This window comes from Amblyomma maculatum, chromosome 4 (assembly GCF_055883805.1).
Source record: "Amblyomma maculatum isolate TAMU_Amacu chromosome 4, ASM5588380v1, whole genome shotgun sequence".
NCBI lineage: Eukaryota > Metazoa > Arthropoda > Arachnida > Ixodida > Ixodidae > Amblyomma > Amblyomma maculatum.
The window spans coordinates 10,936,772-11,008,652 of NC_139347.1; the positions used below are offsets into that span (position 1 = coordinate 10,936,772).

At 45.5% G+C, this 71,881-nt stretch overlaps 2 protein-coding genes across 2 annotated transcripts; one reads left to right on the plus strand and one right to left on the minus strand.

The window, feature by feature from the left end:
* The first annotated feature begins 7,168 nt into the window (after window positions 1-7,168).
* On the plus strand, window positions 7,169-36,187 carry LOC146190297 (F-box only protein 8-like). Its single transcript, XM_084600744.1, has 7 exons — window positions 7,169-7,341; window positions 7,550-7,627; window positions 8,798-8,927; window positions 14,181-14,307; window positions 18,823-18,941; window positions 28,371-28,555; window positions 35,066-36,187. Exons 2-7 carry the CDS (start codon window positions 7,564-7,566, stop codon window positions 35,263-35,265), a joined length of 825 nt encoding a protein of 274 aa, XP_084456870.1. The 5' UTR covers window positions 7,169-7,341; window positions 7,550-7,563; the 3' UTR covers window positions 35,266-36,187.
* Window positions 36,188-36,453: 266 nt separating this feature from the next.
* LOC146190298 (uncharacterized) lies at window positions 36,454-48,647 on the minus strand. The gene is made up of 2 exons (XM_084599763.1): window positions 40,546-48,647; window positions 36,454-36,871 (listed from the first exon to the last, which is right to left on the minus strand). The coding sequence occupies exons 1-2, from the start codon at window positions 48,634-48,636 to the stop codon at window positions 36,587-36,589; spliced, it is 8,376 nt and encodes a 2,791-aa protein (XP_084455889.1). The 5' UTR covers window positions 48,637-48,647; the 3' UTR covers window positions 36,454-36,586.
* Between the last annotated feature and the right edge of the window lie 23,234 nt (window positions 48,648-71,881).

The window sequence follows — 71,881 nt, forward strand, 5'->3', positions numbered from 1 at the left end:
TTCAAAACATATTCATCATTGCTCGTAGCAGGCATGCCCATGTGGACTAAAATACTGACTCTTCTAGAAATGAGCCCCACCTTGGCTTATGTGTCATGACATCAACTGTAGTTGATGTTGGGACTTGAGTCACAGGTGCTGACTCTGTAACTACAAAAGGCCTCAATTCAACCGGGAAGGGCATTCTTACACATCTCTTGACTGTGGACCAGTGCACTTGTGCTATTTCGAAAACATGAAAAAATACAGATCAAAACAGGATTGGTGTGCTGGGTGTTTAAATGTACAGCAGTGGACAGTAGGTGCAGCAATTTCACGAGTCCATGTGCCTGGTACGTTGTCACAAGAATGCACACAAAGAGACATATATATTACTTTGGTTGTTTTTATTCTAAAAGTCTTGTGAGCTTGAAAAATTCCTTTATGCCGACAAAAGTATGTTCTCTGTGCGAGTTCAAAGTGTTGTGGTGGTGCTTGCTGGCCACAAGGTCAAAAGACATGCACAGAGAGAGAGAGACCCTTTAATGAAGAACAGAGATTTTAGCCGTTTAAATTTCTCTGACATGCTACTCTGTGTAGGAAGGGGAATTCGGGAGGTAACGATGAAAAAAGAATCCTGAGGAGATTAAAAGAAATGAAGAGGGACATAAAATGCAGCCATTAAGTGCGTTCTAAGGTGCATCGTGGAGTCATGGTATAAAATGAAATGATGAAATGCATAGTCTGATAAATGTGCTTATAGAGTTCACAGCGTGAAAAATGCCACAGTGTGACATTCAAGGTGAACTTAGTTTGTCTAAAAGTCCAATGTCTTTCAAATACGTAAATAAAACGTTTGTTGTGAGCCTCTGTTGCCTAGGGCAGGCTGAGAGACCTAAAACAATGCCCATTGTTAAAGGCACTGGGGAGAGCTTTTCTATGCTATGTTCGTAGTATGCACGCTCGTCAGCATATGCAGGACACTCAAAAGACATGCACATGTTTATTCAAAGCTTTAGGCACTAAAAAAAAATTATTACTTCTTAGAAGTGTGCTTCCTGTCATAGCAGTATGTGTACACATGCATGTCCTTTTAAGAACCAGCTGGCAGTAAATTTACTACCAGTAGATTATTATACCTACAGCTGTATGCGCTCACATTTTCTGTGATTCAGTTAACTTTCTTTTCAGCCGTATAATGTGCTACTCCTGTGTGGGTAAAGAAAGATCACTTGGGGTTTACTTCTTTAGTTAATGGGTTTAACGTCTCAAAGCATAGTCGAATAGTCCAGAAATTTCAACCACCTGGGTTTTATAACGTGCACTGACATCGCACAACCCAAGGGCGCCTTGGTTTACCCATCACAAAAGGGGTCGCCGCGGCATGGAACTTAGGGTCTACCTCAGTCTTTTTGTGAGCCCAAGTATTCAATGTAAGTGTAGTTAATGCAAAAATGATCATACGTAGATCTGTACTGTAACGAAGAAATGCTGCTCTTTTGCTGTTATATACACCTGAAAAAAATTTTTAATGTGGGAAATTTAATAAAGCAAGCAAGAACACTAGTTTGGCGTAGTTTATTTTGATATACGTGATATAAGGTATATGTAGATGACTTTGTATCTTCTTGCCTGCTGTTCCTTGTATCGCTTAGCGCAAGTTTCTCGGCATTTGACAACTGCCACAAAGGACCAGGCCTGCTATTTTAAAGCAGATTGAAGATCAGGACAGTTTACATGGTTAAACCACATGAGAACATATGTCACTGCTGATGTCACACGCACATTTAATGCAAGCAAACACAAAGGCAGGTAAATTTAAGACAGATGATGTCACAGAAACAGCCGAAAAGTGGCCAGCCATGCCACCTGCCAGAGGCATGCTGTGAGGTGGGCCGTAATGTATGCTGCTCAAGCTGCCGGGAGTGACATAGATATAAAGCCCAACTTTAACCAAGCCATATGAATGTGCTTGTGTGACCTAGGGTAGCATGTCTAGCCTGGGACTCAAAAGGCGATTCTGATCTCACCCTCCCATCTCAATGGCGAAGCTAAAGTTAGCAGCACTTGCCGATTCCACCATGACGTGCGGTCTTGTGACGTCACAGGAGTCACCTGTTCATGCCACCTGCCAACTGCAAGAGGCATCCTCAAATAGTTGAAGACAAAGGCCACGGCATCAGACATACCTCACATCTTTATTTACCCCATGCTTTTGCAGTAAATTTGAATTCGGCATAATTTTTTTGCTTTATCTTGGTTATTGAAAAGTACTACCTTTGTTAAGAAACGAAGGTGCCATTTAAAAGCACTTTATGAAGCAGAATGTATATAATAGGTCACAATCTTTTGACTCTTTTATGAGGCACAAATAGCCCAAAGCTCAAGATGTATGTAAGGTGAGGATGGTCTTGTCTGCTTCCCTGAGAAACTTTGGCAGCTTCACAAGTTCCCCATTGTGCAGCTTAACTGCACACCCCAAGGCATGGGGTCCTTTGACCAACCATGCAGGTAACCTGCATGCAACAAGTGTGCTACGAAAGCTTTAGTAAAAGCTCACGAGGAATCTGTGCTTGGCTTACTGACTACTGCTGTCAAACCTTATAGGCCACAATGTCATGCAAAAGGTGCTGTCACAGATACCAAAGCCAAGGGAGTAAGTAGACGGGGCGTTGCGACAAAAGCAAGCATTTCTGAAGAGTAACAAAATCATAGGAAGTGCCAGGCAACTCTACTCTTTGTTCTTGCAGAGAATCAGGGTCTGTCATTATGGTACTCTCGGTAGAGTGGCACAAGAAAAAAATGGGGGAGAGTACTGCTCTTCGTAAACATAATTCAAAAGAAAAAAAAAAAACAATTGTAACAATGAGAGCTTCACATGCTTACCAGGAAGGAGGCATTATATGAAAGTGTTCTTTCTGTCAGGGCCCGAAAAGGGCTATCGGATAGCTTTGTAGATGGTGCCCGCCTGCCACCGTCTCTCGCCTTCCTTCGCCATAGTCATTGCATACAGTGCGTTAGGAGTGCACAGTAACTGTTCAAGCTTTGCAACCTGTCACCAAAGTTGCAAGATCACTTGACTGGGTGGCAGCAGTGCCCTCAGCACTGCATGGGCTAAGATGGCCTTAGAGCTTGGGTTTAAAGTTGCAGTTCCATATGCAGAATTTCAATGTCTATATATATGGGATTTTATGGCGCATAAGCAACTGTGGCTATCACAAATGTCTTGGCTTTTGATTCATTATTGTCAAGTGAAGTAAACTTAGGGTGTTACAGCAGAGACATGGATGAAATAAACTATGGTGTGTGCAAAGAAAAAAGTCAGCGCTTATATACCTATTTTTTTACTTTTACCCCGCCACAGTGGCTCGGTGGTTAAGATGCTCAACCACTGAACCAGGGTACAGTGATTTGAGCCGTGGCAGCCGTGTTTGAATTGATGCAGAAAGCATAGCACCCGTGTACTGTGCACAGTCAGTACCTGTTAAAGAAGTTAAAGGTGATCGAAATGATCCAGAGCCCTCCCCTACAGTGTCTTCATAGCCCAAGTTGGTCTGGAATGTATACAGCTGTTGTGCTTTTCGTCCGGTTCGATCATGAATTCAACCCATAAAGCTATTGATTAAAAAATGTAATTCCACTGGCTGCAAGGATGTTTTAATATTTAGACATAGTAGGTCAAAAAATATGACTGAATAAACATGTTTACTAAATGCTAAGTAATTTAACTGCATGTGTATGCAACATTCCCCATTTAGGCTCTTGGAACGTCCGATCACTGTTAAAAAGGGAGCTGATCAGTGTAGCGCCTTAACAAAGGAGCACTATTTAATTATTTTCATGGAAACCTGAAGTAAAAGCAGATAACCTTATTGGTGGAAAGTAGTCCTTATAAATAGCGTCGCAGGTCAGTTCCAGCCCAAAATGGGGAGACTCGACTATTCCTCCAGTAGGTGCGCTGAATAGAGCGCCTCTGCAACTCCAGCCAAGGAACATGGTTCCCTCACCACCTTGGATACACAATGCAGTGCCTGCCTATAACGATCGTTTGTGTGTAGAAGTTGAGTGGTCTGGCTTACATTAGCTGTGTACTTGTTCTGGTCTCACAGGAGAATGGCAAAGAAAGCGATTTACGCCAAAGGCTCGCTCTCGACAATGGCGTAAGATAACCGGTCAAGTGAATTGGTAAATGAGAACATAGATGTCATTTGCCCCGTGCAAACATCTTCAGCTATTTCTGTCTGCTCGTACAAAATCGTGACTGCGACATGATGAAAAATATTGGTCAACGTAATTCACTGTCCTAGTCACCATGCAGCCACCACACGACACTATTTGAAGGTTAGCAAAAGTAAGGAACATCCCTTTATCTTGCGCGCGACAATATGCACAAAAGGCCAGAAGGGCTATGTAATATATGCAAAAGACTAGCTCATTCCTACCAAATGCCTATACCTGAATTGAGCAACACTTTACATAACCAACTACTGTTCTGAAGCTCCCGGGTTCGAACCAAAGAAACATAATGCAACTTGTAGCGTAGACAAGACAGCAATGCAGCAATTGACTACTCTCCAGCCATTCTATATTTCACTTCCTAGTTTTCTTGCATACACATGTGCAACAACACCGTCTTCATCACATTTCCACCGCACTTAAAAAAAAAACAAAAAAACCTTGCTGGCAAATGGCTAAATATCCTCTAATACATCACAGTCTTTTAAACCTTGCGGGAAGCTTCTTTTCACATTTACTTCTGCGGGGAGAAGGAAGAGGAGTAGTAGTTGCTGCTGTTGAGGCACACTTTGGTTGAGGGGGGTCTGTCAGTTCTGTGTCGGGCAAAGCCAGGAATGAGGAAGTTCCCGGGCTAACACCTGCGTTATTGGGGTTATGCGAGGTTGTACTCTGGTCTGCGTTTCTGGTAGTGGACTGGTCGACACTCGGGTGCAGTCAGTGGGCAACAAAATGTTAGCGGGGAGAGCCATCAGAGCTGAGGGCGGTGGTTGGCGCTGAACAACTGCTTTTCTAACAGCTCATAATTAGGACGAGTGCCACACTCGCCCATCATCCAGCAGGTGTGAGACTGGTCCAATTCGCTCAACAACTCTTCGAGGCTCTGAAACCGAGCAGCCAGCTTGCCTCACACAATCGGCTTGCAAACTCGCACATAGTCTCCAATCTGAAAGTCATAGTGCTTGGTTCCACTTCGCTGGTCTGCATAAAGCTTATATTTGGCTTGCTTCTGCTCTAGCCACTGGCAATAAAGCTTCAGTGCTCTTGTACGATCAGTCGAGAAGCACTGATCCGGGCAGGCACACAACTTTAAGTCTTATGCGAGGCATCTGGCCATGAACTAGGATGGCTAGTGCGATTCCTGTCGTGGAATGTGGCGCACAGTGGTAGACACAGTTATAATAGCGGTACGTAGGTCACGTCGCTCGCAAAGAGCCATCTGAGCATATGCCCTGAAAACCCTATTAAACTGTCCTACAAGTCCATTGGCTTAAGGGTCATAAACTGAGGAGTAGCAGTTACGTATACCCCGAGGATGAAAATTGTGGTCCGTGATCCGACACTATTTCCTCAGGGTAATCCTCGTGAACAAATGTACCTAGAAGCAATTCTTGAACTGTGGCAGTTGTGAAAGAAGCCTCTGGCCATTTACTGTAATAGTCAATGAGTGTTATTGCAAAGCGACAGTTACTAGGAGCTTGGTCGAAACGGCCCACGATGTCAATAGCAGGCTTATCCCAAAGCTTGCCTGGCAAAGCAACAGGTTGCAGAGGAACAGTAGAGACCTGAATAATAGCAGCACTGCTGGAAGAATCATCTTCGACTTTCTGCACTTCACTAGAACGATCAGACGACTTGCAGACAGATGCCAAATAGCCCACTTCGCCGCACCGACGACACTTTCGTTTGCGTGCTTGCCATGTGGAGTCGTTCGCCAAGTGGGCAGGCGAACTGCAGCGATAGCACGAACACTCCGGAAGTGCAGATGAAGATTTACATACGTGGCAACTGCATTTGATGCAAGGGACCTGAAGGACCCGTTCTGATGTGCACTCGCATCCCACGCGCTCTACTGGAGCGACCTCTTCTGACAGCTTCTTTGCTTCACAGGAAGCTTGCTGGCACTGTCTAGCGCGACAGAGTCAAGAAGGAGATGGCGGTTACTGAAATAGTGACTAATGGTCTTCACCAGCTGGTCCCTGATGATGTCCGCGAAGCTCCCAAAACCGCAGTCGCCGACAAGGCTGCGAAGGGCAGCGATGTACTCATATGCTATCTCTCCGGCAGTTTGTACTCGGCAGTGAAAACGGTGGCGTGCGGCGATCACATTTACGGAATATTTGTAATGCGTCGCCAGTATAAAGATAGCATCGTCACCGGAGTGTGAGGCAGCAGCGGTAGGCGCTGAAGTGGACGACGGCGACAATGTGTAGAAAATTCGCTGGCAGGATAGCCCTCTCCGGTTAGCAGAAGTGTGGAGGTATCTAGTGGAGGCACCAGACGCCAGCATGTAGTTGTGGAACGCCAGCCACCATTACTCCCACGGAAGGGCGGAGGCGGCTGAAGACCTGAAAAGCTCATGATAGACGGCCAGCAGTCCACGCCGAGGTCCTGGTTTAAGCTAACATCCTCGTCGCCAAAATATGTAGTATCTTACACGAGACAGGAACGCAGCAATTGACTGTTCTCGCTGCGCGCGTGCAACACTTCGCCTTTAACGCACAACTCACAACACAAAATAGCTCATGCGTACCAATAGCAATAATTAACACCGCCGCAACAAAATTAACACCTTTAAAGCTATGACGAGCAAATATCACACAGATGAAACGCTACTCGGCTGAACACTCGCAGAGCGCCATTTTAAACGAAAGCGCGCATCCACTGACGTCATCATGCGCGGGTCACGTGAGTGTGACGTACTTCCGTGCGTGGCAGCAGGAGAAACGTGTGTGGGGTCGGCTGCTGCCACGGGCGTGTCTCCAGCCTCGGCCGTTTTTTTACCTTGTTAAGCATTACATATTGATAAAAAAAAATGTTTTTGCGCAACATTCAATATAATATTACTCACTTATTTTATTAGATGGTAAATAAAATGCAATGCTTAAAGTGTAAACAAGCATTTTGTGAGGTTAAGCATAATTTTCTGCAAGCGACATCAGCGACTCTTCACGAGTCGACGAGACGAGACGACGAGACCACGAGACCTTCACCTTCACTTCCGTCAGCAATGATTGGCCTCAAAATTTAGCTATCTGCTATGGAAAGAACGCCCGATTAATATTTCAGCAGACCTCTCCTTTCTGGATCATGAATACGTGAAAAACTTTAAACAAAGCTCGTCCTCTGGTGAGTGCGCACGATATGGTCACTCAAGGAGTCGCGAAGTTCAATCAGTCGCGGGTGGCTCGTCGAGTAAAAGATTGCTCATATGATTGGCTGCTACAGATAATACATTGCGCGAATCTCTTGTGATGCTTGGGTAATAGTGAGCACCGACTTGGCAACGCGCATGGCGTGATCGCTAACGCATGCCGTGCGTATCCGTTCTTCGTAGGTGAGCGTTTGTCGATGGGACAAGTGCTCAAGAAAGTCAAAGAAAACGGCGAAGGTAACGAGGATGACCACAGCGAAGGTAAGTTTCAGTATTTCCGCTGTTTGGAGAGGTTTTGGTGCAAGAGTCTCGAAACGGTTTCTTTTGTGGATAAGCCAGAAAACGTCTCTGTGTGTAAGCTGTGTTTGCGATTAGCCCGGTAGAAACGAAAGTCCACATAGCAGCGTTGTGATACATGGGGTCAAATCGCAAGGAGCACTATTTTTGGCGTGCTTGCATTACAGAGAAGAAAAATATCGTTTCATATCAGCATGCTCGATTCATATCGAGTCGTAGAACTAGAATGGAAAAAGCGACGTCAGAGTTTAATTTGTGCCTCTAATCGCGGAATTGTTTGTGGCGCGCTCTCATGTTTCTTGGTGGAACGGGCTGAATTTGTGAAATGAGTGCAAGGATAATGTTTCTTAGTTCCTAACCTTGGAGGGGGAGCTTGAACAGCACCAGCTCTGAGAGCTGTAATTTGTCTTGCAATTTTTGGCCTTAAAAAAAAGCACAAACAACTTTGGTTCAACAAGAAGCCTTGGATTCCTTGAGGAGGCATTTCTTTGTAATTGATTTATGCGAATGAGCATTGCTTTGTAATTCTTTTCATATAGTCATATTAACTAGGGTGTCTTCTGCTTACACTGCTAACAAGTACTCCAAAGTCTAAATACTCCGACAATGGTGAAATGCAAGGCTTCAGTGTACTGTGCATTGTCAGGGCATGTTAAAAGAACCCCAGTTGGTTGAAATTATCTTTGACCCTTTACTGCAGTGTGCCTCGTAGCCTGTATCAGTTAGCACATTAAACCCAATAAACAATAATACAAGAATGAAATGCATCAAACTGCCAATGCTATGTAAGAATTTTGGCTCAAACCAGAGACAGTCATTACAATATGATAAAAGAAATTTCAAAATTGCAAATGGATTGTGCAGAAACGGCAAATGAAAAAATTTTATGCAGTTTATGCACACCCTTTTGAACGACGTATGACAATAGATTCTTTACTGCCTGCTGGGAAACAGTGTCAGCTGAGGAGGTTTTATGATAGGTTAGTTACTATACTTGTTCTGCATGGCTGTCAGGTACACTTCATTGCAGTAATTATGGCCAGGCACAAAAAAAATTTTTGAGACAGTTTGGAAGAAAGTAAAGAAATCTGCACAACGTAATGAGTGCTTGCTGATGGGTCACTTGTGCAACAGGGTTTCCAGACCTGGCAAGCTGGCCACCAGAGCTGAGCTTGGCTGTGCTGTCACACCTGAATGCCACGGACCTCTGCTTGGCATCCTGTGTGTGGGCCCATCTTGCCCAAGATGAAGTTCTCTGGCACAGGTAATTTGCTCAAGTGTGGTCTCTTCTTAACAGGCAACATTTACCCTTTGTTCCTGTGTATGTGCTATGGGTGTGCAGAATTTTGAGATATTGGGTAGTATATTCCAGTAGTCAATATGGGGCCAGCATACACTATGTTCAAAAGACAACTCCGGTGATTTTTCCACCATACTCAGTTAATGATTGATTTGTATTGCTGAAGGATTGGTCATCACGGTACACTATTTAATTTTTTTACAACACGCAATTTTAAATAAGCAAACAAACTTCAATCAAAATTGAAACTTCCGCATAGGGCCTGGAGAGCACTGCTCTCTAATAAGGGAGTAGTTACTCATTGAAATCCACCCAAGTGCAGCCATGTGGGTACAAAGGAAAGCTATAGGGAACCTGTGCTGGAGTTTTCCGTGTACTGCCAGTGCCGCCTAGTGGCCGTCACGCCACTATTTTGGTAGGACAGCTGAGACTGCTGCGGCTGGAGGTGCTGAAGAGTGTCAATTTATCGTGAAACCAAAGCCATGCTGCGTGTGTTTAGAAGCGCTCAGTTACGATAAAAAGATTGCTCTGTATTCTATTCCGCTGCAACTGTACAAAACGAAGTGGCGGTAGAGCTCAGCTGGATTCAGGAGACTGGATGAGTACGGATGATTGTTGAACTTCTCCTTTGAGCACTGCTCATTGCGCTTCGTAACGTGACTTTGCCTGCCAGACTGTACATATAAAGTTCTGCTTATCATTTGCATAACCTAAAGAGAATGTATTGTGAAGGGCGCCTTTTAGAACTGGACATGAGTGTGGGCATTGTAAGATGGACGGCAACTCAAAGTAAACAAAGAGCGAACGTAAGTGGTATCCTGATATGCATATTACGATCATCTAGATGACACTAAGAAAGTTAGCATATCCGAATACGCAGTATTTTGTAGGAATTGCAAATAGTCGAGTAATGCCCTAACCTGCATGCTTTCAGACTTCTTCCTGCATAAAGCTATCGCAACTCACCTAGTGACCATTCAACAATTTTTCAATGGGTCAGTAAGTGAGCTGTGATTGAAAAAAGCTCTACAATTAGAGAATTAGTTCGTTGTTTGCTTCGAATAAAGGATGTATTGCTTCACTGAAAGCGCTTTTTGTTTTTAAGGATGTTTTAGTTTGGTGGCTGAACAATAATAGAGTAGATTGTTGAGTGAAGTTGGTGGCTAAAAGTACAGCTGAAAACATTTGTGCAATATTTGTTTTAGCAGACATAAAAATTAATAGATAGATATTCTTTATATTCAATCCAGAACTTGCCTATTGCAAATATTGCACTGTATGATCTAGCTGCCTCACCATGAATGATTGTTGTAAGGCACGCATACTGCTAACTGACCATGATTGCTCGAGTCTTTTATTTGAGCACGAAATAGTATAGATACGCCGATTTCTAGTCTCAGTTGGTGCACGAGCCGGGTTGAAGAGGGTGGGGGATACGGCAGTGTATAACCACACACATCACACAGTTAAATGGTGCCTGCTACAATTTTCGTTCTGTGCAAGGAACAAGGCATAGCAACTTTGTTGTTTGAGCACGAAATAGTATAGATACGCCGATTTCTAGTCTCAGTTGATGCACAGGCCGGGTTGAAGAGGATGGGGGATACGGCAGTGTATAACCACACACATCACACGGTTAAATGGAGCCTGCTACAATTTTCGTTCTGTGCTAGGAACAAGGCATAGCAACTTTGTTGTTTCACGTTCTCACAGATTTTTTTTTTTTTATTAGTCATCATCGATACTAACCCCGTTCTTCGCTGCAGTTCATTCTTGGCTCTTAAGGTAGCGTGGGTTTAGACTAAGGAGATTTAAGGTATGGCAACTCTCCCCTGTGCTCTCCCATTGTAGGGCACCAATAATGTCCGCCCAGCATTTATCAACAGGATAGTTGCAGCCACTTACCTTTTTACATTGCTAGCAGTGTGAGCATTTTAGATGCATGCTTTGCAGCGGATCTCAGTGTTATTCGCTTCGAAGAATAAACAAAAGACGATTAAACCCATCAGTTGCTTGTCGTTCGCTGTCATAACAAAGCACGCTCCGAAAAGCAACTGCAGACCTTTGTTTCTCTACAGATGCATGCAACGGCATCGCCCTAAATACAGTGCATTATATTTTGCGACACACGAGACACCATTTTAGTTGACAAATTTTCTCATAATGAAACTAGTTGAATCATTACTGTACCTCATATGGGCAGTAGTAGGTAAGTACTGCATGCGTTCAATGCGCTTAACTCGCACAGTATTACCAAATCCTACTGAATAATAATATAGCAGGGAGGTCATTTCATTTTGCTATGATATATTTACCCTCCACTAGCAATGCTTCTTCACTGCAGGGGAATCTTATTTGCTAGAAAGTGTGCCCATAATTCACCATGCAGAGACACTACTTTGCAAGCGCCCCATAGCAAAAAAAAAAAAGAAAGACTGAACTCACGACAACCGTTTTAAACCTACGCGTAGCGATACTATAGCTTCCATAATGCAGCAGCAGCACTGCTCATAGCCAAGTTGGTGCAGCTGAGGAGGTCAGATTTTAAGCAGTCAGAAGAAAACAGTTCTTCAAAACATTAAACATGCGATAAAAGCATTATGCATGAAATAGAAAGCTCAAAATCCACCGATGTGCGCAGCCACGGTACAATGAGCGGCGTACTCCGTCCTACTATACACTTGCTCATTTTGAAACGAGGTGGCGCTGGGTATCTGATTTTAAACACGCCCCCTAGGCTGTGCAGGTTTCCTATACTGCTTTCTCAGAAACTTCGTAGTTAAAGAAAAATTCGTCCTGGTCCGAGGATCAAGCCTGGGATCACCACCTTTCCAGGGCAGTTGCTCTACGAAGTTCAGCTGATCAGATAGTAGGGCAAGAGTGAGTTGATCAATAACTCGAAGTGGGGAACATGTTGGTTGAGTATTTAAAGGAGTCCCCTAAAGTGGATTTCTTATAGATTGCTTGCTTATAGATTTGTAAGGGATTAAATGCTTGTTGTTAATGATGAGTTGCACACACATAAAAGACAAACATGAACAACACGTCATGAGCAGCGTCATGAACAACAAGCCATGCACTAACTAGCCCAACAAGAAGTTCCTCTAAAGGGAGTAAATACTCTTTTACATCCACCTAAGTGCACCCCAAGTTTTCTTTAACTACGAAGTTTTTGAGAAAGCTGTATTGCTTCCCTTTGTAGCTGTTAACTGCGCTTGTGTGGATGTCAATGAATAATTACTCCCTTATTACAAATCTACTCCACCTTGAGGGATTCCCCAATCTTGTTTCCCATTTATGGCTTATTTGCTAACTTTCCTTTCTCAGCCTTGATCTATTTTTTTTTCTGGATAAAATGCTTGCTCGTTGACTGCATTCAATACACTGTCATAGGAGGGTATCTGTAAGTTTCAACCAAGGTATTTCCTGAAGTACCACAAAAGCCAGTTTTCGTTCACTTCCTTTCCTCACCTGTACTAATGACGTCCCTTCGGTTATTTCATAATCAGTACCTCTTCACCGAAAGCTCTGTTCATTACTATCAAATTCTCAAACCAACCAGATCATTCTCCAGGATGACTTCCAGTAGGTCACTAGTGTACTAAGTGGCTGATGCAGCTCAGTGCAAGTTTGCGGCAAGCACTGTAGCATTACCCATGCATACTCGTTGAACTCAGCCAAATTTCACTAGTGTAAGCATTTGTCACCCTGATGTCTTAACCTCAAGTAATATGGACTCTTCAGAACATATCATAAAACTGCCACTGTCAGCTGAAAAGCATTAGGCTTTACTAGAACACTTTCTTTGTCGCCCCATTTTGTCTGTAAACTAACTGTCATATAAGAATTTTGTTTTAACCAAACTTTAATATGCATCAGCAACAAATTACCGAAGAGTTAACGGCGCGACTGGTTTTATATTTCTGTTGCAAAATTAGTATCGGCAGTATATCAAATTATTACTCAGTATTCCCACATTAGTCTTTAGATGAAAAACATCAAAACTGCCGGTTTCACAAAACTTCCACCATCTGTGCCAATTGCTTTGCCTGCCAGCACTTTTGTCGCAATGTCTATTCTACGGTACGGCATATACAGGGCGTGCATAGGCCAATTTCTGCTTTTAATAGGCAATTTTTACCCACAGCAATCCAGGAATAGAATTTATTGTCAGATTCATTCGGCAGTGAACATGATCCTGTGAAATGTAAAGAGCAGTTAATGTATCACCTTGAACATTAGGATCGTATAACTATTTCTTCTCACTTCTAATGTTCAGTTCTTGAGAAACTCATTTTTACTCTTTTCTCTGTACATAATTTCTGGACCATTTTAATGTTATTTGTGTGATTTTGCGTCACTTTTGATTTCTATTCTATGTATACTTATAACAATGACCTCCTGTGGGCAAGTGTGGCATTTTTTTTGACCGCCTCGGATTTCACTGGGACTTTCGCTGTGTATTCTCCTCAGTATGATGGTCATTTGTGCCAAATTTCGCAGCAGTTTGATGTTTTGTTGCAGCTTAAATGAATTTTAATATTTTACATTTTGTGGCCTCAATCGGGGAGATTTTTACAGGCAGCATTGAGTGCATGATGTCACTGGACATGTGGCTGTCAATATTTGCTCTTCAATTACTGCAGGACAAAGGTTTGACCTTTCTTTTAGTCATTTTGTGACTTCGGCTCTGATTTACAAACCAGTGCACACGTGGTATGATTTGTGGCCATATCTAGGGTGTCATATATTAGTCAGTAATGTTACAGGCTGGTCGAAACCTACTTCTGGTTTTGGTTTCCTGTCTTTTGCTCCTTTCCTGATTTCAGCTCTTTTCCCGGTTTTTGCTCTTTATTTAAATAACTTCTACCTGCTATTCTGAAAAACTGTTTCTTGTTTTGGAAAACAGCGGCTCTAATAAGCCCGATGCGATGTGAACTCAAATTGCCAAAAAAAACACCTGGAGTTGTACTTTAAGAGTTGAATCAATTATGTTGGCGATTTGTAGCCAAAGCAAGGCAGTCTAAAAAACAATAGCAGAAGTTTAATTGCATAATTCAAAGGAATGTGCTTGTTCTTGGCCTGTAGTTTGATACAGAATGTAGGGTTCGGTTTATAGCGTTTAGCGTCCTAAAGCGACATCGGCTATGAAGGGGACTGTAGTGGATAGTCGCAGAAATTTTGATTCGGTTCACTGCTGCATTCCTTTGTGTGCAGTTTGTGCGTCAGCCAGTGGGGCTATACCAGCATCTATAGCGCGCCCAAGGAACCGGGCTTCTCATATCGGCGGCTCTACCTGCAGCTCGATGAGGGAACCATCACATTCAACGCAGACGCGGAACTGGTGAGGCGAACTTTGAAGGCAACAGGCCGCAGTTTTCAAGCACCTAGAGAGACGATTTCTGGAGGTTTTACTGGGACTTGACTCTGTAAGAATCCTTGTATTTTTGCTCCATTGTTCTGGAGTAACTTAGTCGCACAGCCTATTGTGTTCTATCAGTTTAAACTGGTGGATGCGCTTAGATACTGTTGTTTCTTTGTACGCTTACTATTCTGCATTTCCTATCAAGTTGGTGCTTTGGATATTACACATCACTTATTTTAACGGCCGATATAACTATCAAATCTAATGGTACCTTGAGGTACCAAACACAAATGGCTGCTATTAATTTACCTTTTATAGTCAATGAAAATCCTTGGATCTAAATATCTGTGGGCCTTGTGGCTCTGTCAAGCTGCTACAAATGTCAGTTCTTTGGTTTGACAGTAAGCTGAAACTAGTGTTTCATGCGAAAAAACGAAAAAAAAGGAAGGATAGTAATTTTGAAATTCCAGGCTTGTTTGATGGAGCGACCTTTTTGCTTTAGTATAACATATACAATAGATGTTTGATGATGTGAGCACAATTGGTGCAAGTTTGGGATGATATATGGTGGGCGAAATTGTCAGGCCTGGACGGTCATTGCTTGTAGCAGGCAGCATTAAGGGTGTTGCAAACACTCTGCCACGCTACTATGGATGGTATGAATGCAGGAGCCATAGCCGCACCCTCAAGCTTTAAAGGAGTATAGACACTTCATTTTTGAGTTCGTGTTTTATCTTCTGTAATGATGCGCAAGACATTACTGTACATGAACCGCCTAATGACATTTGCCTGTAGCCACTGAATAATTTATATTCTAATTTCCTTTTTCACCAGTTTCTGTTTTGGTTTCAACAGTTGAGCGATGGCTGTGACGTCAAAGTAAAGTCTAGGTCACGTGAGGGACAAATAAAACAGCGATATAATCGTTCCTGTGTTGTTTTAATTCATCATAACATTAAAGCCAGCCTGCCTTAAGGATAGGAATTGCAAAAGGTGAAGAGTCGGCGATTATACAGTAGAATCTCGATGATATGAATTCCAAGGGAGCACGCAAAATATTCGTATCATCCCGAATTCGTATGATCCAAAACAAGTCAACTTCCACATGGGAATGAATTGAAAATGAACCAAACTTTATTATGGCGAACTACTCAAAACAGCTCAGCGGTTTAGTTGGTATAAACGTTGGACGGCACGCACCTAATTGCACAAAAAGCGAGTTCGTCTGCTTCAACTGCGGCTCTTAACCCAGCAGCTTGTAACATAGTTGCATTCTTTGAGTGGTCAGTAGGCTTGCGATTGGTTTCTTGTGACGAAGCTCGTAATGTCGTACATATTTATGCGTGGGCACAGGCCGACGCTTACCGCGCAGTTGCGCATATCGACTGCGGTACCAAAGTTTTCTTTCGTACAGGTCTCTGTCTGCATCACGCACACTTTGCCGATAAATCGAACTGTCACTCATGATACCGATTGAGTTTTCATAACAACGGTGCTGGCATGAGGGAGAGTGACAGAGCTAATGGACGCGCACGAACAGCTAAGCTAACCGCCGCCCCGTACTAGTACTAGTCAGAACAGGACGCAAAGATGGCATTGGCTGCATACTGACATCTGCTGTGACATCACGTGAATGCTCCCTATACTTCTGAAGAGAACTTTACCAACTCACCTGTCTAATTTTTTTTATCCCTTTCACGCACCATATTTTTTGCCCTTTCAATAGAAATATTTTTTTCTCCTAAATGTTATATTCAAGGAAGACAATTTCATAGTTTTTCAGTGCAAAATACCAGTTGTAAAATGTGTCATATTTGTTAGAAATGTCAGCGCCAAAATGCCGCAACTTGTCATGTAAGCCCCCAAAGGATCATGTAAATAATTTATATCTTGAAGGTTAAAATTGATCTGAAATTGCAGAAAAAAAATGGTGCAGTTACTTGTGCCAAAATATGTCTGCATAAAAATGGTGGACTGCATGCTACCTAGCTCACTGTTCTGTGAAATGTTAATGTGATAGCGTTATACTTCCTGTCAAGAAGAAGCCTGATGTTGATGGGAAGATAATTCCCCTTGACGGAAAAGGTCTGTAATGTCACACCCCTCTCAGCCCATGCCACAGGCACAGTTTGAGCATTAAGGAAGTGAAGTATGTTACAGTAGGCTCCCGTCAAGGTAAATTGCGTAAACTTTGAATAAGTTGATTGCTTGGGTTTCCATACAGTCAATGCAAAAGAAGAAACTGTGTTTAAGATGAATACTCTGTGCACACTAATTGGTCAACTTTGAAGGCTGACTGCTTCGCATCCATGCAGTTGTATTTGAGCGTTCGCATAGCACTTCTAAGAAAAGCAAACAAAAAAGTGGCAGAGATGCAGCATTGACTTCGGAAGTGTGGCTACCACATTTCGAATGGGATGATCAGCTACGGGCACAGGGTAATCTCCTGACCTTCTGGAAACTGTGCAGCCTTTTTGGAGGTGCCAATTTGTGCGCTCTCGTACGTTTGTTCGCCCTCTCCTGCTGGCAACAACGATGCTAACTGACCCTTGGCAGCTACTACTTTGTTGTTCTAGCTTTAGCATGTTCCTACTCATGGACTAACCGTGGTAGTTTGCAATCTTGTGCAGGGAGGAAGCAGAGTGAGATGGAAAAAGGACAATCATGCGTTTTCTCTCGATGTAGGCTTCTGCTGTGCAGCCAGCCAGCAAATCCGAAACTGAATGACAAAGAAAAAAGAAAAAGAGAACAGCTCGGAATTGAGGGAAGAGAACAAATGCTGAAAAGAAAGAAAACAGCCAATGCCATTCTCTGTGATGGTCATGTTATCATGTCACCATGACAGCGCTGTCACCTCCAATCGCACCTTATGGCATAGCTTTTTCGTACGCTCTGTGCATGCTGTGTTCCTTGCATAGCCAGTTGGCCAAACACTAGCAAAAAGCCACCCGAGTTTTGTGAGAAGGCTATTTTGAGAAATAGAACACAAGTTACTCATGTGTTAAAAGATGTGAGTTTGCACCGAAGTGAAGGAGGATGCGCATGTTATCCCTGGGTTTGCACTAGTTATGCTTGTGACGCAGCTCATGCCTGGATATTTGAGAGTAGTACTTTTTTAACTTAGTGAGGACACTGGAGGGTTCCTTTCAAAATTGAGTGCTATGTCTACCTTTGTGGCTGCCACCTGATTTTTGTGACAAGCAAAAGAGAAAATGACAAAGAGTGGTTCACAGTTGACATTGTGTGATGATGCCTTCCTAGTGGAAAGGGCAGATTTGCATCAGTAGTGCAGTCAATGCTTGAATTGCAATTTTTTTGCCTACTGAGCCATTTCATTCAATTTATCTCATTTAAGAAGTGTTTGGATACACTCCAATTTTCATGGTGATAATTTGTGTTTCAAGCTGGTGGGTTGTTTAACACTGGATTACAGTTCGGCATGCCTAACCATGTTGAACAACTTTCCTGGCTCTTCTTTTTATTTTAAGCTATGCACACCTGAATTTTTCTCCAGTTACTCTTCATGGCCTCTTAAAATTTGTCTTAAAGGGGTCTACTGTAACTGACCCATAAAAGCTTGGTTTATTATTGAAAATGGATACCATACTTTGTTTCTGCGAGCATGCTACCTCTGCACCACGTAAGCACATATGCAGCAGAGATAAAGCGAGACATTGGGTTTGCCAACACAAAAAATGTCAATTTCATTAGCGCAATGGGTGGGGAGATGTTTTGTTGCATCTGGCATCGTGCCAGCTATGTGATGGCAAAGAGCACGGATGCGACGGCATTCGGAAAGGTAACAGGGCTCTAGAGGCGGTAGGGAAAGATTTACTGAAGTGGCTGCTAAGTTTTCACGCAGAAGGACCCCTGCATGTTATCATGTTCAGTTTTCATCATGATTACCAATGCTTCGTCAAATCTTTGTTTACTAATTTCGCTATATGGACTGAAAGAAAACCACCTTCCTTGCACCATGAAGGATGTGAAATTCCTCCAAAATAAAGAAATCACTGCTAGGTGCCACACACTCACAGAAGAATTTGTGAATTTACTTTGTGCACATTTGCGTACATAGCGCCTCAAAGGGCTACAATCCAATTTCTTCTACATGGTGGTTGTTCTTCAAAAAACGGTGCTGATGTCTGTGTATTTTTCTGCTCTATCCTGTTGTTGCCCTGCTAATGCTGTAAGAAAAAGCGAGTAACACTGTGTTTGTGTTTAATCCATTGTAACATTGTGTTTAATCCATGAGTGTGTGTAGTTTTCGTTTCACTCAGTCAGTAAAGGCCATTGGTACTTCGTGACTGTACTGTTGTAATGGTTATCTGGCCTGAGGCCTTACCCATGCCAATTACTAGCTCATCAGTGGCGACACACATTCTGACCGTTTCGTTTTTCTTTTCTAGATTCTGACGGCAGATTGCATAAACTGACCTTGTTGGGTACTTTTTCATGTGCTGCTCACGTGAGTTGCTTCATGAAACTTTGCAGGGAATGCAATACTTCATTTCTCAGCGGCTTGTGAAAGACGTCCCCATTGAAATAGCAAGGTTCCTGCATAATACCAAGCGCCTGAATTCTCGTCAAACTCGACTGTACCTGGAGTCAAGGTAGGCAAACGTGTACGATATTTAAGACACATTTAATATGTGTTAGCATATACAGCTCATTATGCAGAAAAGCCGCTGCTTCCATAGACAGCCATCGGGAAAAATATGGTTTGATTTGGTTTGTTGGGTTTAACGTCCCAAAGAGACTAAGGCTATGAGAGACACCGTAGTGAAGGGCTCCGGAAATTTCGACCACCTGGGGTACTTTAACGCTCCCTGACTTCGCACAGTGCACGGGCGCCTAGCTTTTCGCCTCCATCGAAAAGCTGCCACCGAGGCCGGGATTCGATCCCGCATCCTTGGGCATAGTAGTCGAGCGCCCTACCACTGAAAAAATATATGGTGGACACTTAAGCTCTGTCTTTAAATGTATGATGGAACAGCATTTGCAGGCTCCCATTCAATTTCTCTGTCGTGTACAGTCCTTGTCAAAAGTATACGGCCCAAGAGGTTCGCTTCTAAGTACTGTAACGGGGCTGCTGGCAGCAAAACTGGAATATGAATGTAAGCTAGGGAAGAACGAGGGGGAGATTTGTAATCGACAAGATTTCGACCGCTAGAGTTGCTATACAAGCCTCGTTACTGGGTTTAGAACAAAAATCATTGGGCCGTATACTTTTGACAAAGGCTGTACATGCACTTTCCTTTAAAGGACTATAGACACCAATTTTCGAAGCGTCGAAAAGAATACGATTGCTTTCCTGGCTACATAGAGGGGCTTCCCAAGCAATCCCAGCGTCTTATGTTGCCGCAAAGATGTTTTAATTTGATTTCATTTACAAGCTGGGCAAAGAACCCATATTTCAAAACCCATTTACAGTGACATCTCTGGAACAGAAACATGAACAACGGTAAATAACATGAAATCATCAAACAGCTGTGATGTAGAGTTAGCAGAGCAAAGAGCAGTGACGACACAGGGTAGCTCATCGTGAAATCATCAAACAGCTGTGACGTAGAGTTAGCAGAGCAAAGAGCAGTGACGACACAGGGTAGCTCATCGTGTCTGTGTTGATTGTGCACCCGGTTAAAGTTCTGAACTTCTTGCTTGTCTTGATTGCCTTTCACACTGCATTGGTGCACGTTGCAATTACTTCACCGGACGTCGATTCCGCTATTGGACTTGTTTTGTGAACGCAGAGCTTGAGTATACTTTGTGTGTGCATGCTGACGCTCAGATAGCACTTCGAAAAGGAGAAGCAGGATTTACTCGTTTCATTTTCTGCCGGGCTTGTACCTGGTGGACACGGTGACATGCCTGCTATGCTCGGGCACTAACAGCATGCCTGAGCAAGTGCAGAGCTTTCGGCGCCTCCCGCGAGTGCGCTGGAAAACAAACTGAGCTGCTTTCCGTCTGCCCTAAACGTCACTAGGCCTAGCTGGTTTCACATCGAAGCGGCAGCGGATGGTGCTTTGGAACGGGCTAACGCTGTAATAAACATTGGACTTTTGCGCCGCTTTACTGGGGAGCCCATCTCGTGGTAAGGTATATTTTTTATTTGCACGACGTCTTCAGCAGCGGAGCTAGCAGGTGACGGTCGAGTCGCACTGGGCAATAGCAGCAAAGTGGCGGTGGGAAAAAAAGCTTGTTTGTATCGCTGTAACCACATCTATTAGCACCTCCGTATTGGCCAAACAATCCTCCCAATTTATTTTTTATTGAGAGTCCTCTATGCAAGTGCTTGTTATGTACGCGGATAAACAGTGATCTGCAGCTTTGCATGCCCAGATTGCTTTGACTGTTCGCCACATGCTTGGACGCCGGCAAACAGGCCTCCCGCGTCGGGACCAATCAGTGCGTGAGCACGAGAGCCACATGGTAGCAGGTCATGGTGGCTGATCGCTGCCGGGTCACTCAATGCTATAACTCTCTACTAAAACAGTTTTTGGACACCAGCTTGGCTGACAGGCTTGGCAGTTCCTTTGTTCAACATGTCATACCAGTTGACAATCCCGGCATGCCAACTGACCAAGCTTTCGTCGCTACTGCTGCTTCCTGCTTAGTCACTTGTCGCTGGCGAGTGAGTTGAAATCAAAGTGCCTGGCAATGTCAGCAACGTCCGCGTCATTATCCAGAATAATGTCACAGTCTTGAAACTACACTGGAGCGTTGCTCGACAATGATATTTTCTTGCAACTGCGATCACAAGCAGGTGAAAAACGTTACCGGTATGCTTCATTAGATTCTGTATCCACATGATCAGCAGTCTTGCCAGTGGGGGGCGCTCGTTTGTCGTTCTCACTAGTCACTGAAAAATTTCAGAGTACTGCATTCCTTTTCTGCGTGCTGCTGGCCCGCCTACTGGCTGGTGCGGGTCATGGGATTTGTCATATCATGCGTACAGTGTGCGTGTCGAAACAGGTGTTTACAAACCAAAGCAGTGTGCTGCACACACGCAGGAATACGCGGCGTCCATTTTGATTGTGAAATTTCGCAAAGGCTACCATCACCTTAAATGAATCATCTTGCCAGCTGGTAAGAGATACGTATATATTCAGTTGCGCATAAATACTCATACTCTGCTCTTGTGTAGATCGATGTGCGTGCTGTCTCTTCCTTTTTGGATTTTTATGGTTAATGTGAATGTACCTCAAATTTATCTGCACAGATTTGTTAGCTACTTATTTCTAATTAACTACCGTTGCGGCTTCCAGCAGACTGGTAGAGATTAGTATATAATGTTACATCGACTAGATAGCTGATGCAATAGACTTGTGTTTTCCCAACTGGTAACTTTTGGCCAGTGTGTGTCAAGTACATACGAAAGCAACATACTATGTTGTACTGATTTCTGATGCTAGATATCAGCGAGGCTTTAGCAAATGGGTGGCACAAGGGAGATGGCGATGGAACTACATCAGCGGTTAGCAAATGAAAAAAATATTTTCGAAACCGCGTGAAGAAAGATGATACAGCATGCCGATTTTTTTTTTTTTCATGTTGAAAATGGATGAGACCAGTGCGTTACTTTCTTTTCACTTAATGATGGCGCTGCAAAAGAATTAAGTTCAGACAAACAAATGTGTTTCAGCAATGCGGCCCGCCGGTGTTCTTGGCACAGTGAAAGCAATGTAAATGGTACTGATACTGTTAAAGACATTACTACAATATATGTAGGTTTGTTAACACTTGCTTGGCAAACCTGCTGCTTCAATTTGTGTCACTTATACAAAGCGAATCATCGTTTCAGAGCATAATTAAGTAATCAGATTCCGCATCCCATCTGTGGTGTCTGGCACAGCGGTGTCGACATACGACATTCTCCATGACTTAAAGAGACAGAACACTGGAATTTAGGTCTCGATTTTTTTTTCGCCGCAGTGGAAAGATTGATGCCTAAAATGTTCGATTCCTTAACGGTTTTGTTAGAAACGCTGTAGAAAAGTTTTGTTGGGAATTTTTCGATCAATGCGTGCGCCCATTTTTATGTAGTCCGATGCTGGAAACCATGAGCAGCGACCGCGATGACGACTGGTGGTCGACAAAAAAGACATACCAACAAACAAATATAGCTTTCACTCGCCAGACAGTAATCGGACACTTTTTTGCATAGAGTAACGTCCTTTTCAGTTTCACACTCAGTGCTGTTATGGCACAATAACGCACGCCCTTGTCGTCAAAAGTTTTAGTGGGCACTCTCATTGCTCCATTCACGAAATTGCAAACACTGTGGCGCCATCTAGTGGCAAAACCTGAAAGCATACCTTTCGTGGTGCGAAAGCAGGAGTGGTTTTTATTTAAGGAAGCACTGGAGAGAGCGCAAAATATAATATATGGCAAGCACTCCTAGAAGAAAAAAGAACAATGTCCAGTTACGAAAATCAGCGAAATTTTGCTGATATGTAGTCATGTGGGGGACTACACTGAAAGTACTAGGGTTTCTCCGCTAGATAGCGCCTCGGTTGTTTTTATGAGATTTTCAGTGGCAAATTAAAATTGTAAAGCCTCTTTTCTTTGATATTGTAGTGATCGATCTGTACTATATGAGGCAAGATCTTTTCATCTCCACCATAATCTCATGACATATTTTGGCCAGTGTTCTGTCCCTTTAACCTTCGCAGACATCCTCTTTTGCACACAGTCACTTTATAATGTAACACCACTGTGCTGCGCGTAGAACATGAGGTGATCCAGACGGCTGGGGATTTGTGATTGCAGGCAAGCTGCAGTTTTCGCCAATTCATTTTTTCCCATCGATTGCAGACTACGGTATTAAAGTTAGTACCGCACAAACACTGGTGGCACTGTTCTGAATAAACGTGCCAGAACCTTCCTGTTTTGCTGAACTTAAAAAGATGTTCCAAGCGTACGAATGCCAGCACTCGCCATTCAGGCGGCCGGGCCTGGTGGTCTGAAAGAGAAATGGAGCCCGTGGGCACCTTTGCGGTACTCTGAAAATTTTCTAGTGACTCTATTTCTCGCATCTTTGACGTCATCGCATGCTCGTGCTCAGAGGGATCGAAACCAAAACTGGTCCTTATAAATGCCCTGATAATTAATTGAACTCTGCTGAGACATACTCTTTCTTCTGTCTCTTGTCTCATTCGCGCTATTCCACAAAATAAACTACTTCCAACTCGCCCAATACAGCATACTGTTAAAAAATATTTTGGGTTGCAGATCGATCAATTAGTCGATTGTTCAATCAATCGAGCTGCTATGTTTTGGAGAATCGAGGATCGATTAAAGCAAAAATCTTGATAGAGAAAATCTACGTGTTTATACTCCTTTAAGGTAGGGTGGATATTTAAGCCTACCGCGCCATAGTGACTACTCTTAAGGCGAAGTGCAAGGGTCCGTCTAAATTTTTCTCATTAGCAGAAGAATCTCTGATACCCGTCTTTGAGCTCTGGCTTAATGTAAGCACCTTTTTCTGTAATAATGTGGTTGCGTTTTCGGAAAGCGTATTCTAGCATTTGTTTCGCATTTGTTTTCTCTGCTTTGCCTGTAATTGGGCTGTTTGCTTATGGTGTAGCTTAGAAAAATGAAATGCCATATGTTTGTCTCTGAGTTGAATCCTTGGTGGCAAATTTGCAATTCACTGTAGAGATGTATAACTCACAAACCCATATAGTGATCATAGTCAGATGACACTTCGGCAGAGTGCATGTACAGTCGGAGACAAAAGATTGCGAGATGCGGATTTGCAGAAAGACATTTATTTCTTCGTTGCCTCACTAGTTTTTCCTGTGATATTTTTTCTTCTGAAGGGGGCGTGCATATCCCTTCATGATTCTGCACATTTAATTCACTATGTTTGCTCAGTCGCGCAGAAATAAATATTTTTCCACAAACTCTCGTCCCGCAAACTTTTTTTCCTCACTGTACATGGCAAAAGATTCTATCCGTAACGATATACTGTCATGAGTGTAGCATGAGATCTGAAAGTATGGTAGGCTGGATCTCTGTGTATGATGTCTTACAGCGTAGCTTTAAGTGGATTAGCAAACTTCTAGGTTCTGCTTGAAAAGAAAAAAACTGAAGAGAAGCAGTGAAAGCGATCGAATGTTAATGCGAATAGCCCCGCTGCAGTGGCGCAGAAGTTGGGCGCGTTCACCAACTGAGCTGGTGCCCCAAATGTGGCCCAGGCACAGTGGCCACATTTTGAAATGCAAGGCCCTTATTGTGTGATGTTAGTGCATGTTAAAGAGCCCCAAGTTGTCGAAATGATCCGGAGCCCTCCTTTATGGCGTCCCTCATATCTTGTGTCGCTTCTCGACGTTAAAACCTTATTAACCATGTTACAATAAAACTGTTGGTGAAAATAACATTTGGGGTGATGTCTTTCGTTTCACTTCAAACTTTCATGAACCCAAATGCTGGTCAGGGAGCTTTCTTTATTGAGTCTATCGCTCCTCCTGCTTTGTCTGTGACACATGTGCAAAGGACGATGGCATGGCTGCGGGCTGTCCTGACAAGGCAACAAATGCTACTGGCTTTCATTGTGTGTGTGCAAGGCACAGTTCTGATGAGTAGTGCGCAGTGTACACACTGGGCAAGCAAATGCATTGTTATGCGGCCATTGCATATTGAATTTTTAAGTGGACTAACTTTTATTTGTGTGCTCTAATTTTTGTAATTCTTTTTGCACTTGTTTCTGGAGCACACGAGGAGGAATCTCTTGAACCATAGTATTTAGCAGTAAAAAAGTTTCAGTGCCCCTTTGAAGGAAGTGGGGACATCAAGAATCGGGTTCTGTTTCATGTGCCTGATTATGGTGTGCAAGGCCTTAGGAGTTGGAGAACTGAGATGTGCTCCAGTACACAAAGCGATTTTTACAGGGCTGCTTGTGGCTGAGACTTTTGATGCTCACATTGAGCATAGAGCCTTCAAGCTCGTTCTACATATATTTTCAACAAAGTGCTGTAGCCTGTAAATGCTGCTACGTCTATGAGTGCAGGTGTTCTGTTTTCTGTTGTTTTTCCAAGTTAAATCCTGCAGGCGGTGTTTTCTCATTAGCCACTGGCAGCTGTAGTTGCTGTTGCCTGTCAGACAGCCTTGAGGCAGTCATTTACAGGCTGCCTTATTACTCATCTTATGAGGATAGCTCTATCGGGCAGGTCTTTCGAGGCTTAAGTCATTGGCAGCGTGCTGACTAGAATTTCAACACAGAAATGTCTCGCGTCTTGGGCTAAGTGGAAGTCATTAACCACACATGCAGAAGCCATTGTCACTGGCTGGGGCTTGAGTCAGTAATAGCTCAGAGGGAGTGGAAATAAACAGCTTGCCTGTGTTGTGCAAAGGTTATGTTGAGGTTGCCATCACTTTTTTTGCTTGTTTAATGCACAAAGATATGGATTGTTCTTGTCCTGTTCATCCTTTTTGAGCCTATATGTTTGGAAACAGAGGTTACTGTTAAGCCTCATTAATTGCGGCTTCAAAAGAATGTCCAATTTATTCGAACTATTGTATGGTTTCCAAAACTGCGAGACATGTTTAGCAAATCGTTTGCATGAAAATAATATTCATTAATGATAGACAATGGCAGTCTTTATTTAGGGTAAAAACTGCTCGACAACATGAATTCTTTGCAGTTCTGTCAAATTTAGTAATTTGTGCAATCTGTCGGAGGCAGAACAGCTTCGTAATGGCAGAGTTCTCCATGGCGTCTTTTCGGTGCACGACTCAGTAGTTCGCATGTGGCATTGCACACAAAGAGGCATCACCACGTGAATTCGAACAGCCCATGCATACACTGGGTGAATGAAAAAACTCTTACTGATGAAAGTGAAGCTTCTTCCTCCATGAAAAAAAAGCGCAGCGTCCGGGCAATTATAATTTTTTTAAGTGCACATATGTGCTCGGTTTGCTGGCTGGTCCTTCCGGTCCGGATCCAGGTAGTAGATAAAGCTCCAAAAATAAACTGCTTAGCCAGGCTTTCTCTTGGCCTATTACGAAGAGTTGGCCGATTGTTGATATAACTGTCATTGCACACGCATCAGAGGGGCGCTGGAAACAATATGACATGCAGTTCAGGCCTTATTTAGGCGACTGCTTTTCAAGCAGGCCATACCTTGACCCAGTGCCACTTATGGAGCCCATCTGGATCAATCGATGCTGGCCCCAGCCATACCAAATGCATAAACGTGCTTGAAGCTTTACTGTAATTGGTCCTTATGGATTTCTAATACCTGAGAAAAACCCTTGCAGCATATTTAGTCAAGAAATATCTTTGCATTTAGGAGACAAGTTTGAGCCCAATCATAGAAATGCAGGCAAATCGCTTATTGGTGACATCATACACAGCATAAAAACCGCCACAACCCAGGGACACACTGTAAAGCTTTGCTGGGTTCCTAGTCACATAGGAATTGATGGAAATGAAAGCGCTGATATATGCGCTGCACAAGCTCGACATATAGAAATTAATCAAATGCACGTTCCCTTCAAAGAAGCATTCAAATTAATGCAACCTAGGCTGAGAGATAGATGGCAGTCTAAATGGAATAATTAAGAAAATAATGAAGCTACACCTGGTAAAACTTGTCAAATTTGAATAGAAGTCATGTGCACACCAAGAACGATTCACTGAAGCCATTTTATGTCGCCTCCGTATTGGACATACACACCTTACTCATGGCTATATTCTTAGAAAAGAGGAAATGCCAACATGCGAGCTTTGCGGAGAAACAATCACAATCTTATTTTATGTTCCTGCACAAAGCTAGAAGAACTAAGAAAAAAGCATTTTTCAATATTTTATTTAGAATATATTCCTCTTCACCCTAGCTTACTCATCGGAGAAAATGCTCTTGTTAATATACCCATGCGTTTTTATGTCCTTAAAGGATGCCTTCCTTCTTAAGAAATTGAGATTTTTAACCATATTAAATAGATTTGCTGCATGGAGAGTAGATCTCGCCATACGTTTAGCGCATGTTAGCCTTAGATGCTTATGCGTCATGAAACACAACACAAAGCTTTCAAAATCAAATGGTAGTCTGGGGTGGTCTTCATTATGAAAGCTCAATAAAGACTGTTGTCGTCAAGGTGCAAAGGCATCCTCTTGTCCAAAAATCCTTCCGCTACTTCTGCTTAAAATGAATTCATTTGCAGCTATGTGGCTGCCATATGCTCCACATGGAGCTTCCCCCATCTTGAGTGCTTGAAGAAAAACCTTTTACTAAGTTTGTGGATTTTGCGGCATTTATTAACATGCCTGTTACAGTGCCACAGTGTCATCTGAGAGGAGCAGACGTAACAAGCAACCTTAATGGAGTGAAGTATTTGAGCACTTGGCATGCATGCAAGCTTAAGGCATATATTATTTGTTATATTTATTGTTATGGGGCTTGTGTTCATGTGCGCCCTCCCTGTATTTTTTTTTTCTTGCATATTTAGTGTGCCTTGCAGCTCACAAATTTGCGAGGAATTCTATTTTTGCATTGCTTATTTCTAGGGGGCAGAAGGGTTCCTGTTTCTCAGCTGAAACATTTTTCAGCTGTCGGGAGCATCAGAGAGATGTCAGTGCCAGGTTAGAAGGAACACCTTGATCAGTGCAAGCATTCAGGGACTCCATTATTAGACACCTTTAGCAGTTCATGTTGAGTGTTGCCTTCTGTGTTACAGGAGTTGCGAGAACCCTCCCACTGGAAGTATGCATGTGCTTTGTTGGCCTCGACGCATGCCAGCTGGCCTTGAGGCCACCACATTGCGCTAATTGCCCGGCAGCTAAGTGCATGCCCACTATGCCAAGACCAACGAAGCCCGTGCGCACTGTCAGTGGGAGGTTTCGCGCAACTCCTTTAACGCAACAGGCGACATGCAGTGCAAACTGCTGAAGGTGTATATAACTCAGTGTTGGCATAATCGCATGCTTCAAAAGCTTCAACAGGTTGATTTGGGTACTTCAGTCAGTGGTTAAAACTAGGACTGTGTCTGTTTCACATTGCTGAAAGATGTGGTCCCTCTGGTGTTACTACTTGCAGGCGCCAAGTGCTGGACCACCTGGTGGAGCTGCAGAACTTTGAGAACCAGCTCCTGCCTGAAGCCCTGCGGCGCTTCTTCCAAAGCCTGCAGGCTCCCAACACCCAGAACAGTTACCTCAGAGCTCTGCTAGAGAAGTTCTCCCTGCGTTTTTGCAAGTGCAACCCTCAGCTGGGACTCAGTTCTGGTTAGTGTGTCCAGACCTGAGGCATTTGTTTTTCTCATTATTTTCTTTTAGTCAGATTTGGTGGGGTTGCCGTGGTACAGAATAGTATTGGAAAAAATGCTTCTTTTTTCTGGCGTAAAATGCGGACTTTCATGCTTGTCACTTCTTCAGGCACACATTGGACACATGTAAACCTAAATTTGCTATGAAATTTTAAATTTGTTTGTTTCTGGATCTACCTATTCGAACGGAAACATTCTGTGCCTGTGACCATTGCTCGTTGTGACATAATAACCTGGCACTCTTTCACTTGATATTCGCATGACAGCTTAATAGCCTTTTTTTTTTTTGCTTTAAAGGTGACTCTTGTAGGCTGTCTTCCATCTTTCTTAGTGACGGAACTGTTGCAGCCAGCATGCCATTGAAAATGTGTGCCACCTTTCACCAATTAAGGGATCAAACATTTGCACCAAAAGTTGTGGCAAATGGAACATAAAATCCATAAAGCTAAGCATTGCGCGGGCATGCCAGCACGATTCAAAATATAGTTCCTTACGAACAAATATCATGACATATGATGAAAACAATATTAGGTTTGACGAACTCATTCAAATGCAATCAACAAACGTGTTATCTTGACATTACAATCTTGGTGAGAATATACACGCAAAGTAAACTACAAAAGCGCCACAGGCATTACAATCCTACTGTGCGTGTATAATTTTGTAGCTAATCATTAATATATGTGAAGCATGCCAAATAGCATCGTGAAAAAAAAAACTGCAACTCTCGCTACCAGCCAACCAGCCACCACACTCAGCGCAGGCACCACTGGCCACGCCTGCCACAGTTCATCGCCGCAGACACGGCAGATCTCTTTCGCCACCATCAGAAAAACATGTTAAAATCTGTTCATCTTAAATAATACATGCTTGGAATCTAATAAAAAAGTTTATACTGAGGATCGCTGATATGCAACCAGAGCGATTTTCTGCTCACAGCAGCAGCCGCTGCGCCGGTTTGGGCCAGCTCATCCGATCTCGTGCTGTAGCTTCACTGCTAAGGCGTCATCATAATTACACCTTCTGTTTACTGTGAGATAACTTATAACACAAAGTTATAGTAAGGCAGTTACACGAGTAGGCACTTGACTGTTTCTAAAGCACAATCCGCTGCAGCTTCGATACAAAACCATTTAGCCCTAGCAATGACTAGTGCTTAGTGCACGGCCAGTGCGCCATCGTCCGCCGCTCTCACAGGCAGCACCGTTGGGGTAAGCTCGCGGCATCCGGTGTGGCAAGTGTTGCAATTTTGTCGTTTGCTTCTTTGATGAGGCTGGGCTTCAGCGTTTTTCGACGGCAATTTACGTCGAGCAAATGATCTTGCAAAGGCAGGACTCGACAGGGCTGTGGTACGCGGCGCCGTTGGGCAATACTCGAAGGCTCTATAAAAGGCTCTATAAGACTGTGAAAAAGGCTGACCGCCGAAGAATTGACGCGTTTTAATTGTGGTGCTGGCGAAGACTCTTAAGAGTTCCTTGGACTGCCAGAAGATCAAATCAGTCGATATTGTCGACCATAAACCCTGACTGCTCATTGGAGGGTCAAATTCTAAAGTTAAAGCTCAGCTACTTTGGTCATCTGATGAGAAGAGAGGAGTCGCTGGAGAAAGATTTGATGTTGGGAAAGGTTGAGGGTCGCCGGAGAAGGGGTAGGCAGCGAACGCGATGGTTAGATGGCATTCTCGAGGCATTGCAGATGAAGCTATGTGATGTTAAGAAGATAGTGAGAGACCGGAAAGCGTGGCGTGACATGGTCCATAGGGTCACGAAGAGTCGGACACGACTGAACGCCTGAACTGAACTATAAAAGCGCCGTCAGTCAATACTCTAGACACTGCCAATTTTACGTGTTGCTCTTGACGGTTAAATTAGTGTGCAAAGTGTTCAGACAACCCTTGTGCTTTTCACACCCGAGCGGCGATGTGCGCACCTTCGATCCCTACCCCTTCGTAAACAAATGCCACTGATACAGCTGCTAACTTCGTAATGGATAGTCATAATCAACAGGTTGGCCACAAGGCATGCAAGTCATGAATATGAATTTAAAGGCTGCTTAAAGGCCCCCCCCCCCCTGTCGCGAATGATACGAACGAACGTTGTATAAACGCACTAAGCCACCGAGCAGCTCAGCGCAAGAGCTCACAGGGGGAGAGGGTACCTACCGCGGCTGCTGCCTCTCCTCTTCAACCCCCCTCACCCCACTAGCCACCCATACCCCACCTAGCCACCCATACCCCACCTCCCTTTCGTAGCAAACCGACGAGCACTAGACAAGGACGGCCAATGCGAGGCACTTGCCCAGTCGTGTACGTCACTCATTCGCTGGCAGCTCATTGGTCTATTGAAAAGTTGTCTCGCCGGCTGTTCCCAGGAGGCCTGTGACGCTGGCTGAACCTGCAGTAGTTCACCTTAGTAGTTCTCCGTTCGCCTCTCTTTCTGTCGTTCGCTGTGACGTGAAGTGCCCAAACGTTACAAAGACGCAAGCGTTCGCTGCTGCCGAAATGTCGCGGAAGCGTAAAGCCCTTGCTTTTAAGGAAAAGCTTGAAGTGCTGAAGAGGGTTGACGAAAACCCTAAGAAGAAGCGTGTCGACTTAGCAAAAGAGCTAGGGTTGGCACCGTCGACTCTCTGCACCATTGTTGGGCAGCGAGATGCCATCTTGAAGAATGTGCAGCACTTCGATGTGAACGTAAAACAGGCTAAAACAGCGACCCATGTCAAGCTGGAAGAGGTTCTGCGGACTTGGTTCCGCGAAGTGACAGCGGCTAGCGTCAACGTGGACGGCAAGGTGCTACGTGAAAAAGCCGACACCGTCGCTGGGAATTGAAAATTTCCAAGCGTCTGGGGGATGGCTGCACCAGTTTAAGGAGCGGCACGGACTTGTCTACCGGGTCGTCTCAGGTGAAGGCAAGAAAGTGGACCATTCAGCTGTAGATGAGTGGCTGAACACACTGCCGGCGCTGATTTCGGAGTACACGCCACGTGACATATTTAATGCCGACGAGGCGGGCCTCTTTTTCAGCCTTCAACCGGAAAGAAGTTTGTGCGTAAAAGGCCAGGCATGCCAGGGTGGCCAGAAAAGCAAGGAGAGAGTAACAGTACTCTTTTGCTGCAACTCGGATGGATCCGAGAAACTCCAGCTTACCGTCATCGGTAAGTCGAAGAAACCGAGATGTTTCCGATCGGCGGAGCGTTGTTTGCCTGTCTTTTACAAAGGTAACCGAAAGGCGTGGATGACTGGAGATTTTTTCCGCGAGTTCTTGACAAGCCTTGATCGGAAAATGGCGTCAAGAAACCAGAAAATTTTGCTTTTCGTGGACCAGTGCTCTGCCCACCCAAAGGAAATGACATTCAATAACGTGAAAGTCAGGTTCCTGCCGGCAAACACTACCAGTCATCTTCAGCCACTGGACGCTGGGAGAATTAGAAATGTGAAGCATCATTTCAAAGGACTTCTAGTGAGGCGTCTGCTGGCGAAAATTGACCGTAAAGAAGCAAACTTGCGGATCAGTCTCTTAGATACTTTGCGCTTTCTAGCCATGTCGTGGGATAGTGTAACTTCAGACACAATCTCGAACTGTTTTAGAAAGTGCGGATTTGCCATCGGACTTGATGCGGCTTTGGCAGGAGATTGTCAAAAGCCAGATGAAGACCTCACGATTGATGGCTGGGACAGTCTGGAAACTGAAGCTTCGGCTCGGGACTTCGTTACCGCGGACGACGTCGCGACCTGTGGGCTGAGGTCAATTGAAGACTTGGTCAACGAAGCGATTGATTGCGAAACTGAGCCTGACAGCGATGGTGACGCTGACGACGATTGTGATCAGCCACCGTCAACGGCAGATACTCTTAACGCTTTGGACGTTCTGCGCCGCACCGTAAGTGCCGGCAGCATGAGCGACGAAACCGCGGCACAGTTTTATGCCTTTCAGGCGGAGCTTGTCCGCGACATCAACAGCAAAAAAGTGCAGACAAGCGTTACGGACTTTTTCGGCCGCAAGTAGTTCGCCATAATAAAGTTTGGTTCATTTTCAATTCATTCCCATGTGGAAGTTGACTTGTTTTGGATCATACGAATTCGGGATGATACGAATATTTTGCGTGCTCCCTTGGAATTCGTATCATCGGGATTCTACTGTAGTAGGTTTTGTCTCCAACATAATAACATTTATCACATGGAGATGGCGGCGAAAAGCCAACCTAAATGGGACAAGCCAAGGAGAAACATACTTAGCGGCATCACAGGCGGCCTTGTTTTGATGTTTCGGCGCAGGCATGCTCACATAGTTTTGTTTTCGACGTCCAGCTGAAACGTCTTAGTGCTCATCAGAAGATCATGTTTCTCGCCGCGCACCTGCTCCGCTTCTGCCCGCAAAAGCCATCGCATGATCTGTGGGGTTGAGGCTTCTGAAGTGCAGGCCAGCAGTTTCTGTGAAAACTTCGATCATTGTCGGATTCAGAAACTGGATCCATGGCTGGTGCAAGCGAAACGTTGACGACGGCAAGACACAAAGGCCGGTGGTGGCTTTCATGCTTTCATTTTGGCTGCTGCTAGACCACATTGCTCGCAGCGGGCTAGCAATTACTGAGTCTGTATTACGTCATGAATGGCATCATTTTATCCAACTGCGTAGTTAAGTTGAACTGTTTGAATTCAACCGGCGAGAAAAAAAAGACTGCTCAGCTCCTTATTGCAATATCTCGTCAATAAATGCACCTTTTGCTGCTGCCGGACAAGTAACAGCAATGTCACGAAATATCATACTATCGGGATCTGCTAATATAAAATTGTCATCAGTGTCCCTTTATACTGAAAAAATGTCATTCAGTGGGAATTAAATTAAATTTCCTGTGTGGCAGTGGTATTAGTCACGCTCATTAGGACAGGTAAATAAAGCTGTACGAATTGTACTTGAAGCAAGTTTATAGTATAGCTTTGCTTTTAAATTAAATGTAAATAGTGCAGCTGCAAACTGAAGTGAACACTAATCTAATAAACAGAGCTATATAGAATAGAAATAGAGAATTTATAAAATATTTGGGGACTAAAGTTTGCAAATTTGCATCTATAGCTTCCAAAAGGGCTCAAAACTGGTCTTCACTACGGAGGGCACAAAACAAATTTGTGTTATGAAAAATGTCACATCTCTGTTGGGGAGAGGGGCGAGACCTGTGCATGAGCCACGGCAGCAGAATCCAGCCTTGCAAGGCAAGGCATGGTTGGTAAAACCTGCCTGAGCTCTGCTGCATTGCCCAGTATTGGCTGCTGTGTATGGGCATTATAAGTGCTGCCTACGAATGGACTTCGTTGCGGCCCATTCTGCAGTAATTGATTGTGGCAGCAGGCTCTGCAGTGTCCAAGCAGGCCTTACTTTTGAAATGTTTGCCGAAGAAAACTATGCCCATCTTTACCTTGTATGAACTTCATGCCAGGCTGAAAATATGAAAGATTGAGAAGGTGTTATACTCCGTTTCATATATCAGGTGCGACGCAACGAAAGCTATGCAAGTAGTCCGCAAGAAAAAGAAAAAAAAGGAGGCTTATATTACCACGCACTCGTTTTGTGGCCGAGGGGTTTCTGCTGAAACGTGCTCTATTCCGAGCATACATGTTTGCAATAACTTGCTTCACGTGCCTGGACATTTTCACAGTACAGATCTTGTAGAAAAAATTCGCTCCGAAGAGGCAGTCGAGGTTGCTACGTTGGACGTAGGGTACAGCTGGCAGGGTTGAGGGGCAGCGAAAATGCGACAGGAACGAAAACTACACAACATACAAATTCAACGAATCCGATCCTTGCTCCCTAAGAAAGGTGTTTTTTATGAAGTTGATGGCAAATTTAAGATGTATTAAGCTTGCAGCCAAACCAATCATCTCTTTTCGTCTTCTCGTCAAGAGCAGGCACTATTATTCATTGCGGATGCGGGGAGCGCAAACAAGAGCTCTAGCTTTGGCAGTGTTTCACTTGATGGAACGGAGTATAGGTTTATTAAAAATAATTTTGAAGATGCACTATTGGATTCATTGAGTAATGTGAATAGAAGGGTATGCAGTCACTATCTGAATGCTTTGGATATTTAGGCATGCTTACAAATAATAGTAGCTTTTAGTTGCACATCTTGAATCATTTTGAGCCAGATATTTCCTTCTTCAGTCTTAGAACTGCATACTTTCCTTCTTCCTTCTTCAGTCTTAGAACTGCATACTTTCCTCCATTCAAATCACACTAGACAACCTAATGCTGCCATTTGTGAGCAGTAAAACATATTCAAGTTTTGAACCCGTTTTGCAGTTCAAATTCTGTTGACACTTGCTGGCTCCCTAATCATTCAAGTGCATGACCTAGCCCTCATTGACTACATCAGGCAGCACTAGGCATTTTGTTGAGACCATCGGGCTCAGTCTTTTTTTTGTGGTGTAGCGTGAAGAGTGCTGCAGTCCCACTGACAGCTGCCTTTTCCGTCCCTGCAGACATGGTGTACATCTTGTGCTTCTCACTCATCATGCTCTCGGTTGACCTAAGCAGTCCCCACATCAAGAACAAGATGTCCAAGCGCGAGTTCATACGGAACGTTCGTCAAGCCATCCACCGGGCAGATGACGAGCTATATGGACACCTCTATGATGACATATACCTGCGCGGACATGTTGCCCCAAACTCAGAGGACTGAAGGCCATTACAAGAACTCCGTTGTTAACATTTTCTCTTACACATGTTGTCTTCAAATTCATGTCTTTGGTCTCATCGGTCTCACATCGTCTTTATTGCACAGTATGTTCCTGTGCGTGGTTGTGACGCATAGCAGCCATAGTGTTGTTTTCATCAGTTTTGTGTAGCGTATGCCTAGAAAGGTTTTAGTGCAAGAGTATTCTTTGTAAGCTGCAGAAGCTAAGCAACAAACTAGTTGCATTGTCGGGATTTAAGGCTCATGTAAAATAATTCCAGCTTGCTTCTCAGCGCCTGGGCTAAGATCAAAGTGTCATTTTACTTATACACAAATTAGCTATGGTTAATTTACAGGTTTAGTGCTCAGTAGTGATTAAAAATGCTCTGCCACTGAAAATAATGCCAATTACATGCTTGCATCAAGCACTGTTACCTGTGAACACTTACTGTACAAATGTTTTCCGAAACTGGCAGTTTTCACTTGCATTGCTCACTTTAAGCACTTGCTCAGGTATTATTAGCCTGCTTAAAATGGCATGGTGGGCTTCGAGTATTGAGCAGGTAATTGGGGGGAGTTTGCACTGCTACATTATGTGGACTATCTTTGGAGAATTCTTGTCTTTGAGATACTATTTGGTGAGTGCAAATATTCAAATACATTGCACAACTACTTTAACAAGGGCGTTCATGCTGCAGTTTTAAGACTTGATGCTGATAGTGCAACTACCCTACAGTGACCTTAGGCTGCCCACTTAGCATTTTAACCTTGTGCTTTTGCCATCATGGCATCTGCTGTCAAGCGTGCTTTTGCAGATCAAGCTAGTCAAACCACTGTAGTGAACTGAACTTGCTAGTCTAGAGCAGGTGCATCTATTATTTATTGGACATTGTTCTCCCTCGCACGAATAAAGGTTGTTCAAAGAACACTACTTGTCATTAATTGTGCATAATGTCCAGCTGCCAAGCTAGACTCATGAAGATTTCAGGTCAGCAAGCCTGGAAGTTTATTTGTGCACATGATCATGCCCATGCAGTCATGAAGAGCATTGTTCAGCTGTGCACATCGATACTTTGAGGCCAGTAATGGTGCTACCTGGAGTTATACTCTGTGGACTCGGGTCGCTTGACGTAGAATTGATGGCATCCATCCACAGTAATCTTAATATTGGACCTTGTAATATGTTTCTATCAGAAAAAGTTGTCACCTAATGAACAACAAAAAGTAGCCCCAGTCTTTGTTGCTTATTGGACAGGGTTGGCACTCGTGTCACTGAGGCATTGCACTTTGTTCCCAAAATTATTTGTGGCCATGACTGACTAACACCTCAGGCAACACGGACGAGCGGGCAATGTCCATTGGAGGCCATAGGCGCTGTGTGGTTGCAGGTGAAAGCGCGGGCGAAAGCGGTGAACTGCCGTAGTGGAAAGTTGACGCGGTCCTCTGGCGGTAGCATTCCGTGCTCCAGCCACTGTCGCCGTTTGTGCACCCGATCACTGGCCTCGCAGTTGTCCCGTGCGTACGCCACAAAGAAAAGCTGCTCGGACGTGAGGCGCGGCAGCCCCGCCAGCCGGAAGTCTGAGTGCCACACGCGTCGGGCAAGTAGAAGGTCCTGTGCAGGATGCAAGGTTTGAGCAGTGGCTTCACTGCAGCATGATATAATGGGCCACTACTTGGCACACATTTCATGAGGGTGCCTGTCGAACGGAGCCTCCCCACAGTATTGGCTTGGCATTCAGTGTGAAGTTTGTACGGGGTTGCAATTGTACAACACGCAGACAGGAACTTTAGGTGCTGTTTTGGCAGCAACATGCTCCCCTATTTGCCCTACTAGCCGTACGGCTCTGCTATTACACGTTGCAAGCGTATTTTCGCAGCAGTCGTCGGCAGGACAGCAGGAAGTTTCGCTATGAATAGTACTTGCGTAGCCTCCTTTATACACTCTGCCTGGCAACTCCGCGGCCGTCGCCGCCGCTCCTCCTCCGTTGACAAGTTACGCCGCTGGCTGCCGAGAGATGGCGACAGCGATGTAGGGTCACCCTCGCCAGGCGAGTGGGGGTGCGCCGTGTTGCAAAGCGGTGCAGATAACCACACGCTGCTGCTTTCTCGCTGTTTCGTGGACTGTTTTGCAGTGTGCAAGGTCATGCTTCTACTTTTCTCTGTCTTCGGGTGCTGCAGAAATACAGCATTGCACCAACTGGTAAGTCGGCTATCGCTGCGTAGTGTTCAGCTGTTTGAGGCTTGTAAAAAACAGTGACAGCACCAAACACTGTTTATTAAGCGTTAATACTGCAATAGTATTGTTAGATGTGCACCTGTGCTTTCTGGACTGCAATGCTAATTGCTTCCCTGCCTAGCTCGTCTGCGTATGTGTTAGATGTGCTCCTGCAAAGCTTTTTTTTTTTTTTTTTTTGCAGTATACGCTAATTACAAAATTTTGTGAAACACAATATTTACCTATTGTGAAGATGACTTATTTAAAGTGAGTTAAACCGAATCGTGCAAAGCCTTATCTAAAACCTAAATCGCTGTCCCTCTCTAGCATCCGCAAAACTCGTACTCAACCGCATTAAGGCCTGTAAAATATAATGACAGCACCAGAAGTGTGTTTATTACACGTTGGTAAGGTAATAATAATGAATGTGCACGTGTATTTTTTGGACTGTGATGCTAATTAACTTCCGCCCTGATTAGCTTGTCTGTGTGGTATGTTACATGTGCTCCAGCCCAGTATTTTTTGTTTTGCTAACTGGGCAATTCTGTGAAATAATAACAACACAAGCTTTGCCTAATGTGACGATTATTTTGGAGTGATCGAAACAGAAAGATGCAACGCGTATATTTGCCTTTCCTTGTTTTTCAAGTTAAAAAAAAAGAAAAACCGTTTGTACGACGCGCTGAATCATTGAAAATAACAGCTGATACCAAAATTGTTCTCCTTACAGATAATGGCATACTGCGATGCAGTTGTTCCAATCATCTGTAAATCAAGCTGGCTTCTGAAGTGCTATTAGTGACAGCAGTCACTGTGAACATTTTTTCCTACTTGCGGCAACTATTCATCACACCAAAGCTTCTACATGGTACTCTTGTAGCACAATTGCTGTTGTGAAATGTGTAAATAAATGCCGATGCCTTTCTTCTTAAATTTTGTTTTATTGCAGCGTAGACTAGCATTGTAATTTTTCTATTACCATGGGCGCTAGCGGAGCAGTCATGCAGGTTTTCGAGCCATACGCAATTTCTTGAAACTGCCTGACATAATATGCCATATAGCATTGGTGTTATTGCCTAACAAGTATCATGATCACTTGTTATGCTTAGTGGATGTCGGCCTTACAAGTAAATATGCTGAATATGACCAATTCATGCTTAGCAACAGTTATCCCGCTAGCGAATAACAGCGCTCCCTCCCTGCGCCGACGTTCGTACCCGTGTGATCCGTGCGCCTCGACCCCTACGTCAGTAGCGCCCTCAGCGAGGGGAGCGGCAGCACCGCGCAACTTTACCCGATGGTGCCGCTCTATTGTTCGCGCGGCGCGTTGACAGGCACCGAGTATAAAGGAGGCTATGGTACTTGGTACAGAAAGCTGACAGTACTGAAAGAGGCCAGATCTTTGCAATTATACTTCTGCTACTGTCGCTTGCTTGTGGCGTCCGGGGCGCCATGATGGTTGACCACTGATAGAGTCTGCAAGGCTTCAACGGGGAGACAAACCGATACGCTTTCGCCACGCCTCTGGTGTACCAACATGGCAGCTGTTGTGATGTCTGTGCAAGACTGAGTGTCTGCACTCTTTTACAGCAGTGGTATATATGCTCTTATATTGGGCGCGAGGGCATACCGTGGCGCCACTTCTCTGAAGCGCCCGCATGACGAAGCAAGTGGGATAACGCACGTTGAACTACTGCTGTGGGATGCTTTTCCTAGGCAGTTCAGTTGCGCGTTAGCATTACATTCATTCATTTATTCAATATACACCTCCATCTGGGCCTGTATAAGCTTATTTTTGCCATTTGGCAAAAAGGCACTTCACCGAATCGGAGGTATTGTAGTGGGCGAGCTTTACTGCTATAACGACGCGCACCTACTGCAGCATTTCTGCTGCTATGAAAAAAAACAAAACAAAAAACAAAACAAAAAAAAAAGCGAAGCTATCACACAACCAGTCAGATGTAAGCACTCAGTGCACAGGTAATCGGATTCGTCTGTAAGAGCAGAGGACTGTCAGGAGCCTGACAAGAGAGCCTTCGCATAGCGCCGGCGGAAGCGGAACCTTTCCCCTGCTCCCTTGAACGTAGTAGAGCAAACAAGTTTGACTGTGGGCATGACATGGATTAATTCTTAGCAAGTGTGAAGACGTGCCTTCCACGCAGCGAATTCTCGCGCACAGACTACCGTCATTGGCACTCTAGGTTAGAGCGGATATTTGTTTTCCCCGCGCACAGTAGTATTTTTTTTTACACATTACTCGATCAGCACATCACAACATGCATGAAATGCTCTATCTTTCGTTTATTCACGGACTCTGTCATTTGAACTTACTACAGTACTGGAGACGCTGCCCAAGAGAACTTACCATTCATACCGCAGTCCGAGGCGGCAGAATATTCTAGTTCACTTAAGTGAAACTTCCGTGTCAACGCGTTCATTTACAATTTGCGACCTTCTGGCTTTCGCACGATCCCTTCTTTGGGAGGGTACTGCTCCATGAAGAAGTAATCATTTTTTCCATCCTTGCAGCAGTGGTATCCTTAGCTTCACTAGTGATAAGCGCAATTTAAAACGCGCGGGCCGATTCTTATGCCGCTCACCGAATTCTTAGCACCAACTCTATGGACGAAATCTCATTCACTGAAATGTCTGCTGCGCACATCATGAGAATGATCACTTGCTGATTTGCCCATTCAAATTTTGATTAAGGAAGTTCTGTGAGCTTATGTTTCGGGTAGCTATGGGAGCTTGCGACGGGTTCCCTCGGCTACGGCCGGGTACAGAGCAGTAACGGATCGTAGCAACCATGTAGCAACAGCTTGCAAGGCTGGCGCTCTATATCAACCCAACTACAGAAATAAACGCGACTATTAGCTTTTAAAACGCACAAATTCAATCGAGTGTCTGCTTTAGCAGCAGTAAGAGTAGTCATGCGATCCCACTTGCTCCCCTAGGTCGATGCTAGCGCCGTTCGCTGCAGTGGTGGCGCTCGCGCCCAATACTATCGCCTTCTAAGGAGGGACATCACATTTACCTAGCAAGACATGCTATAGTTTCTACCAACAACATACCTTAAAGACAGAGTATGCTTGCATAAGGGCGGTACTCTGCTCCAGGAGTGCAGTACCGGCCGAGGTGTGGTCCGTCACTAGCTGAAGGAACTCGCTCTTGATAGCCTTGCTGGCCTTCTCGTACTGTCCTAGCAGACACCTGACCGTGGCTCGCAGGCGCTGTCGATACTCTTCACTGTACGAACGACCATCGGCGCGCTGATCAGTAGCGTACGCGTATTCAGGAAGAAGTCCCCGCACAAGCGCCTTGAAAACGCGGACGGCATATCGGGCTGCGTGAATAACGAAGGCGATGCTGTCGGCAGGAACGGACCAGTCTACGACGGCCAACGGTACATGGATTTTGTTATTCTGTGCATCGTACCAGGCCTCTGTTCTGAAGACCGACAAAGCCGCTTGATTCGCAGACAGGCCTTGCAAGAGCGCCTCTTGAAGCTCGTTGTGCCTCAGCATCTTCGCGAAGAGACAGAAGCGCTTGAGCGAGTTGCTCGGGTCCAGGTTGAGGGCCACCTCGAGCCGTCTTTCCAGGCCTTGGACGTACTTTTCGAAGCTGGAAGTATTCAGAACCCAGCGTGGCACCGCATCTCCTACAGTCATGCTCTCCAATTTACGCCTGGCGAGGCTAACATCGTTGTCCTGTACTGGAGCAGGCTGAGCGTTCGGTACAGCGATCCAAGTCAGCTCTTTCAGTCCTTGAAGAAACTTGCTCTTCAGATCTGACGACCGAAATTTAACGGACTCGCTAAAGTTCCTTATTTTTAGAACGAAGGCGCGCGCATAGATTTCTGGAAAGACGCGCTCGATCTCTCTCGTGCAGAAGTCCTGAACGGAGGCATTTTCAGGAAGCATGAAATTGGCTTCTAAGGCACGTAGGCGTTGGACGCTCAGTTGTGGCAGGAATGCAGCAAAGTAGACCATGACTCTGAAGCCCATGTAGTTTAGGACGGCTTGAGGGTTAAGTTGGGACCCTTTTGCACCTTCGAGATTTTCGAAGAATTGCGGTGACTTGATCAGGATGGCGGCATTGTCTGCTACCCTAAGAGAGTCGAGAAAAACGGTGCGTAAGAAAGTCCGCACGCCAGGCTCGAGAATGCGAACTGTCGACAGCCGGTAGCCTTGCATTCCGATGGAGTGGGCAGAGTCGTTGGAAATCATATCTGCAATGAGCTCTGTCGTCCTTTTTACTTCTGACGCAACCTGCCTCCCGTTGGCAGATGGATTCATGAACGTCGCAGTTTGTTCTGCGGCAGATTCCAGCATTTCAGGGTATTCCGGCTCAATGAAGTCGTCCCGTCGGAAGAGCAGGACCGGTTCGTTTATACTTGGCACAGTGGCGGAGTTGTCTTCGGGGTGTACCTCAACGGACACGCGTGCAAGGGCCTCCAGCTTCAAGTCTCGAGCGAGGCGCCCAGCGACGGCCCACACGGCTTCCATCGTTAAAAGTGTGTTCTCCGTTGGCCACGAGGAGCCAAAGTAATCGAAAAACAACTCGTTCAATTCGGTCCGGCTCCAGTCTTCGTCGTGCTCGTGGTCAAGGCAGGCTTCCAGAAGGTTTCGGGCTGCCTTCATGCCTGCGTGCTCTCTGTTTAAAATGTATTCCGCTACTAACTTAGCGGCGTCATTGACTAAAAATGCATCTGTGGATATCGAAGAGCCAATCATTGGATTCCAGTTTCTTGTTTGTTTGTTGCAAACATAGCCGTAGAAATTCACGCACGGGTCCTCGCCGAGTACTTGTGCCAAGTAGGAAGCTTCCTGTTTGCAGTACGGTGTATCGCAGGAGTAGAGGAACCGCGGCTCAGTAGGAGCAATCATTCCCGCCTCGGTTATATCCGCTTCTCCAATCGAATACTCGTTGATAGGGCGTGGTGCGGTAATAACGCGTGCACGAGGTACTTCTGGGCCCGTGGTTAGCACGGTGTGGAGTTCGAAAAAGGTCTTCCTGTTCGTGTCCATCCTTGTTTGGAGGAGAAGATAGAGAATCCAAGTACTGGCGACAAGCGCTACTGCAAACACCAGTCTGCTCTCTGGATAGAACACGGGGGGCCCGTCCAGGTCCCAGAAGTTGAAGTCGCGCACGTCTGGTCCTCTCAGGTGCGCGTGCGGCCTCGATTGGAGCTCGAAGTCGACGTTCTGTAGTTCTATCACGTTCTGCAGCACACCTGAGTCTTTCTTGTTCTGAAGAGGTGGGTCGCCCTGTTCGTTAGGTTCTATGTCGCCACCTTCTCCAAAAACGGCACTTTCGTCTGCTTCTGCCTCTTCAGGGATATCCGGAATATCCTCTTCGACCTCATCCTCTGGAATCGCTCGTTCTGCTGAATCCTCTTCTGGTTGTATTTCTGGTGGGCTCTCTTCTAGGGGCATGTTATCTTCTTCAATATCTTCTTGCTGGTCTTGCATCTCGAACTCTCCGCCAGTACCTTCAGTTTGTGTTACTTCCGTGGTTGTTCCTTCTGCAGCAAATGAATCTGCGCTTTTCAAGTCCTTAGACTCTTTTGTAATCTCAGTGCGCTCAAGGAAGTTCGGTGTCTGCGCAGTCCAGTCATCCCCAAACGATCCAAAAGCAAGCGCTTTTGGAACAATGAACTCCGTGTATTTTTGGGTACCTTCCGTTTCGCCTACATCGTATCGCTGAGTATTTTCCATGTTTGTGCCAGAAGTGGTCGCAGGCATACTCGACTTTTCGGTAAACGCTAGTAACTCATTGTCGCGAATGCTTTCGGCGCGCATATTCGCAGTTTCTTTGTTACCAAAGTCTCCTACACTACCGACAGATACTCGTCCCTGCATGGTATCATCGATGTCTGCGCGCTGCTCGCGTGTCTTATGAGCTTCATACGGAGGTTGATGATTACTCTCTTCTGGACTGACAGCGATTTCTGCGTCAGTAGCATCCCTAGTCAGGATTCTCTGTGAACCCTCAGGCTTCGGTTCGTCATTAGTAGCTCCATGGGTACTAAGTGTATCGCCATTGGGCACGGGCGACTTTTCGGGGACACCAGAGTTTTCTGAGACGCCTTCAAAGGGTTTTGTAGCTTCTGTTTTCTCTTCTATACTCGTCTGCGACTTTTCACGCGCGTTTGCACCATCGACAAATAGCTTATCAGCCTTCTTGGATACATCTGCTATCACAGGGTCCTCTGAAATATTCAGTTTATCTTCAGCTTTTTTCTCTCCATCTTTAGTGTCGTCAGCCGGTAGAAGTTGCATTGTTTGAATTCCAGAAGTTTTCGCTTGTTCACTTATTTTTTTATCAGTTGCCTCATGACCTTCTTTGAGAGCATCTTGTTTGGGCCCTAGCTCATCCTTAGCTTTTTCGCCAGTGCCCCCAGTTGGGTTAAGATCCTGTGCTTGCTTATTTTCATATTTATTCGAGTAAATTTTGCGATCACTGACTTTTTGGTCGGCGCTGTCCTGGTCATTTTTAAAAGCCTTGTCTTTGCTTTCGGCCTCATGCTGGCTGAACATCTCTTCGTACTTCTTCACAGAGGCTTTGCGATCTCTGACACTCTGGTCAGCGCTCTCCTGGTCCTTCTTAGAAGCCCTGTGTTTGCTTTCGGCCTCAAGCTTGTCAAGCACGTCTCCTCCCTTATCCTCATATTTTTCCACTGATGCTTTGCGATCGCTGACCTTTTGTTCAGCAGCCTCCTGGTTCTCAGAATTCTTGCGTTTCCTTTCTAACTCAAGCTTGTCGGTGGGGCTTTCTTCCTTTCCTTTGTCACGGTCTTGTTCACCTTCGCCGGGTTTTTCTGCAGATTTCTTTTCAGCTTGTGAATTTCCCTTCGGCTTTTGTTCCTTTTTAGTGTTTTCTGGAGAGTCCTTTTTGGATGTTTTAGGATGTTTCAGTGCAGAACTACGCTTCTTAGTGCCGGCTTCATTAACGTTCTCGTGACTTGGCTGACCTCCTGTACTGTCCGCCTTGTGTGGTTTCACACCCTTCGCCTTCGGACTTCTGTCTTCCGGAGCGGCTAGCATTGCAGTAGGATTCTTTGCGTCTCCTCCTGCGATGACTGCCGCGGTCGCAGTGAATACATAAGTATCCGAAGGCAGAACTTTCAGGTAACCTCGAGAGCCACCGCCATGAGAGTCGGCTCGGCTTTTGTCCTCTGATGATGACTTTTTGCTAGGATGCTGTGCATGCTTCTGGGCTTTCGTGGTCGATCCACGGTCTTTGCTGTCGCCGTCGGTTGTTTTGGTGACATTGTCGCTTGGCTTGCGCATTGCGCTGCCTTTCATAGCCTGGTCCGCTATGGTGGGTAGCTCTTTATCAGAGGGTATTTCTCTGCTTCCTTGTCTGTGCTGCTTTTGACTATGCTCCTTTTTCTGGACATTTACTTCTTGCTCGGGCAGATTTCTCATTCCTTTACTCTTGTCTTCTGTGCCTGGGATGTCCAACTTCTTTTTCACTGGCACGTCTTTGGCGGTATACGTTTCGGGGGACGTTACTGCACTGCTTGCTTTGGACAGAGGTTCATGAGAAGGCAGTGAAACTTGAGTCTCCTTGCACATTTGGCTAGGTATGATTTCGATATCTAGAGATTGGTCTGAAAGTTCATAAATTATTTGGGGGCGCTTCCTTTCAGGTGTAGCCCCTTGCTTGTCTTTTGTGTACTTCGGCGTTCCGACGCCTTCGTCAATAATTTTTTGAAGCTCCTTTGGGTCTCTAGAACCCGACGGACAGGTATCAAAATCGCATTCATCGCATAGGAGGCGGCTGTCTTTAGGGTCGCAGTGCGTGCCAACCTTTTTTGAACACATTAGCACCGGAAGCGGCTTTATTTTAACCACTATCTGGCCTCTCCTAGCTTCCTTGTCCATTGCGCCAATCTGTGTAGCGTTAGCTTCCAAGCTGTCTCTTAAGTGGGAGAACAGCATATCTTTTGACATCGTAACTGTAGGTGCCTCCTTGTCAAGTTTATCTTTTGGCATAATATCCTTGTCCTTAGGCACGGACAGTCTGCGACTGTCCTGATCAGGTGTAGTCGTATTTGCAGAATCCTGCTTATTAAAACCTGCTTCATGAAGGTGGTCAGACAGCTTCGAAGCGCTTAAGGAAGACCTGCGAATTTTGAGATTCTTGAAAGGCTCGTTTGAGGATTCACTTGCCCTCCTAGAACCGTTGTCTTCTTTCCTGCGTTCTTCAGCCGATACGTCGCCGTAGAGGTGCTTGTATTTGGCAGCACACACGCTGGCTCTCCTGGGAATTTTCTTTGCTGGTTTGTTAAAAGTTTCGGATGCGTCCGACTCAACAGTGAGCGCTTTCGGAGCTTTTGCCTTGCGGGTATCTGACGTCGATCCCTCTGCTAAAGAGCCACGGCGCAAGGAAGAAACGCTGGCTCTTCTCATCTCGCCCTGAGAACCTCGTTCTGTTCTAGGCCTTGTAAGACCCTTAACTGAAACACTGGCTCTGCGTGTAGCCCTAGCTTTAAATGAATCTTGCTCGTCGGATGGGACATCTGGAGCGTATGCCTTTGCGGATACGCTAGCTCTTCGCGTCGCTTTTGCTTTGAATATGTCTTGCCCTGTTTGAAGGCTGTCTACGGCAGGCGAAATCACTTTAGAAGACACACTAGCTCGCCTTGCTGCTTTAATCCTAAAATCATCGTCAGGAATCGAAAACGGTGCTTTCTTTCCCGAAATGCTCGCTCTTCGCGTCGCCCTTGCTTTGAATGTTTCTTGCTCTTCTGGGGCAGTTTCTGCGGAAGGAGGGGGGTGCTTTGAAGAAACGCTCGCCCTCCGCTGGGCCCTTGCTTTGAAAGTGTCTAGGTCAGTGTCATTGGTTTCTCGAAAGGTTGGGATTCCTTTTAATGATACGCTTGCCCTTCGTGCTGCTTTGGTCTTGAAAGAGTCGATTCCTTCAGCGAGAGGATCTGCTGGATGCCCCGTCGAAGCGACGCTAGCTCTTCGAGCCGCCCTGGACTTAAAAGTGTCTTGGCTGGCCAAAGGCTTCAGTTTTTCCTTTTCTGGAGATACGAAAGAACTGTCTGAACTTTCTTTCGTCTGTGCTCCCAGCTTTAGAAGCAGACCGGCACCAACACTGGCTCTTCTCGCTGCCAGCGACTTTGTCTTGCGCGATGGTGGTGGCTGCGCTGCATCCGATAGTTCCAGCTGTATCGAGGCCACGCTAGCCCTTCTGGTCTTTCGTGGCGATGCCAGATCTGTAGGCTCTTGCTGTAGCGAGGACACGCTAGTCCTCCTTGCCGGCCCTTTTCGAGGTGATGCCAAATCTGATGCCTCTTGCTGTAGCGAGGACACGCTTGCTCTCCTTTCGGCTACTTTTCGCGGCGACGTCACATCCGAGAGTTCCAGCTGTAGTGAAGACACGCTGGTTCTCCTGCCCTGCAGAGAAGACACGCTGGCTCTTCTCGGAGCTGCTTTCGTGCTGCGTTGCAGCATCTGTGATGCCATCGCGGCCGACACACTCGCCCTTCGCATGGTCCGGTGCTTTGGGACAGGTGCTATGCTAGGTCTTGGGGCCTTCAGTCCGGACTGTGTTGCTAGGTCTGGTTCTAGGTCGCTTTTTCCTTTTTCTGCTCCCCAAGCTCGCGGTAGCTGGCCACTGACTTTTGAAGGCGTTTCACCGCCAAGTGATCCTGGTTGGCGAGCATCTCCGTCGGTAGTTCTGGCTTTCATAATGCCTAGATGTTGCAACTGGCCTCGGCTGTCTGCGGACTCGACCCTTGACTTGTCGAAGCCTACTCTTCCGCTAGTCCTTGAGTCCGGAATTCTTCTGAGGAGAGACCTTTGGTCTGGTTCAGAGATGGCACCAGGCCCACGGTACGCGGCTCTTGCACTTCTGGCAGCGAGGGATACAGAGCTATCATCGATTCCTTCTATCGCCTTCGCCTCCGCCAGTGCTTCGTCGGAGACTCTCTGAAGCATTTGAGCCTCATCGGAAGCTTGATGTGCCTTAATTAAGGCTATGTCGGCTCTTCTGGAAAGACTAAGTGCGGATTGCACAGCCGACGAATGCCCGAAGGCCGAAACACCACCATCCGGGTGGTAACCTTGGGACCGGGGGCCTGGCTGTCTTGGGTGCTGTCGTGCAAAAACATCTGAGTTGTACCCTGAGCTGTACCTTTGTCTTGAGTCCGGGCCGAACATCGCTCGCGGGGAAAGTGAGTCTCCATCGAAATAACGTGATTCCGTTGACATGTATGGGGAGCGTCTCGATCTGTCTCTTTTCATACTTGCCCTCGTGACGTCATCCATGCCAGAAACGTCGGCGACCCTGCCCAGGGTTCTTCTCACAGTGCCGTAAGCAGCGAGCGCTTCGTTTGCCTTTGTAGCATAGAAAACCGCTTTGTCCATAAGCTCTTTAGTGTAAAGACGGCGCATCTTTTGCTCGGAGTCGTTGCTGCACTCGAGCGAGTCCATAGTCCGGGCGGCCGAGCGGAACTGTCTGGCCAGACGCATGGCTCGCTTGGCCTCGCGAGCGGCAGCTGCTAAGCGTGCGTTGACTCTGGGCTTGCCGTCTTCACCAACATCGGAGATGTCGCCAAAGACTGAGAGGCCGGACGTATCGCTGGAGCCGCTCAATGTCAACACCTCTTCATCGGGCGCATCCGTCGCCGCGTCCTTGAAGTTGGAGTGGAATCCTGTGAGTCGATGCTCTGGATCGACGCAGCAGCGCTCGCAGCAAGTGTTGCAACGGCATAGCTTGGTCGTGTAGCGCCGCGGCGGGATATATTCCGGTATGCACGCGATGACTTCGGCCGTCTGCCAGACCATGCCGCGTGTGTGTTCGTCGAGAAGCTCCTCCGCTCGCTGCAGATTGTCGCCCAGCTGTTCGAAGTACTCGATGTTGATTTCCTTAGGCAGCGACGAAAGCTCTTCATCTGTTAAAGACTTGCGTTGGCTGCGCACCTTCTGTGCACTGGGGGAACTGGGCGGCGCCTCGACGTCCTGCTTAGATGCTCTGAACTTGGACTTTCTGCGCTTGGATCTCTTCCGAGACCGTTCGCCTTCGTCGTGGTCCACGTCGTCGGAGCGCTTGGCTGACGGAGACCTGCTGCGGTTCTTGGCTTCGCTCTTGGGGCGCTTATCCATCTTCCTGCCTTCGTCTGGATCGGCAGGTGGTGTCTTCGGCATGTTAATGTACTCAGTGCCTGAAAAGCAAGGGTAAAGGCTCCGATCTCTACCGTGCTGCCAAGGCCTGCGCAGATAGAGCTCGAGGGTAACGGCGCGAGGCAGGAATATATGTCGAGCAGCACACTTTTTCTTCATCCCCGCGACTGATCGCCCTCTCGTGAAGCTCCTCTGCAACCATTTGTTTTTATTAATTGCTTTGCCTCTTTTCTTCTCATGACAATCTCCAACTGATCAACCTTTCTATTCCTTTTATTTCTTGACTAGGGAGCCACTGTGATTGTGTACCACATTTTGTATGTAGCGATAGCTACCACTACGCCAGCCACTTCGCCTCTTAGCCGTGATTGTACTTTCGTCGTGGTCACACCTTGGCCGTGGTCGCACTGATCTTTAGCCGAAAAAGAAAAAGAAGGAGAAGAAGAAAAAGAAAAAAAAAAGAAATAAAAGAAGAAGAAGAAGAAGAAGAAGAAGAAGAAGGTTGCGTTCCCTGCTGCTGCTACCGTTCCATGCTTTTTGCGGTGTGCCTGCGTCTATAACACCGGTGAGGCCGTGTTGCGTGGGTTTTTGGCCAAGGCTTAGATTGTGGTTAAGGCGCCGTTCATGTAAATCCGAGGGCGCGTTTGTGAAGCCATGTCTTCGACCTCCCCTGGCGGAGGGTCGATAGCTCGATTCGCTATAGCTTGCCCGCCCAAAATCTGCCACTTGAATCCTTCCAATAATGGAATTGATGTAATTCCCGTGGCTCTTGTCCCGATCGGTGACGGAATGATCAAAATGAAAACACCGAGTTTCCCCCCACCAAACACGGCGTTAAATAGAGTTCAGGCAATGGCGTGGAGACGACTGCAGACTGGAGTATACCCAAACCCAGTACTAAATAAACATATCCGATCGGACTGCGAGGACGATAAATGTAAAAAGTGTGGGGCGAGAGGAACCCTCGACCATATAATTTGGGAGTGCGCTTACTCCCCAGGCAGGACGCAAAACATTAGCAGTAGGGAAGCCTGAGAAACCTTATTGCGAAGCTCGGACCCTGAGCTCCAACTCACCGCCGTCCAACTGGCAGCAGAGGCCGCCGGCGAAACCAAACCGGCCAGCATCTAATGCGACCATCCCGTGCGGCTGGGCCGCTAAGTCCCCTCCCCCTTACAGGGGGGTGAGACAGAGCGGCCCAGGCGGTGTGGTCCTTCTCTGTTGGACAATAAAAGTTTTCAACAACAACAACAACAACAACAACAACAACAACAACAACAACAACAACAACAACAACAACAACAACAACAACAACAACAACGACAACGACAACAACAACAACAACGACAACAACAACAACAACAACAACAACAACAACAACAACAACAACAACAACAACAACAACACCGAAACTAATTCAGCAGGAACTAAGATCTCTCACGGCCCATTACTTGCAGATCTCTGAAGTGCTGTCTTTCGGTCGTAGAGGCATTGTTTGCAAGTCAGCAGACATTGTGTGGCAGACTTGTTTGAATGCAAACATTTCAGTTCAGTGCCAGTTAAGGCATTCATTCCTGAACAGCTATCGTGTGTCAAAGGTGTTGTGCGGGGTGTCGACCCAGCATCTTCCTCACAGGAAATATTGGAAGAATTTCAGGATGCGGGAGTTGGAGCGCTTTCTGTTTATAGATGCAGTCGAGAGAGGTGAACGGCTCGCTATTTCAAGCGGAGTTGGTAATAACCTTTGCGGGTTTCTCTTGTCCCGATGAATTAATTAAAAATTTGGCCTATTGTATATCGTGGGGACCCTCTGCATCCCCGCCCTCTACAATGCACAAACTGCTGGCAGTTCGGATATAGTGGCAAAGCGTGCAGGTCTGCCACCCGCTGCCGTGTGTGAGCACAAAACCATTCACTTGACAACTGCACCTCGGATCAGCCTCATTGTTGCTTATGCAATAGCAACCATACAGCTGATGATGATGACTGCCCAAAACGTAGTGAAGAACAGAGCTGATTGGAGATAATCAGAGAGAAGCGCTTTTCAAGAGCAGATACATACGCACTTTTGGGCAGGAAAAAAAAAGTCGTACGCCAGGTGTGTGCGCTGCTCTGTTAGATGCATTGAGTCCAGTTTGGCAACATCAATTGTATCTACTGTGGAAAAAGCCCTCAGTGCTGCGGTTGATCGTATGATGACCACCTTTTCTAAGGCGAATTGGCTGATATTTAAGCAGCACAATCAGTGTCATCATTGGATCAGACATCAACGCCTGCAACTCTGCCAGCTTGTACAATCAGTGCTACCCGCTCAACGGCCCCTCCTGGTGATTCTCAGGCGCAAGCTTACATGTTTTCAGTAATATAAATCGCTCTGAAATTCTGGGCAACAGTTGTTACCCGTCCTAGAAGCGCCGTGCTTCGTCACCGTCGTCTTCTTCAGGTAAAAACAAAAAAAGGATCACTAACAGTCCTCCCTGAGACTGACGTCCTCAAATAGGCTATTACAGCCTCTTTAACTGGCCAGTAATCATGGAAAGTCTTAAAATTTTACAATGAAATTGTCGCTGCGTTCTGTCTCCCCTTCCTGATTTAAAATTACTTAACAACCACAACCCTAATATTGTACTTCTACAAAAGACGTGGCTATCTCCCAATAAACCATTTTCTATGAGAAATTTCGGAATCTTCAGAGCCGATCGCAATATAGGCAGAGGAGGCGGATTGGTAACAATGATATAGGCATCTATATCTAATAAAGATATAAGTCCTTAGCGTGAGCTTTTTGCAGTCAGTATTTCACTTCCGCAGTGTGCCACAATAAAAATAGTTGATGTTTACTTTCCTTTAGGCGTGCTCAGGACTGACTGTTTGGATGGGTTATTTCGCGGTGCAAGTAGTGCTGTAATTGCAGGGGATTTTAATTCGCATAGTAGTAAATTGGGCAGTCGGACAGATTCTTGCGGGCAGCTTCTCTGGTCGGGGATGTCTGCAAATGATGTGCGATGCTGCAATTCCGGAGCTGTTACATTCATGAGAGGAGTTTCCCGCTCAGTCATTGGCTTAACCTTATCAATGGGTGGGCTAGTGGTAACTAATTGGTCCACAGAGGACTCTGGCACACCTAGTGATCAGTTTCCAATAACCTCCAATATGCGTTTATCCACTCAAAAATATTGGTAAAACCTACAAATTTGTTAACCACGTTGCTTATAAAAATGTGATATCCGCTTCTCTTGCTTCGGTAGTTAGTACAAGCTGGTCAGAATGGTCTAAACAGTTTCCTTTTTTGCAAGATGGAGCACAGCAATCGGTATTTACTTTACGTGCGGCAACCTCTACCAAAACAGCAGTCTCTCTGGTGTACACAAGAATACAAGAAAGCCTGTCGTCGTATAAAAGTGCCCATCTTACAACCAGAGCCAAGCTAATTGGTTAAATTAAATTCTTCTCGGCTTCTTTCAAAAGGACAATTGCAAAAGATAAGGAGGAGTACAACATGGATTTAAACACTTATCTTTCAACTCCAGGTAATCGGAAGGCTCTATATAGGTTCATAGAGCATTACAAGTGTTCACAAGTCTCCAACCTCACTGATTCAATAGTGCATGCGCCACAGAATGCTAAGCGAGAAACTATAGATCATTGCATTGTGTACTGCCTTGATGCAGTGATTTTTGGGAACATTCTTAACCGGACTCTAAAAAAAGACATTGATATTACGCCCTATACTATAACATTTTTGCCTACAGTGGAAGCGTCTGAGGTTCCATGTGATCTATTTCTGCTCATGGGAAGAGCCGCATGACAGATCGTCACGCAGAGTCACCACGCTCATAAGACTCTGTTCAGAGAACATTGTGCCAGGGTGCGGGGGTATATGCTGCACAGGATCGACCTCCTGCTTGGTTACCTTTACTAGATGCATGCATATGTCTCCCGGAATTTTGATGTGCGGCCAAGGTGAGAGCTCAGTGCTGGTGTGATTGTGTATGACAGGCTGCGGGATGCGACCTGGTTAAATCGGGTTATAAGTACTTACCTACAAACGAAAACAAGAATTCCGAGCGTGGTGCAGTTGGTAAAGCGCTTGGCTGGGAATCCGAGAGATGGAGGTTCAATTCCCGGTGCAGACGGTGTTTTTTTTACTAGTACTAGTTGTTAAGGTGTGGCATGTTCGTGGCCGGACGAGCAGGGTATTGGCCGCGAGTATGAGCCATTGAAGGCTTTCGCCTTAAAAAAGGACTTCTGACAATATGATATGCACTGATAAGCTAAAGGTATGGTTTCGAACGTATATGTCGCAGGAACATGCGCGCACAGAATTGTGGATGACGTTGCAATCAGGTCGTATGTCTCCGATTTTTTGTTCTTTATTTTCTCGGTGGTCGCTGCGCCGCTACTGTGCACGTCTTAGAAGGCATTCCATATATAAAAACTGGCCTTCTAGAGTGAACAATACGGGGTGACGGTATCATGGGACAAAAACTGCACCCAGAAGAAAGTAGCAGAGCCAAGACATGACGAAGACTACACCAGCCACCAAAGAAAATCTGGCCGCATCGATGAAGGAAGAAAACAAATTCAGGAGAGGCACGCAAAAAAGTCAAGAGGGCAATTTATCGCAACGCCAGGTAGAGAGCGAAAGCAGCTAGCGAGAGCCTAAACGGTGAGGTCTCGTTTCCGACAGGCCCATCCAAGGCTTCAGGACAACATTACACGCTCGACGGGCAGATGAGAATCCGCTTCAAGTATACGTTGATCACTTGGTTAGTGTCCTGTTCGACGCACCAAAGAACGCGCGTATTTACCCACAATGCTCGACGCTCATGTACGGCAACAAAACTTAACGCAACAAGCATGGTCTACGGTGTCCAGGCAAAGCACAAAAGTGACAACACATTCTTCATATTTCTGTAAACTCAAACAACTGGATGCTAGGTCAGTGTGAAGTGTTTGCTCGTTTGGTCTAAAAGAAATAAAAAAGGCGGGGTGAGCTCATGCATGCCACTTCTAGAATATATTCGTTGATGAAGGCCTGTGTCGTTTAAGGTTGTAATAACAGTGATGGTGTCATTACTGCAGAATTGCCATACAGCTCGCAATATTTAGTAAGTTGGTTCACGAAATTATGTGGCAATATATGCTCCCGCTGCTAACGATCGCAATTAATCACTTTTTCAATTAACATTCAACAAATCACGCAAAAACAACTCTTCCCTTGCAAGAACCTGCGAGGAAGTACCACCACGTTGAGGTTGGATACCATCGCAGAATCGGCATACTTAAACTGAACTTTCTGGTACGTGAATAGTGTTACCATGGGATGATGTATCCTCGCACCATTAAAACGCAAACAGAAATTTCTTTGTTGTATCTCGGCTTTTGCAATATATATATATATATATATATATATATATATATATATATCCTCATCAAAATGAGAGTGCGTAACCGTTAGAAAATTTAAACATTCTTGCAACCTGTTTTTCTTTTTCATTGCGCAAATTACCCTAGGAAAGCCCCACAAAAGGAAGGTTTGGTTGGAAGGTTTGGAAGGTTTAAGGGGTTTAACGTCCCATAGCGACTCAGGCTATGAGAGACGCCTTAGCGGAGGGCTCGGGAAATACAGACCACCTGAGATTTTTTAACGTTCACTCACATCGCACAGCACACGGGCACCTTGCTTTTCGCCTCCATCGACAAGCCGCCACGGCCGAGATTCGGTCCAGCATCTATAAGTACAGCAGTCAAGCGCTGATGCCACTGCACCACCGCGGCGGTGCAGTAATGGAAGGGAAGATGCTTTGGGCTTCTGTTTTTAATTACCACTCCCGTTATAAAGACATTAGTTTTTTTTTATTTTGCGGCTACTGGTGCTCTTCGACAATGAGGGATTTTGCTACTAAATTCCTTGCAATGAGCTTGACAATTATCTTTTCTTGTTCGCGACAAGGTTTTTCTTCGAAAAGCACTTGCACAATAAGTTGTGCTTGTGCAGTAAGAAAATTATACTTGTCCTGATTGTGCAATTTCACTACTCAAATATGCGAGTTATTTAGAAAAACAGCTTCGATTATTTTAGTGCCTGTCATTTTGATTGACGATATTTTTTCGCCGCTTTTTTCTGACAAGTGCGCAGAACTAATTCTTAACATGTGCATTTGCAGCTGGGAAAATCTTGATGCTCAGAATTCTATAACATGCGCCGGGTTAAACGGCCATCGCTGTCTTACAGGGGTCTTTACCGCTATATATAGCGCATTAGTATGACGACATATAGTGCAATGAAAACAGTCTTATGAAAAATATTTTCCGAGATCACTGCAGAATCTGCACTGGAGAAACGCGTGACCCTAAGCGTTGCTGTGTTGCCCGCGGCTTGCGTCAGCGGGATTCCGCGAGTGATAGATACTGGGCCTTTCCTTTCCTTTAAACCACTGAATTGTCTCTAATTATTAACCCACACTAACCATTTTGTCACTTGCGCATCTTATCTTGATGCTCTGTCCGATAGTACCATTGTCGGGATTCGATCCCGCGTCCTTGGGCACTGTAGTCGAGTGCAGTGGTTACGGCGCGCCCCGCCGGGGTGGTGCAGTGGTAAGACGTCCGACTGCTGCCCGGAGTGCCCGGGTTCGAACCCGACCTCGGCGGCTGCGTTTCGATGGAAGCGAAACGAAGAGGCGTCGTGTGCTGTGCGATGTCAGCGCACGTTAAAGATCCCCAGGTGGTCGAAGTTACTCCGCAGCTCTCCACTACGGCTCCTCTTTCTCTCTTTCCACTTTCACGTCCCACCCTCCTCCCTTCCCCTACGGCGCGGTTCAGGTGTCCACAGAAAAAAAGTGTGACAGATACTGCGCCTTTCCCTTCCTGTGAACCAACCAACTATTACGGCGCTCGACTTCTGTGCCCAAGGACGCGGGATCAAATCCCGGCCTCGGCGGCCGCTTTTCGATGGCGGCGAAAAGCCAGGTGCCCGTGTGCTGTGCGACGTCAGTGCACGTTAAAGAACTCCACGAGGTCTAAATTTCCGGAGTCCTTCACTACGGCGTCTCTCATAGCCTGAGTCGCTTTGGGACGTTAAACCCCACTCGTTCCTTTACTGTAAACCACTTAAATGGCTCTAAGTTTCGATGCAGACGAAACGAAGAGGTGCCCGTGTACTGTGCGACGCCAGTGCACTTTATCGATCCCCAGGTGGTCGAAATTACTCCGGAGCCCTCCACTACTCCTTTTAATCTTTCTGCTTTCACTCCCATCTTCCTCCATTCCTTTACGGCACCACATGAGGTCCCGTATTAGGAACCCCACTTAGTGCTTATCAGGACTGGCCCTCTACGGGTTGATCCAATTATGCCTCCCTGCATGCACAGACTCATTTCGAGTTGTTAAAGGTCTTCACCACCACCACCACCACCACCACCACCACCGGTTAAGGTGTCCACAGAACAAGTGTGACAGATATTGCGCCTATTTATTTCTGTGAACCAATTAATATTGTTATTTGGTTTAATTAATTACCCAATTAAATCACATCAACCATTTTGTCATTTGCATACCATTCCTTGACGCTCTATCCTACGGTATCATTCTTTGTCCGATATACTAACTAGTTCTTCTTTTACAGCGCCGACAAAGTCATGCCTATGCGAAACGCGCCTACATAGCCGTACAATGCTTACGCATTCATGAAAGCGAGATATTTATTTTCAAACACCAATGCCACATTTCAGCTCACTGCCAAATTTTTTTCGGTGCAAATTACGATCACAGGACCAGGATTATATTCTTTCTCCTAGCGTTTTTAGGGAAGTTCTACTCTTAAAAACAGTTTCAGTGGGATAGAAGATGCAAGAAAAGACTGTGACATACCGGTTAGCCACAATGTTGCGCGTTAGAACCACGTTTGTTGATACTGCAGGCACTGACTGTTCGCTTGTCAGACATTACCGTAATACAACTGCTTTTCTAAGTTTTCTTTTGGGCAGAGTATGCCCGATCTGATCATAACAGTTAATGAACCTTGTAAAACAATAATCCAGAATTTCATATCGTAAGCTTTACTTTTCCAACGCCAAACCTCAAGGTCATCTGGTTCCGAACATTTGGCGTCGAACTCTTGCGCTATTCAACACACATCCCCGTCTTCATTCTCTAAGGTCATCCATCTATACAAGCTATAGACACTGCGCATGTGCCAGTATCATCTGCGCCTCGCCACAGCTGCGCTGCAAAAAAAAAAAAAAAAAAAAAAAAAAACATTACCGCCCCTGGGTTTGGAACCCGCGCCAGAAAGAACAGATCAGTTTTCCCGGCCAACGCAGGCGATCACTTCGCTATTACCACTTTCTTTATTGCGCCCAAAATATATATTTACGCAAGGCCTGGCAGCTACAGCCGATCACGCCTCGTGTAAAACTGCAACACACTCTCGCGCTGTGCACCAAACATCATCTTCATCACGTTACTACTGCAACACTCTCTCGTGCAGTGGAGTGAACATCGTTGTCGTCATGAAGTTAAGCCTGCGCTGCTCCTTCATTTGATCTGGGTATAAGCCATTAGAACGAGTGCGGGTGAGGTCCCCGAGCGTAGTGGCGGGCGAATTCCTCAGGCGGCAGGACAAAAAGAAGTGGTGTGGCGAATAGGAAGCCACGCTAGCCTAGACAGATACCTCAGCCATGCCAGACAGGCTGTAGAGACCATCTAATAACGAGAAGCCATGCAATCCCGTTGCCGAGAAGCTTACCAAGCACGGAAACGAGCCAAGATCGAAGCGGCAGCAGCGACTGCGCTGCTCCAAGACTTGCGTTCGTGAAGCATGGTTCTACGTTAGTTGACCTCTAACCTTTTTAGTCATTTTACTCAAATTAGAATAAACATGTTTATTCCTTGTCCACTTGGCTTACGTATGCGTGCATTGGTATTTATTTGCGTACCTAACGGAAGTACACGAGTCGTCTTGGCAGAATGTAGAGTCATGGACGCTCCAGGCCCTATAAGGCGCTACTTGCGTTCCTAATGAATCAAGTACAAATTTTTCACTCTTTTGACTTACATCAATGGAGGCTACGCGAAAGAAAATGCACGCCCGGCTTCACTTTTCACCCAAAATGTAAAATTGCCAAGTTAAAAAGGAAACGACTCAATAAAGAACTGGAACCAAATGCTAAAATAACCTTGAAAACGACATTTGCTGATGTAAAGAAATAACTCAAAGCTCGATAGCGATTGGCGTCCCGCCACGTGAAATACAAAACCAGAGTTTCCCTTGAATGTTAAATTGCTAGACGCTCTTGTAACGACAATCTGATTATTTCAGTGCGATGCGTGGTGCAGCGACAAACATATTCTTGCCTGCTCCTGCCAAGAGCCGTTGTGGCGTGATGCTTGTGAGATTGGATTCTAAATTTCAGACGGGGGAATTGCGGACCTCGGGGTAATCGATCTGCTGACTGCTGCAATGGGATAAAGACTCAGAAGGTAAGCAGCACTGCACTCTGAAATTGAAACGTAGGACCTGGCGTGACCCGCCGGGGTGGTGCAGTGGTAAGACGCCCGACTACTGTGCCGGAGTTCCCGGGTTCGAACCCGACCGCGGCGGCTGCGTTTCGATGGAAGCGAAACGAAGAGGCGTCGTGTGCTGTGCGATGTCAGCGCACGTTAAAGATCCCCGGGTGGTCGAAATTACTCCGTAGCCCTCCACTACGGCTCCTCTTTCTCTCTGTCCACTTTCATTCCCACCTTCCTCCCCTTACGGCGCGGTTCGGGTGTCCACAGAGCAAGTGTGACAGTTACTGCGCCTTTCCCTTCCTGTGAACCAATTTAACCTGGCGTGAGCAACTCGGTAGCTAGGAACGCGCATTTGCAGTTTTTTGAGCACCTCGATAATTTTCTATCGAAATATTTTCGTATGAATGTTTTCCTTGAAGCGATGCTTCGTATTATACGTTCGTGTTAACAAGGTTTCAGTCTTAATACATGCTCACTTTTTATTGAATTACTATTTTTGCTCTCAAGATAGAAAGTCGTACAGCTTGGCGTAAGTAGTCCTAAATCTTTTGAGCTTAAAAATCTTTATTATCAGCCACCCATATATTACGGTTAATGGTGCAATAGCCTATAGTGGTAGGTCCAGCTATTATACTGTCCCAAGTCGATCTTGTTGAGAGTCTGCTGTGTTCTCCCTATTTTGCGCTCTAAGATGCAACGCTTTAATGATGTGTTATTTGATGAACTTCTCTCAATGGCACGACTAGAAATCAAAATCAAGCGAAATTGATGCAAAGTTGAGGATTTGTAGCCAGCACAAACGGCTGAAAAAGGCTTCTCGATCATATATGCATGCAGGAAAGCTAGGTTGTACACATGCAAACACTTTCGCTTTTTTTGATGTTTCCTGGCGTTTGTTTTTAAGGCGGAAACCTTTATAGACTCACGAGTGTGCGCAGAATGTGTCCGTCCACAAAGGGTGCCACACCATCCTTGTCGAAGAATGACCTAATTTATCAGTACAAAAAATGATTTTATTAGGTAGAGGGTGAAACAATTTCTCTATTATCAAATATTCGTTGATGTGGAGTAAAAAATTTCTCTATTATCAAATATTCGTTGATGTGTAGTAATTAGTTAATTAAATAGAGTCAAAAAGTAAACTTGACTTCGAAATTGTCATGGACGTCGATAGAGTGGGAAGATGTCAAAAATTCCACAGGCGTCGAAATTGTGCAAAAAGTGTTGCAAAGCTTTGATGTCAGGCCTCATCATTGCTTTACAACATCGAAAACAATCAGACGAGAGTACAAGAGAAAAAAGGTAGAAAAAGAGAATAAGGAGCAAAAAGTCAATTCGACGTCGAAATAGCCATAAGCATCGATGTAGTGTGCAGACGTCAAAAGAGCCACGGACGTCGAAATTGTGCAAAATACGTCAGAAATGGGGAAAAAAAAAAAAACGGGAAATAACGTTGCAAAGCTCTAATATGCCAGGCCTCGTCATTGCGTTCATGCTTTGAAAATAATCAGTCAAGAGTAAAAAAGGAAAAACGTAGTCAATGAGAAGAAAGAGTAAAAACTAAAATGAAGAAAACAACTAAAAGAGAAAAAGTAGAAAGAGCAAAAATGAGGAGTAAGAAAGAAAAAAAGAAAAGTATGTATGTATGTATGTATGTATGTATGGTTTGGTTTGTGGGGTTTAACGTCCCAAAGCAACTCAGGCTATGAGAGACGCCGTAGTGGAGGACTCCGGAAATTTCGACCACCTGGGGTTCTTTAACGTGCACTGACATCGCACAGCACACGGACGCCTTGCTTTTCGCCTCCACCGAAAAGCTGCCGCCGAGGCCGGGATTCGATCCCGCGTCCTTGGGAACAGTAGTCGAGCGTCGTAACCACTGCGCCACCCCGGCGGGGTGTGTATGTATGTATGTATGTATGTATGTATGTATGTATGTATGTATGTATGTATGTATGTATGTATGTATGTATGTATGTATGTATGTATGTATGTATGTATGTATGTATGTATGTATGTATGTATGTATGTATGTATGTATGTATGTATGTATGTATGTATGTATGTATGTATGTATGTATGTATGTATGTACGTACGTACGTACGTACGTACGTACGTACGTATGTATGTATGTATGTATGTATGTATGTATGTATGTATGTATGTATGTATGTATGTATGTATGTATGTATGTATGTATGTATGTATGTATGTATGTATGTATGTATGTATGTATGTATGTATGTATGTATGTATGTATGTACGTACGTACGTACGTACGTACGTACGTACGTACGTACGTACGCACGCACGCACGCACGCACGCACGCACGCACGCACGCACGCACGCACGCACGCACGCACGCACGCACGCACGCACGCACGCACGCACGCACGTATGTATGTATGTATGTATGTATGTATGTATGTATGTATGTATGTATGTATGTATGTATGTATGTATGTATGTATGTATGTATGTATGTATGTATGTATGTATGTATGTATGCATTGTAAAAGAAGGCAAGGTCGAGACGGCGAGGTCGTGACTAATTCTACACATTTGATCTTTAGTTTTATAATGGATGCTGGCTTACTTTAAGATATTTAGGGTCCACAGAGGGACACATATGCACTTCTGCGCAAGTTGAGTGCAAATGCCTAGAAGACAGGTCGAAATATCGTCGGCACAAGGGAAAGTTTCAAGCCATTAGAACGAGTGGACTAAACCAAGCGCACACAGGACATTGAGCAGCAAGAAACAGAACACGGGGAAGCTAAAGTGTAACCGCATAATGAATTTTAAGCATTGCAGAAAACGTGCATGGCAAAGAACATATCAGACTTTGTCTCCATAAAGGCCCCCTGAGAGGAACTAGAGTTGAGTAAGCTGGACCGATTCTGAAATGTGACCGATCGAGTCATTCTGGCTACTAGAATAGGGTCCAGTTGCCATCTGTGTTTCACTTACCGGCGCAACCGGCAAACGCGCCATTACAGCAATACGACACCAAATAATATGCACCGTTGCTACATGCTGGAGTTGCAATTTTGACCAGAGTGGATGGAAGGAAGTTAAAGGAAACCAACCGGTCCCGTTTCGCTATATTCCTCAAGAAGAAAATGGTTTGGTAAATGATTTTTTATTCGAATGTTCGCGCAGTCATGTTTCTTTCTGGGTGATAGACATACGGCTCGTAAGTTTCAACACAAACTCGTGTTATTTGCTTTGAAATCTTAAGGAAAATACTTCGGTTACTGGGAATAAAGTTCTGAGAGCCATTTGGGTGTAGCAGCACATTGCAAAGAGCTGGGTGCACTGGTTTGACAGAAAATCTCCAAGTCCCCGAGACGACAGCCAATGTGCCTCAAAATTGTGGTGTCCATATTGAACACTAAAAGTTGTCTGAATACCTGGGCTATTTCAGCCGTATATTCGAAGTAGAAAAAGAACAGCACGTGGGCAGCATGAGATGGTTTCAACCACCGTAATAAAGTGAACTCGCCAAATACAACCGTGCTGCATAGAATCACAGCCGCACTTCGCTATGCAAAATCCGGTAGCGTTGCACCTCATCTCCTACAGTTTTGGTCGTCGGAACGAGGTTGGTGGTCTAGCATGACCCGACCGTGATTGAAGATGAGCGGCATGCATGGAAGCGTCCTTTATCGGGATCTCAGCCTTGTTAGACCCCGAAGGAACCCCGGGTCGTAACCGCGATCGCTCGGTCCGGATGTGGGGAAGATAAGGTAGCTCCCTCCCTCATATAGTAGTTGTTATTCCGCGCGTGTGCATGGGGAGACATCCCGGCGTTGTGATGAGGTTACACGAGTGTTCTTTTTGTTTTCTTCTACAAGTTGATTTTATTACTGCCATATAGGAGCGTGTATTCTGCGCGCCATTTTTGCTATTTTGGCACAACATAGAACTCTCCGGGTAACGATCTTCGGAACGGAAAAGAATATACGTCTACCCTAGCCCTTTACTATATATATTGCGGCCAGTCATAGATGCATAAAAATCGAAGTATGTTCCAGCTATTGGAGTCAGACTCGATCCGTCTATAGTGGCGAGTTTCAGACGTCTGTTCGCAACGCCTGAACTGGAGTCGCCATTAATGGTTTGGTGTTTAACGTCCCAAAGTCACCAATAGAGACCTTGCTGCCGAAAAACAAGGATTACTGGTAAGATCGTTTTATTTTTTTTTCCAGCTGCGCAAAATTATGGCCATAAAATCACACTCATATCAATAACACTGTTTCGATTATCTACATCGGCCGAAGTTTCTGAGTGGGAACCGGAGCAAGGTTTCAATATCCGGAGTTTCCCATCGTTATTGCCTCCCCAGTAATAACGTTGGCGCGTCGGCAATAACAAAGCACTTTGCAGTCCGGGATCCCGCTGATTGTTAGCGGGCTACTTCGACTGTGGGGTGGGCCAGCGAGTGGAAGCACCAGATGGGGTACTGTCGCCACCTCGTTTCGTGACAGCAGTAGCGAGGAAGGAAAAAAACAAAACACGGTCAAACAGTGCCTGCACGAAAGGCACGCACAATGGGCATTTTGATGCAAAACAAGGACTTAGTACAAATTTTACATCAGTATATTGCCGTGAAGCATTTTAATCTATATTCGTTACTGCCAATTTCCGCTGGAACGCGGCGTTATTGCTGGCAATGTTGAATACTTATTTTTTTTTTTTTATCAGTTAAAAAGGGGATGGTTGAGAATCAGACGACCGGGAGTCCTTGAGCCTCAGCTGCCTTCCGCGGCCCAAGGCCACCTCTTGAATGACAGGCCGAGATGGCTGCCTGTAGCGCACAGAACGTTCTATGCAATGCCACGAAGATCGTGTGCTCTATGGTTATTTACGCTCAGTGCCGCCTGGACGGCGCTTTGTCACATTCTTTCTAATCCAAGAGGCATCAAGATTTGCCTCGAAAGATCGCAGCCCCACTTGTCTGCTTTCATGTTGTTCCAGATTATTAAATCAATGTCTTCGATTCAAGCCATCTCGAATTGATTTTACGTGTCAGAGTGATGTTCTTTGCTTCAGAAGAACTACATGAAAGAAGTGCAGTTTATTTAATCTCCTCTGGGCGCCTTCGCACTAGCTCAGAAATGTGGACTGCGATGCGTTTCCGTCATATCGTTCTTATGACGGGCATGTGTGTTAAGGGGTGTTTGACAAAAAAAAAAAAAAAAAAAAAAGAAAAAATATGCTACATGAGATGCAGCTGAAGCTTAAATGCATGTGGCTAGGTTCGTCATACCTTCAAAGCTTTCGTAGCTCTTGCGAGCTTGACAACACGAGAGCGATCACTGTGGATGCTGCAAAGCATGCGGTTGGGCTTAAACCGGTTGTGAACGTCGCTGAAGCGATTTCTTTCAGAACTCACTGTCAGCTTTGCAGTATATTCTGCAATTTGAACCACTGTCCATAAAACATGACGAACATAATGGAGAGCTGATATTGACTATCTAGGCAATGGCATAATGTTTAGAGAGAAAAGTCGAACTTGTAATTTGAGGCTTTCTTTCAGCACCATCGTGCATTAGATATGTTGCAGCCTTTACAGCTTGTGGGAAATATTTGGCAACTATTTATTTTGTATTCATTTTTGTTTATCTGCAATTGGGCACTGCTACCACTGACGTAGGCAGCGGAAGAGATGTCACTTTGGTGGCATAAGAAATACGACCATGATGCAGCTTCTTTGCATAAGCGCGCGGGGCGCTCATGCCGCACTGACTGACCGGCACGAGAGGAGTCATTGACGAAACGTGATGACGTGTTTAACACGAACGACAAGATTTGTCGTCTGGGGAAAGAAACTCGATGGTGAGTGAGGAACATATTGTTGGGGCTGGCACCTGGCGCACGGCCAAAATTCGGTGCGGTGACGAGTAGCAGCTCCGTGTCCTCTCTGGTCACGGCTATGATTGGTTGTTTGCTTCTTTTCCCGCGGTTGATATCTTCACGCTATGCATCACGAGCTTGAAGGAACAAAAACAAAGTAAAGCGTAACACGATGCCGCCCCAAGAAATAATTTAGCTGCCTTCACCAAGCCCTTGATTGGAAAGGTTAAAAATATTTTTCAATCAAAACGAAAAATATAGGATATTTTTTTATTTGCGCCTGCTTGTGTTGAAATGAGGGTCGCATTTAATGCTCCTCTAGAAGAGCTGTGTTTTGAACTCTTTATAAGAGCTTTGAGGAATGACCTGCTTTAAAAAGCAGACGTAAGCTGTTTTGCGTCATTCGTATCGTATCGACGTCATATGAGCGCCCAACGTGTATTTCTACAGATTACTTATCGGCCACGCGCTAAGGATCGAGCTGTATAATTACTGCGGATACTTTTTGACAAATGGCACAAGTCGAGAACATCGACAAGGCAGGCTAGATAATATATGAATGTTCGAGGTAGTAATTGCAGTTGTGGCTAAGTGATGCGTACTTGAGGCAACACGGCAGCTATTAATAAAAATGCAAATTAACTTAGAAAGGGGCTTTCCGTGACTGCTGCTAGACAATGTCTTTTACATTTTTGCCACATGTATAGGAAACCTTCCCTTACCTCGCAAGGATGCTTCCTGGATAAAAATTGGTTTAGCGAAACACATGACTAAGTATAGCGGGCTCTGTGCCGAAGCTATACCGTCAGTTATACAACCCAGCCGCGCGGGAAACACGCAGTACAGCTTAGCCAGGAGAGGCTCATAAATCACGTTAGTTTTGCCGTGAAGCTGTGTACCCAGATAGCACGCAGAATTTTGAGAACTTCAGCGGGAAGTGCATGATCGATGACGGATGCTGAGGGAGATGTGCGGGAGAACATGTGGGTGACTTCTCGGGATCAATTTTCCTGCTGCTTAAAGCGAACTTTTATTACCAAGGATGCAGATGTGACCTCAAGAGTAGGCGATATTTGAAGACAAAGATGTTCCATCGAGCTCATGCCATGCCGAGGTTACCTCATACACCTGTGTACGACACGTGAACTCTGCTTCTCTTCATGAGGTTATGCAGTGCACAACGGATTAATAGATTAGATGAAATAAGGGCCTAGTTAGATATCCGGCTAGTGGGCTGTTTTAACATTTGTCTGTCACAGACGCTAAGATCGATCATGAGATTGAGGCTTCAAGAGTCGCAGCGTTTACTTACACAGCGCGATAACTGCCATACCGATGAAAGCTGGTATGTTAACAGACATTACCTGACGGGGTGGTGTATGGCCAGCGCTTAATAGCGTAGCCGCTTGATGCGATAATAACAAGCGCTTATTGCTGATCTGCATTCCCATTTGATTTAATGTTACCTTCTACGTTGTTTGCAGAAGCTAGCCGATGTCTGTACCTTCTGCGAGAAATGGGGAACTACCGGGAAACGCAAACATGTAGTGCCTTATAACCGGATACTGCACAGTGCCTTTTCTTTATTTTTGCAAATTACACGGTGCTGTACGCTAAGTGAGTTTTCTGGTATTTACTTAAATTTTTACTGCTGTAATAATCTGCGTGAAACCCATGGTATCAGGCGCCTAATAGTTGTTGCAACACGGACACCTCAAATACAGGGGTGATATAGGGGCATTGTTGTGGATGAATTGTTATTGGTGAGTCCTACTTATAATTGGCGCAGTTGTAACGAACACTCACCTATTACACACAAAGTGGAAGTTACTCTCAAAATATCTTCTAAGATTGTTGCTCTGCGTCTCAGGTCAACTAAGATCTGTGGCTGTAGCAACCTCTGCTCTAACTCGAAAAACGTGTGCTTCCCGTCTGCGCTAAGATAGAAGACCGTCTCCCAGCTACCATGACCCGGCAAGAAAAATGTCTTCTAAAAAACAAATGGTGGTCACCCGAAACTGCAGGTGACCACCGGCTCCCCAAAAAGTTTTAAGGGGAGTGGGTGCATGCCTGTGTGTCATCTAGGCAGCGCGTCTCACGTGTTAGGAGAATGGTGGCCAGAGCAAGGAGGTAACACAGCAGTATTGTTGAAAGCGAAAATACTACACATGGTTCATGATGAACTAATAATAATAATAATTGGTTCACAGGAAGGGAAATGCGCAGTATCTGTCACACTTTCTCTGTGGACCCCTGAACTGCGCCGTAAGGGAAGGGTGAAGGTGGCAGTGAAAGTGGAAAGAGAGAAGGGGGAGCCGTAGTGGAGGGCTACGGAGTAATTTCGACCACCTGGGGATCTTTAACGTGCGCTGACATAGCACAGCGCACGGACGCCACTTCGAGGCGCAGCCGCCGTGGTCGGGTTCGAACCCGGGAGCTCCGGACAGTAGTCGGGCGTCTTACCACTGCACCACCCCGGCGGGGCAATAATGATAGCGATTTCAGATGGCTTGAATACCACTCATGAATTTCTCTAAGCGTACAGGCGGTGCAGCCCCCATCTTGCAGGGTTTAACTCTAGAACAGCTGACATAATTGGTATGGTTTCGAACTCATTCAAGGAATCGTAGAAAAATTGGCAGTGACTTAGCTCGGCAATATCAGAATATACGCAGCGAAAGCTAAGGCATAGCTTGGTTAATCTTGATTGCAAGTCCAGTTAGTCTGGTTGTCATGTTGTTGCATTAAAGGCGAGACTGTCAGTTGTTCGGTGCGCTGTTCCTCTGTTTCCTGGGCGATTCGTATCCTCTTCATCTCGTTCCAATGTCGATTCCAGGCCTCCCTCAGCTTAGCAGACCTGTCACCGTCCATACTGCCGCCTGAACTGTGGTTGCGGCGCACGCGAGCTTTCTTTTTCAATCCTCCGACATGTTATCAGGCATTCGACACAGCATGGCGAAGCTAGCGGAGGCGAGCGCAACGACGAGGCAAGCGGTGTAACATACCAAACGGCGGCGACACCGCGGCGAGGCGCGCGGTGTGACGTCATGCCAGAAGGCGCGGCGTCCGTCAGCTGCGGCGGTTGCTAGGGGACGGCTCAAGGTCGGTCTCTGTACTTCCTCGTAGCACCGCCACAGCGAAATCGCAAGTTCGTGGCCAATGTAGCTTTCGCTTCAAAAAGAGGAGGCGCATCGTGCAGGCGAGATTTGACAAATGAATTAGTCTCGCAGAAAATACGCGCAATATTTCGTATAAAAACTGTGGGAAACAGTTCTTCGCGCAGCGTTCAGGGCGATGTCATACGATTTCGCTTCCCAATCAGCATTCATCTGCCTTTCCAGTTAGAGGCTAGTTTGCGATAGGGTTCTGAACCGACGATACGTGTACCTCCATCTGTATGCCGTTCATTGTGAGCAGCGGCTCAGGAGGAGGTGGTGAAGGGTGGCTGTTCCTGGCCCTACGGGGCTGGGACGGTAAGTCACTGCCGCGTGCGGCGGGGGCTAGCCAGCCGCCGATTTTTTTATCTGTTGTAGGCCGTCATTGCACCCGCCACTGCTTCGGTGGTGGACGACGGCTGTTGCTGCGGCGCGCGTCTTTCTCTCCTTCTCCTTTTTCTTTTTCTTCTCTATTTTCTCTTCTGTCTGCACGAAGCAGCGGAGGTGGCTCAGCTACAGAGGCAGTAGCAGGCCCGTGCATTTTCTTTTCCTTCTTCCTACAGCCACAACAACAACAGCGGCTCAGGTGTCCGTCGAGAGTGTGGCAGATACTTCGTATTTCCTTACCATAAGGCCTGAGCTCCGCTCCAGTTTCTCAATGCTAAACTGCCAAACAAAACTATGCCAAACAGTGATCTCGCACTTATAATCGGCTTAAGCGGGGTACACACAGCTATTTTTTCTGTTGCCCTCTACTACGGGACCTCTTTCTCTCCTTGTTCTTCCATGCACACCTTCTCTCACGGCGCTGCTCAGTCGACCACCGAGAACTGAGATAGGTATTGTACCTTTCATTTGAGAGAAAGGAAAAAAAGGGGCTTCTACTATCATAACATTCTAGAAATGGAGGCAACCCCAAAAAGAGCTCTCATAAGATGTAGAGCGTGGTCGGTAAGTACACCTTGTATGCAGTGAAAACATTTTTTTAAAGAAAGAGTAGTTGCAAGCACAAAATAACAACATGAACAGTAATGCATCAGTTCTTCAGCGAAGTGACAAACGAAATTTTAGTGAAAGCACTGCAAGTAAGCATAATCTTGGCACAAAAGTGCGGTATAAACTTACTAGTAATAAAAATAGGCATCAACAAACGAGAAGGCACACTTAAATATCCGCTGGCATGTTGTTATGCTTCCAGAATGTCCGAATATGCCGAGACATATAGCTAATATGCTGTTATGTTACAAAAGACAATGCCGCTCACTTATTCTCTGGTCTTTTCCATTTGAGGTCATTCTCAGAATTTACCGTTCAATAACCTCATTCTCATTGTGGTATGTTCTGAAAAAGCTCTCATAAGAAAAGCGGCTGTTCGAGACCTGTAAACTATTGTTCTTGGCAATGATATAATGATAATAATTGGTCCACAGGAAGGGAAAGGCGCAGTATCTGTCACACTTGCTATGTGGACACCTGAACCGCGCCGTAAGGGGAGGGATGAAGGTGGGAGTGAAAATGAAAAGAGAGAAAGGGGAGCCGTAGTGGAGGGCTACGGAGTAATTTCGACCACCTGGGGATCTTTAACGTGCGCTGACACCGCACAGCACACGGACGCCACTTCGTTTCGCCTCCATCGAGGCGCAGCCGCCGAGGTCGGGTTCCAACCCGTGGCAATGATCCCTAAAACGAAAATGCTGCAGCACAATCATGTTGAATTTATAGCACGCAAAGCCTTTGCCGGATTTGACGTTTCACGTTCATGAGCATTCCTGCGATACCAACGGCGAAGTCTTCACTCGATGTATTTCGTGCTAAGTATGGACAAACCAAGTTAAAATTTGACCGGAATTCGTCGTTGCGCAGCATTTTCATCGGAGCAGGACCCGCATCCTAATGATTCTTGCGTCCTTATCTCCAGAAAGCTGGCGCTTTTTCTTAATAATTTCCTCAACAAGATCAGCTGAGGCTTTGAGGCTAACGGGATTAAGTGCTTTGTTGTCAAAAAAGGAGATTTTATAATAGATGTCCTTGAAGGCGACTTGAGAAGAGACGCCTCGATTTAAGCAGAGTTAAGCATTTTGGTAGCTTTTTGGTGAAGAGATCAGCAAACATAACAGACTTAAAGGGCTCAAGGTCTTATAGGCCAGTTGCATTTTTTGTGCGACTATTTTCTTTTTAGCTGTTCATTTCTGTTAATATCTACTTTTTCTTTTCTCTCTTATGTCTAAATTTTAACTTTCGTATGTTTCAGGGCTCAAGGATAAATTTTTCTTGTGCCATAATTTTGTATCCATCGCGCGTGTAATAGGGCGCTGTTTTTCTTTTTCATGCTTGAACCTAGAAGCCCTTTAATAAAACTGGAGGTTCGTTATCTACTTAGAAAAGAACACTTTAGAAGAATCTGCTTCTCCAATTGGCTTCTTGTAGGGGGCTTTCCGTTTTTTATTGCTCTGCTTGCGGAAGAAAACAGGAAAAGTAATTCTTTCGCTACACGGTTACCTCATACCAATAGTGAGGGACATTAACATATTCTTCTACATGCTCGTATATATCGCATCGTAGCCGATTAATCTAACACTATGCACCAGCCTGATAAGCGTTTCGGGGTCGAACCTTAAGTGAGATTTAGCACTACGATCAGAGCCGTTGAGTTCTTTCCATGCGCAACGTAGGTTCGATATAAGGAAACTATACATATGTTCTGAATTTTATCGTGTAAGACCTCTTCTTACGAACTGTTTTTTATGTAAAAATGGAGCACCCGTTGGTTTTGTCGTGGACTTCTGTACTATTCCGTTCTTCTGTCCATTTTGATACGACGTACGTCTGCAATGACAGACATTGCGTCTCTTAGTGACTTAGATGTTCGCATCAGCAGTGCTCGACAGTATCTGCGAATAACGAGGTTGTAGTACTTTGAAATTACTGATGATCTGAATGAAGAGGCGGCTAGGCGAAAGAGGGAGAGTAAGGAAGGTGAAAGAACAGGGAGGCTAGTTAGCAGCATGCTCTAGGTCTTTGGTAGCTATGAAATTCCTCATATTACGCTCTCTTTGAGAGAAGGAAGAGTTGGAAGAGGCCATAAGGAAAGGATAACACTTAACAGCCACGTATGTTCTCGGGCGTACGTGGCCAGAATTCAGCCATGCACGCTAGGGTTCGCAGTTCCAGGACAAACTGTGCGCCTGCAAGCGAGTGGCATAATTACGAGAGGCAAGCAATACCGTTTACAACTCGGCAACTGTATGTCTGGAATATTTGATCCTTCTTTCTTCCTTTTTGTTGTGAGCTTCGGTAACGAAAAGGGGAACGGGGACTGAACAGGGTAAAAATCAATGTCCTCTGCGAAACGAGAGTCGGTGCAGTCTTGTTTTACCTGAGGTGTGCATTGTAGTGCGATATGGATGCCCTTGGTTCGTCTAAAAGTCAATGATTGAGACTCAAGCGGCCTATACGTGAGAGCGCTAGTTTTCTGCAGCATGCAACATGGTTATGTTATCGCCTATGTAAATAAATTCTAGGTACATTTATGCTTGTATCTAGATCATTTGTTGTGTCTAGGATATTACGTCCGGGAATTCGCACGAGTGTAAAAGAACTGAGCGCCGGTACTCCAGTGCACCTTCGGGAACCAGTGTCCGGCCACATCAATTGCCAACTGTTACTTGCTAGGGACATGTTCGCGATTATTCAAGGCTGTAGGGCTTCAATGGGGGCTGCGAACGTCCCAGCGGGTTTGATTCCCAACTCAGCCCTTCGTATGAATGGGGATAACTAAGTCGTCAGCCTTTTCCAAGTCGGACACACCATCTGGTCGAGTGACGTCGCACAACCTGCCGACCAAATGCAGCTCGGCCATGTCGCCTACGAACTAGCACTTTTGAAAGGCATCCTCCTGATGCCTCGAGGCTGCAAGGCTTAGAACGACCGACGTCAACGACGTACAATCTTAGTGCGAGAGCACTAATTACAACCGGCTTACCGTTTTTTTTTTTTTTTGCGTTGACTAACTGGCAGGGGCTGTCAACTCAGGTTTTGCCAATAAGGCGGTAGAGCGAGCCTGGAACGCGGGCTTTCGGGACCCTTCTATCCAAAGTTAGACACGCTGACCCTAGGACATGCACGTTCCTTCATACAGCGTGGTTCAAGCATCGTAACTTTGGCGCTCCTGACAACCTGGGCGATATACATCAAGGTCGCTGCTCACAAGCGTGCCTCTGGCAGGTGACGGCGAGACTATAGCGACAATGTCATTTAGGTCGGTCATACCTACCAAGACAAACTACACCAAACTAGATTTGTCGAACGTTATACTAGGTTTTCTGACGTTAAACCTGCTCTTTTTTTCTTACATGGAGAAAGCAACGCTCATGCGTTAAAATATAAAATATCGGCGGTGTTTGTGTGAAGCCTTGAGGCTTCAGAAGCTTCGACTACCACTCACCTCCTCGCAGCATCCTATAGCTAGCAGACTGCCGACTGCCACCCTCGATCCACCTATAAATCCCACCCAAATTCACATTCCACAAGAGTCATCTCCCAATAATTGACCGAACTCTATCCACCGCAAGAGCACCGACTGATATATAACCTACCTTCATTCCCGACAAGAAGTCCGCGAAGCAGTGGAGCGAAGAAGTGATGAAGAAATTTAATTAAAACACGCAGTAAAAAAGGCAGATTCCAACCACGAGCACTGCTCACCGGTCACCTGAACTTTCTGTGGCAATGTGGTGG

What these genes read in the sequence shown, in the direction of transcription:
- LOC146190297 (XM_084600744.1), top strand. Translation starts at nt 7,564, where the DNA reads ATGGGACAAGTGCTCAAGAAAGTCAAAGAAAACGGCGAAGGTAACGAG. An exon ending in CGACTGTACCTGGAGTCAAG is followed by an intron (nt 18,942 to 28,370) that starts GTAGGCAAACGT and finishes TACTACTTGCAG; the next exon opens with GCGCCAAGTGCTGGACCACC. An exon ending in TCAGCTGGGACTCAGTTCTG is followed by an intron (nt 28,556 to 35,065) that starts GTTAGTGTGTCC and finishes CCGTCCCTGCAG; the next exon opens with ACATGGTGTACATCTTGTGC.
- LOC146190298 (XM_084599763.1), bottom strand. Translation starts at nt 48,636, where the DNA reads ATGCCGAAGACACCACCTGCCGATCCAGACGAAGGCAGGAAGATGGAT. An exon ending in AAGCATACTCTGTCTTTAAG is followed by an intron (nt 36,872 to 40,545) that starts GTATGTTGTTGG and finishes CATCCTGCACAG; the next exon opens with GACCTTCTACTTGCCCGACG.